General features: G+C 46.3%; 1 long non-coding RNA gene across 1 annotated transcript; it reads left to right on the top strand.

The window, feature by feature from the left end:
* Positions 1 to 32,643: 32,643 nt before the first annotated feature.
* LOC119950930 lies at positions 32,644 to 64,143 on the top strand. The gene is made up of 3 exons (XR_005457465.1): positions 32,644 to 32,803; positions 63,473 to 63,575; positions 63,729 to 64,143. It is a non-coding gene; the product is annotated as an uncharacterized LOC119950930 (long non-coding RNA).
* The last annotated feature ends 7,946 nt before the right edge of the window (positions 64,144 to 72,089 follow it).

The following is a 72,089-nucleotide window of genomic DNA, read 5'->3' as shown; positions in this document are numbered from 1 at the left end:
GGAACTCAATTGGTTGAGAGTGTAAGTAAGCGGAACGGTTTCCTGCAATAATTTTGCAAGGACAGGCTTTCGTCTAATTTTAGACTTTTGTGTCTGCAGTGCCATTGTGTTGCAGTGATTGGATGGTTTACTCTTGGGAGTATAGGCAGCAAACTGCTCATCTATTGGCAGTCACACTCATCAAATGTAAACGGGAATTTCGGCCCAAAGAAGAATCACAGAAGCAAATACCTTAGTCCAAACAATTGATTACAAGCAAAGAAATGGGTGCTCTGGGCTTAATATGGGCTGTGGCATTGTCAAGACACACATTAGGTGCACTGGATGCTGCATTGGTGAAAGCACCTTGTATTGGTTCAGGCCACCCGTCTGTTGTGTCTAAGTCTCCTAGCCAATTCTAATGTCCTATCTAATTGGTTTCCATGTAGTGGGAAGAACTAAAATGGGCCTTTAATATTATGGATGGAAATCAGCAGTGTCCTTCATTAAATATGTGGGTCAGGCTCGAATGACAACAAAAACAACCAATCAAGCAATGTTTTGGGCTGAACCGGTGATGTATCTCTGTTCGGAACCCTGGATATCCGTTATCTCTCCTTAGTTCCCAAATAACAGGTCAAGTCTGTGCTTTTTGGCAAAGTTCAGTTGAACTTTATTTGTCAGCTTGTGCCACTGATAAACTTTATTTGTCAATAGAAGTTTAGGTCAGATTGATTGTCTTTAGCGAATACAGTAGTTGAGTTTTCATTCAATTACAAATCGTAGTAATTCTTCAAATCATAATACACAGTATAAAATGACTGAGTGATTTAAAAAAAAGAAAGATGGCGATTTAGCAAAAGCAAGCAAAGAAAATAAGTTTCAGAAAGAGATAGATTCATTCAAGAGTGGCTTTTTCCATCCCGACAAATGATTCTTAAGGAGATTATTATCTTCAGGTCTCACCTTCTTTACATTTGTGATTGGCTTTAACTAATTTATAATTCACTCAATTCGGCCAAACGTCTGTCCGTCAATTTAAGAGCGATATGGATTTAAATATATTGGTACAAACGTTCCCATACCATCGCTTGAGGAAAAACACATTCTTCGCTAGGACTTATCACCTTAGACTGGTTCTAACCATAGAAACGGAACTGCCTATTCTTTCACACAATGGGGCCTTTCAGCCAACTGATGTCACTGTTCCTTCAATCTCTAGCAAGTCTCAAGCAATTTGCAAAATGTTCCCAGCTATTCGGCTTTCCTCACTCTCATGGTTAATATGATTTAGTTAATTACTCTTCACGAGTTCTCAATTAAACCTTTTACCTGTATCATCTGTAGCTAACTAGAAAGCCAATTTCTATCAACCGGGCATGATTTCCTGGAGTAAAGCTGGTCATAGAATAGAATAGAATTTACAGTGCAGAAGGAGGACACTCGGCCCATTGAGTATGCACCCGCCCTTGGAAAGAGCACCCTACTTGAATCTCTTGTGGGCTACAAACAGGATAAAGTAATGGATACCATCCTCAAGCTTCAACAAAATGATTACATTTTATCCCAAGATGTTTAAATATTTTGAACTCTGAGGAAATAATGCTTTGGAGTAAACAACAGTGTGATAAAACCTCAATTTCAACAAAGTGGCAGAATGGATATACCCGTAAACTCCATCTAATCTTGTGCATTTCTGTAATTTTACGTTATAGATTTATTTTTTTAAGCCTGTTTTCAAAGCCAAATTCACAGAGCTTGGTGCAATGTAAAGCAGCTTGGACGGATAATCTCTAATGGAATAGGTATCCAAACGCAATATTTATACATGGCCACGGTTTTCTTTGAGGGCCACGATCGGTCAGCTGTGAATCTTGCTAATAAAGTTTCTCACATGCCATAATTAGCAACCAAAGTCAGGCAAGTTCAAGTACATTCAATGGCACCAATCTATAAAATAGGTCAAGATAGAGGAAAAGCATAGAAGCAAACTTTCCCCTTTTGCTAAGTGCTCAATTACCGTGTCAAGGCCATGAAATCAACGTTTGCAATCAGGAAAACAGATTGCAACAGGAACATCTTTATGCTTGAAAGGAAAAAAGATGAAGCCAAATTGGAAGTGACTCAAACCTCATTCCAGTTACACAATGGGGGATTATAATACAAGTGTGATTGCAGTGCTGTTTAATCTTGGCCCAAGAGCTTACAGGGGACAGATGTTTGCACAAGTTTTATATTTTCATATATTTGGAGGAAGATTAATGGATGCTGTTGCATATAAAATGAATGGCTTTTTGTAAATTTAATTTTTGTTTAAATTTCCTCCCTTTTTGTCAGGTTTACTGCTCACAAATGAAACGCTGTCTAATTTCACGTGTTCAGCATCTGCCTGCAGCGTCCTGATGTTCGATTTAACAGAATTAAATGTTGTGCAAAGGTCTCTCTACGCTGCCCTTCCCACACACAATAAACCTCAACCTTAACATCAGAAAAATCATTTACACTAGACATGTCCTATTGCTGCTGCTAGTCATCACGAGCCGGCGTTTCTATTTCATGTCAAATCAAGATTAGTTTGTATGTGGGCCTCCATTCCCTGGCAACTAGATTGATTCTGCCCAAACTCATTTTCCATAAATGCTTTACCACCAACAGAGCAGACCTCTATTCCATCAGCCTGGGCGGTTATTTATTGTATGTAATATGCTTTGAGATGTGGCAAGGTGCTCCTAATAATGCAAAGCCTTTCTCTTTTGTCAGTGAATGTAATAGTGTGGCAATACTGCACATACCTGGCCCAAAGAGGTTGTTGAATAAGCAGCGCTGACTTCCTTTGATTCCAGTAAATAATCGTGTTACCATAACAGGTTTTTTTTTATGGTTGTAGCTATTAGATTTGGTTGGATTGAAGCTCAAGATGAGGTCTTGCTCTTTGTTACCGATTACTTCTTCCAGTATGTAATCTTCTCCACGTAGTGAAGTCACTTTAACTTTTTTTGTAAAAAGAAAAGCTAGCTCTGAAATTCTGCAGGGGTTCTCCTGCTTCCCTGAATAATCTGATGTGGAGATGCTGGCATTGGACTGGGGTGAGCACAGTAAGATGTCTTACAACACCAGGTTACAGTCCAACAGGTTTGTTTCCAACACTAGCTTTCGGAGCACTGCTCCTTCCTCAGGTGAATTCACCTGAGGAAGGAGCTGCGCTCCGAAAGCTCGTGTTTGCAACAAACCTGTTGGACTTTAACCTGGTGTTGTAAGACTTCTTACCTTGAATAATCTGGGAAGAGATCAGCAAATCTTCCTGGGAAACGGTTTAACAGTTCTGTATGCCATATCAGTGGTGGTCCAATGAACTCTGGCTGGAGTTATGGCAGGAGATTGATAGGAGGAGCTTGCTTTGGTTCATGGCTGCTAAATTGAATAGCAAGCAATCAGATTATATCAAGCAGTGGCGAGGAAACTGAATTATTGTTATCAGTTTTGTGGTAAGATAACTACTGTATTTAGTTGAGGCATTTATGACCAGGAATAGGATAATATCCAGGTTTATTGAGTAGCATTTCAAATGGATGTGGCAAGTTAAAAGACTGAGTAATTTAGATGAATAAAGTATATTAGTGGAACGTGTTATCTACAAAAGCACTAAGTAGGGAAATTCACATGTAAACTGCATGCTCAGTTACTCTATGTGACACACAATTGAATACATTACATTACAAGATCCTATTTATTCACTGCCAGTGTCAAACATTTTAGAACACATTAGATAGAAATAATTTTACAAGCAGATATTAGGTCATTTTGTGAGTAAGATGATTTTCAGACCGAGAAGAAAAATTCCTTATAATTGGTAAATGAGGATGTAAATAATCTATTGCAGTTAATGAAAACGAATTGGCCAATATTGCATTACTTTTCCCTGATCGATCCATCAGAAATACATGAACATCATTGGTTTGAAGAGAGTGTAAAAGGCAACCTTCTACCCTTTGACTGGTTACCTTACATAGGAATATAAGAACAGGACTGGCCATTCAGCCCATCGGGCCTGCTCCACTTTTCAATAATCACGGCTGATCTGACACTTTACTGCCTTTTACAGCCATCATCCCCATAACCTTTTACCTTATTGTTAAGCAGAAATCCATTAATCTCTATCTTTAAAAATTTTTTTAAGAGTACCCAATAAATTTTTTCCAATTAAGGGGCAATTTAGCGTGGCCAATCCACCTACCCTGCACATCTCTGGGTTGTGGGGGCGAAACCCACACAAACACGGGGAGAATGTGCAAACTCCACACGGACAGTGACCCAGTGCCAGGATCGAACCTAGGACCTTGGTGTCGTGAGGCAGCAGTGCTAACACTGCGCCACCGTGCTGCCCTAATCTCTATCTTAAACATGTTAGGAAAGAGTTAATGTTCCCTCGTACTTAAGTTGAAATTGCGGTTTTAATTGTTTAATAGATTGCAATTATTGTTTAATAGGCTGCACCAAATATAAAGGGGATATAGGTGGCACTGTGGTGTTGTTGGAGAAGTGATTGCTGAACACAATAAACTTGGAGTCTAAGACGTCAAAACTGACTTCCAGTTCTTATTAAGCATCGGAGCTTAACAATGGGAGCAGAGGATGGTTAGCGCTTGTGAGTAAAAACGATTGTAAACTAAGATTTCTTCGGATGAAAGACTGTTCTGAATTCCAACCTTGAAGACTGAATTAGAGTAACTTGAAAAATAAATGGCTGAATCCAAGTGTAGCATGTCAGGATATATGACTACCCGCCTTTTCTTTCTGAGGGTCAACTCTCTGACCAATGGAAGAATGAAGTTACCATGTGGATATGGGTTATGTCCTTCCAAGAAATAGCCTTGGCACTTTCATTACCGTGCAAAAGCAAAATAAGGTGCAAGGTATTTTCAGAATTGGAGTTGGAGTATTTAAACTAAGATGAAGGTTCAGAGACATTAATAACTTCCAGGGATAAGAGTTACAAAAAAGTATGACTTATTAAGTGCTCATGAGGCTTGGTCAGATTTTGAAAAATTTAGAAAGCCGGAGAATAGCTCCACAGGAGAGGGCATAATGGAATCTAACAGATTATATACGAAGCTGCAAAAGCTCCGTCTAGCAATTCCTCAATCAGTGCTGGCATTCAAGTTATTAGATGGAGCTAAAGTTACAAATATGGTTAGGCTTTTGGTTTTGATGGGAGTTAAATTTGCAGAAAGACACACATACTGCTGGTACAAAGGTCAGAGGCTCCAAAGAAGTTCCTGGGCAAACATTCCTTCCCGGCAGCTCTCATGACGAAAATGGGCCGATCGGCGATAAGACAGACTATGGAAGGCACCATGGTAACGGGATGGTGAGGTGGTTGAGAAACAGGAAGCAAGTGTCAAGATGAAGATATATAACTAATAATAACAAAGGCAGAAACATCTTTAACAATTCATAGGATTTACAATGCAGAAGGAGCCCATTTGGCCCATCGAGTTTGCACCAGCTCTTGGAAAGAGCACCCCACTTAAGCCAACACCTCCACCCTATCCCCATAACCCCACCGAACCTTTTTGGACACTAAGGGCAATTTAACATGGCCAATCCACCTAACCTGCACATCTTTGGACTGTGGGAGGAACCAGAGCGCCCGGAGGAAACTCACGCAGACATGGGGAGAACGTGCAGACTCCACACAGACAGTGACCCAAGCCAGGAATCAAACCTGGGTCTCTGGAGCTGTGAAGAAAAACAATGCTAACCACTGTGCTACTGTGCTGCCCTTTTATGGCAGGAGGAATGAATTGGGAAATTTCAACAGAAAAAAGAACCCCAGAACTTACCAGGGTATGGCCAGTTGGTGTTTTAGGTGTGACTCAAAGTTCCATTATGCAATAAACTGACCTATGAGATATAATCGAGTGTTTAAAACCGAACACGAGACCGAAGATTCTGAAGAAGAAGGAGATATTGACCAAAAAGAAGGAACTGTCTTAATGACATGAAGTTTCAGTCCAGTGATGTAAGTGCTCGTCGCAGTGTCCTTCAATTGTGCTGTATTAGACAGCGGATGTGCATCCATGTGGAAAAGACTGGTTAAGATATTACTGGACTCTAAGTGACAAAGATCGGAACAAGGCGAAGGAATTTGGAAGTTCCACGAGTTTCATATTTGTGGTGACAATACCCTTAAATCGCTGAAAACTGTGTTTCCCTATAAAATCACCGGAAGGAATAATTTTATTAGCCCTGATGTTGTATCCGGCGAAATACCTTTATAATTGAGCCATCGATGGAAAATGCACATATGAAATTTGACATGGAAAATAACAAGGCCATCGTATATGGAAAAACTGTGGGCTTACAATTTACACAGTCTGGATACCATTGTATGCTGTTAATTAATCCCATTTTTTCTTGTAAAGAAATTAATGAAGTACAGTTAGCATCAGAGAACAGGGGCGGGATTCTCTGCCCTGCTGCGCCACATTTCTGCCCCAACCGGCCGGCAGGATTCTCCGTTACGCCGGCCACTCAATGGGGTTTCCCATTGTGGGGCAGCCCCACGCCGTCGGGAGCCGGCATAATGGAGAATAAAGCTGGCGGAGAATCCCGGCCCAGGAGTCTGGAAAACAAAATTGGAATATGTTAAAGTTGCATCAGCAATTTACCCATCCACCTTTACAGAGATTAAATATTTTTCTCAGGGATGAGGGTATAAGAGATGAACAATGCACCAAATTTCAGATAAGCAATAGATATGATATATAGAAGAACGCCATCACGACCGATTGTGAGTATGCCCTTCGTGAGGAATTTTAATGACGTAGTCCTTCCTGTTCATTTCCTTTGTTCCCACTTATTTTATTTTATTATTTTTGGTCTGTGGACCAATAATCGGGATATGCCTTTAAGCAGAAGACTAAGTTAAAACAGCCTGCTTGCCAGGACAGTGTGTTCTCACGTTTTGTATTTTTGAGAGCAGAAACCAGACTCTGAGTAGATCTTGGAAACCAACTTTTGAGGGGCTCGATTTGATTGGTTATTTGGCATCCAATTAGTTGGCCATGGACAGTGTTCCACCTGGCAACAATAATTCCTGTTTAATGCTTCCTGAGAGAACTTAGCAGAAGTGTTCAGACCTTGGAAGAAGGAACACACTCTGGGCGAGATTCTCCGACCACCCCCCCGGCAGGGTCGGAGAATCGCTGGGCGGCAGTGTCTCCCGAAGTCTCCGACACCAGAGATTCGGCAGGGGCGGGAATCACGCCGCGCCTGTCGGCTTGTCCCCACGGCGATTCTCCGGCCTGCGATGGGCCGAAATCCCGCTGCTGTCATGCCGGTCCCGCCGGCGGGAATCAAACCACCTGCCTTGCCGGTGGGACCAGGCGGCACGAGCAGGCTCCGGGGTCCTGGGGGGCGCGCGGGGCGATCTGGCCCCGGGGGGGTGCCCCCACGGTGGCCTGGCCCGCGATCGGGGCCCACCGATAGGTGGGCGGGCCTGTACCGTGGGGGCACTCTTTTCCTTCTGCGTTCGCCATAGACTTCACGATGGCGGACACGGAAGTGACCCCCTCCCCTGTGCATCTGCGGGGATGACGTCAGCAGCTGCTGACGCTCCAGCGCATGCGTGGACTTCGGCCGGCCAGTGAAGTCCCTTCGGCCCCGGCTGGCGTGGCGCCAAAGGCCTTTTCCGCCGGCCAGTGGGGCGCCAACTACTCCGGCTCTGGCCTAGCCACTCAAGGTCAGGGTTTGGTCCCTAAACGTGTGGAAAAATCCGCACCTTTGCGGCGGCCCGATGCCGGGGTGGTTCACGCCACTCCATCCCGCCGCGACCCCCCGCCCCAACGGGTAGGAGAGAATCCCGGCCTCTATCCCCCTCTCTTGCTTGCTGAACTGAAGGAACTGCCTTAGTGTTCTAAAACCAGTGAGTTCCTGGCACATATTTTGTTGTAACCCTGAAATGATCTTGAATCTGCAGAGAAGGTAGACAAACTTGTCAGAGAAAACCATATCAAGGCTAGAAGAAAGAAATAAGAAAACGAAAGCCTGAACTTCAGAAAGAAATTAACTGGAAGACATCACAGTGTTTCAAAGATCCATTCCTTTATATTTTCTGACTATTTTCTTTTCCTCTCAACCACCCTTTCCCCTCTGTGTTGTTTGGCTGTGTGTGTGGGTGCAGAGAGTGGGGGTAGTTAGGAAGGAAGAGGTGGGAAAGGCATACCAGATAGTCAGTTACATTTTTCTTTTTTTTTAAAATTTAGATTAGCCAATTATTTTTCCCAATTAAGGGGCAATTTAGCGTGGCCAATCCACCTACTCTGCACATTTTTGGGTTGTGGGGACGAAACCCACGCAGACACGGGGAGAACGTGCAAACTCCACACGGACAGTGACCCAGAGCCGGGATCGAACCTGGGACCTCAGCGCCGTGAGGCGGTTGTGCTAACCACTAGGCCACCGTGCTGCCCTCAGTTACATTTTTCTGCCAGTTTAATTATAATACGGTGCATAATAAAAGGCTACCTGTGTTAAAGCTACTAACCTGGTTATTGTAGTTTATTTGGTTTGACTAAGGACCTCAGGTAATTTAAATGAAGGGTGTGATTTAGTGACTCTGCTGTGTCCAGTGCGGATCTGGAAACACTGGGTGAATCGCAGCAGAGGGCAACATTCAGATTTGCGTCGGGTGTGAACCATTTTACGATCCATCCAGTCCGCTTCTGATGGTGCACGCCGGATCTTGCCCCAAAATGGCGAGAATATCATTAGCCCTCATTTTCGTTCATTTCAATCTCACTAACGACATTGAAGTCGAATACACTGGCCTCCCGTGAACTACCCAGCTCGTCAGCAGGAAGTCACGTGGGCGTCCTTCAGTGGCCCTTTTCAAAGCTGGCGCAATGGCTACTGAGGGGAAGTGAGGATGTGAGTAGTCCTCTCCATTTTCTGGCATGCAGTTCAAGGGCACCGGAGCTGCTGTCCCAGCCCTCGTGGGGTAGAGGGCCTTTAGGGGGGGAAGAGTTTGGGTTGTTCAGGGGACTGGAGCATCCTGGATGGGGGGTCACCCCTGAACTGGGGGGGGGGGGGGGTGTGAGGGGCTTTGCATCTGTGTGGCTTTCAAGTAATCTTAAAATATTGTGGAGACCCATAACAGGGGAAACCACAACTACAGCCTATCCGTCCTACCAAACCTTCAGGAAAGGTCCCTGCTGCAGCTTCTCTACTGAAAGTCTATTTCAACCCTGTTGATTGTCAGCAGCCTCCAGCTTCACAACTGAAAGCTGTATCAAATGAGGAATTAGCCTTGTTAGTTGTGAGAGCATTTCACGCTCCTGAACTCTCAAGTGCCTCCTCGAAGGCACAGGTGCTATGTCTCAGAGGATGGTTAGTGCACGGCATGTCCAGCAAGCTTCGATGCCTGAACATTGTGCCTGTGCTTTCGGAGCATCAGCACCATAGAGGCAGCTGCCAAGATACTAAAGAGCGGGGTTTCACCACTGAGGATCCTCCTGTAGCCAAAGGGTACATGTGTGGATGAGCAGAGGGCAGCTGAGCATGACCTCCCTAATGTTCCTGGCAGAGGTCTGGAATCTAGGAGCTCCTGTTCTTGCTGGGGGTAAGTGTGCAGAGCAAGGTTTGCCAGCACTACTGTCAGGCTGGATGCACTCTAGAGAAGGCGGGGCAGTCATGGAAAGGGTGGGGGAGGCTTGGGGGATTTAAGGGTCCCGGGATGGAAGCCTAAACTGATTTTTGGTCGCTCTCCTTCTCCAATTCCTCCCAGATTAAAAAATACTTACTGGTGTGGTCCCGCAGAAGCTGGTCTCACAGTAATTGTGGTAGCTGAGGCAGGCAGATGCCGAAGACAGCAGCAACGCCAACGCAGGCTGGAGGTGACACCATATGTCAGGGGGCTATGATTTACCATCCATGCTGATGCTGAGTGGTGCATTGGGCTGCTGAAGATAGGCTCCCCATGCCTTGGCCACTCTGCCGGCCCTGCAATACACCCCTCAGAGGGTCTTCTGATTTCTGGTCGGCTGCTGTGCTCGCCACAATCTGGCACAGCAGCGGGGTGATATGCTGGAGGAGGAAGAGGGACATGCAGCCTATCCTGAGGAGGAAGAGGAGGAGGTGGTGGACCAGAAGGGGCTGGAGGCCAACTGTGAGGATGAGCTGGAGGACAGGCTGCGGCAAGGGTCCACCATGCCAGGAGGACTAGAAATCCCCTCACTGTCTCCAGAGTTTCCTAGGATGAGACTATTCCCATCAGCTCAACATCCCTCTGACAATCCTGATTCTTTTGCTGCCAGTCTGGGCTCAATAATATTTGAGACGGATTTGCAGGTATCAATTATTGTTTATTTTAACCAGCTAGCTGGGTGACTCACTCTATTGGGAGAGCAGGACACCACCAGTCTCCTGCCTCTTCAACAGCCAGAGTGCAGGGCAAAGGCACACAGCATCTCATTTCATATACATTCAAGTTGCATCAAGTTTCACATACATACAACCAAATAAGGCAACGGTACAAATGCAAAGCTCCCATAGGCTTTCCCCACATTCCTTAACCTGGCCTGAGGCCCTTTTTCCCAGTATCCCTGGCAACAAAGAAATGGTCTTAGTGGCTGCCCATCCCCCTCTTCCTGCCTTGAATCCCAGTTGATGTTTAAAAGTCCACTAACCTAACTCCTTATTCGACTACAGTAGAATTTTACTCCTAACTTGGCCTAACTACCCATTATGCCTTTCTGTTCATTTCCTCACCTCCACCCCATTTCCCCCCAATTTCTCCCCCCAAACCCCTCACCCCATCACACTTCCCCCTCCTGAACCACCATGTTCCCTCGCCAAGGGTATGTGTAACATCACTGCAGGGTGATGGGCCTGTGTTGGCACTGTCAGCAGGTCACTACTCAAGGCAGGAGAGTGATGACCATTCGCTGTGAGGTAAGCTCTGGTGCTCCTTAGGATATGATGAAGTTTGACTCCTGTCTTTCTGCTGGCAGCACGCTCACTCCCAGTCTCTGAACGGGGTCTGTGAAGATTAACGTGACAGAGACTTCACATGTATTGGGTATGACATGTATTAATAGTGAACATTTTACTGTGACAGATTTCCATTCGCCCTAGATAAGGATAGTGACCTCACTAGCACTCACTCAGTGCTCCTCATTCTTCTTGATCGTCTGTGGTCTAATGCTAAATCTAAGTGTATCCCCTCTGGAGGGCCTGGAGACAGAGAGCCCTGGCCGAATTACTAGTGTCACAGGCGCTGCTGTGCTGCCCGCTGCCCTTGAGATGCTCTTATGTCAGGAGGGGAGATTCAGACGAACTGGAAACCATTGCCATCTCTTTGCTGGCAGGCCCCAGGTAGACCTCCAGTACCTCTGCCTCCGTGAGGGTAGTGTAGGGCCCTAGGGAACTCCATGGGATGGAGGGGCAACTGGAATGACTTCCAGAAGCCTCTGAGTCATCTGGCACATTCCAAGCACTAAGTGCATTCCAATCACTCAAGCACGGCTTTTTCTCTTTGATGTGGTCAATGTTTACAAACATTGGGGTTTCACCATTTAGGCTACCGAAGTGTGAAGGGATATGAATGGATCAAAGCTGCATATGTTTTTTACAAGTTGCCAATTACAGAACACTACTCAAAAGTCATGAATGACTTGCAGCTAATGGATCTGTGGGAACCAGACACAGGTACAGCTGCTCTTCTTTGAGGGACTGAGACGTGGAGCAGCAAAGTACGTGTTACAGCTATAATGCTTCCCACTGCCCCCATCTGGATTGCACTCTAGCTTCCAGACGGGGTCCCTTTTCTGCGGGTGGTGGTGGTGGTGGGGGGGGGGGGGGGGGGTCTTGCATGGAGGGGGTTCCTTTTGTACGTGGGTCCCTTTTGGCAAGGTGTCCCTATGGGGAGGGGGGTCCCCCCTATGACAGGGTCCCTGGGATGGGTGGGTCAGGTGATCCCCGTACTTGGGAATAGGGGGGCACACAGGCAATCCAGGGGTCGGGGGCTGCAGCGCGGTGTGGGGGAGGAGGGACTGATTTGCAATGCGGAGGATGGTGGGTGTGTGGCTAACCAGGAGACATCGCTATCCGGCCGCCTGCTCAAGATGGCGGCCTTATAGAGGGGTTTCCTGTGAATCCCTCGTATTCCATGCCAGGCATGAATTGCATGCCGCTTTACTACTGCAGGAAGTCTGGTTGTTTCCGTGAACTGTGCACCTTGCGATTTTTGTCTGCACAATTTTCCTTGCGGATCCTCCCCTACAAATAGAATTGCAAACGTCACCATTTGCGGGAACTTATTACAGGTACCCTGTATTTATTATTCAATGGTATGTCTTACTTTTTGAGTCATTTTATTCACTTTAGACTATCACTAGCTTAGGCCTCCACCATTCGAATGTAAGTTTTCCGTTGAAGGCAACCCTCGCTGTCGGGAAACCTGTGATAGATGTGCGCCGTCAGCGGGATTGTAAGATCCCATCGACATGAATGTGCAGAGGATTCTGCCTCTGATAAAGCATCTATATAAAAATTGGCTTCTGGTCGAGTTATTTTCTCTGCGTTTTAAGAGAGGACAAACTCTGACATTACCAATCAGCATCATTTTGTGTCAGCTCCTGTACTTTTAAAACATCCTGAGGAGCACTTAAGGCAACTGAGTTAGCATTTTGCCTTTTATCTTCATGACACTGGCACCAGACATCACATCTCCACATCCTTTGTATTTATTGAAACATTAAGTTTCACAAAAATGACACTGCCTTGAAGTATGATGGTTAACCTGATTTTCCGGCTGCTTGCTAAACTTTTCACTGCTTTGGAAGTGTCAGTTTCACATCAAAGACCAATGACTCTTATTCCCTGTAAAAATGAAGCAACTTTTAATAGATTACTTTAGATCGAGACGTCTTTTGACCCCCACAATAAGATTTTGTTGGGTTTCTGTGGGTGGGATTTTTCTGCCCCCTCGCCCTTCACGGTGTGTTTGACAGCAGGACAGCTGTCAGGATCGCCCGGGCCTACCGATGTCTATGATATTTTCCATGGCTTGCCCATCCCGTTGCTAGGGAACCCACTGCAGGGGGGTTCAACTTTGGCAGGACTGTAGGATCCAGCCCACATTCCATTTAAACTATTGATGCTCCCCCAGGTTGAATAGTTTACACAAATCTCACAAATTTACAGCTTTCTTACAAAAGATAATTGATTTATGGTAACTCTGTAGAGAGTGGGTGGTGTAGTAATATTGTCACTGGACTGGTAAACCAGAGACCCAGAGTAATGCTCCGGGGGCCCAAGTTCAAATCCCACCATGGCAGATGGTAAAATTTGATTTCAATAAAAAACTGGAATTAAAAGTCTAGTGATGGCCATGAAACCATTGTCGATTGTCGTAAAAACCCATCTGGTTCACTAATGTCCTTCAGGGAAGGAAATCTGCAGTCCTACCTGATCTGCCCTAAATGTGACTACAGATCCACTGCACGTGTTGACTCTTAACTGCCCCCTCACGGGCAATTAGGGATGCGCAATAAATGCTGGCACAGCCTGTGATGCCCTGTCCTGTGAACGAATACAAAAAAAGTTGGAATCTGATTGGTTGGTGTTTCTTCATCTGATTGGTTGTTGTTAGAACAAAGAAATCATTGCAGAATAAACTGGCATCTTTGCTAGCTCCATATTGAACACCCCTCATTTCCAGACCCTAAATGGCTGAGTCTAATTTTGAGACCATGCAGCCTTAAGACACATTTAACATTTCTCCTCATTAATCAGCATCGCTGATGCAAAACAATGCTTTATTAAACCTTTAGGGGTCCGACAGCTCTCAAAAGGCAAAACCATTCTCAGCATCCAGACGTACACAGGCTCGATGTGACTCCGTGCCATAAACAGCATTACGGTCTATATAATTCCAGAATACATTAAACTTTAATTTTAATTGCCGTAAGTTTTTATTGTGAGAAAATGTAAGTTCAAGAAATTCGTTTCACTTTCATAAATATTGCATCATTTTATTTATCAACCTCTTTCAAAACTATTGCATCAGTTTATTCATCAACCTATCTAAAGACAATTAAAATAATAAGTTTTCAAAGCGACGCTTATTACACGGTACCCGTTCCACTGAGGATTGATTTGGTATGCACAATCCACTGTGGTGATGATTCACATGGGGAAGGGGTTGGGGGGAGGGGAAGTGGGGGAGGAGGGGTGCTGTGGGGGGGGGGGGGGGGGGGGGGGGCGAGGGGGAGAGCGGAGGAATTTAGAAAAACATTGTATAAGCTTTTTTATCTGCCCCTTATAATTCACTGTGGCTTAAGAACTATTCCACGCATGTTATGCTTCTTGAAAGAATGCTTGACGTCGTCTTTAAGTTAAAGGATGGTTTATTGTGCTCCACAATAAGTTACAGAATTGCACTTGAGAATATACTGCTCTTCAATGTTCTGCAACGAGGCCCAAAAGACTTGCAGCCCTGAGCTCAACTTCCACGTCCTGCCTCCTTAACCCTCCGGTCCAAGTGGGCGAGGGCGTGCCTTCGGCGTCCCTCTTATATGTCCCCGCGCTGCCCCCTGGTGGTACTTCCATTTCCCATCAGCCCCTTCTGTACACACTCAGGCGAGGATCGCTACAGCTTCATTTTGCTATATTGCCAATTTTTTCATTGGCTCAAATTACTAAAACTGTAGAGCTCTTTGTAGAAGCGTCCCTTCAGAAAGGGACAACCCTAAAACATTATATTCTGTTTCAATTTCTTTCAACGATTGCACCCAGGAGAATGTTTTGAAAATGTAATTTTTTCAAATCTGTGCTACCAAGTCATAATTTGTACATCTCAAAGATACTACTTTGATTATTTTTCCCCATGGTGTAATCTTGCAAATGCAGGCGAAAGCCTTTTAAATTTAAATTGTTCAGAACCTGTTGATGTATTAATCTCTGTATTAACATTTTGACAAGTTCCTAAGATGTTCAAAGGGACAAAATGCACCATTCGTGTTCCAAATTTGTGGGTCCATTCTCTCATGTTCGGTGCCATAGGTCACTTCAATAAGTGGACTTAAAGTTCCTTACGATCTGGAGGTCATCACTATCAATGTCTAATCAAATGTTAGCAGGAGCTGGGAATTGTCTCGACCTTTTGACTAAGATCAAGTGTAGGATGAAGCCCGAGATCTGGAGTAATGCCTCTTCTTGTCAGCTTGGATCTGGTATGTCTCTCTTGTGGAGACCATGGGCAGGATTCACAGGGGAGCAGTTTTTGGCAGGCTGGGTCGGCCCGTGGCGCCGGTGCCATGTTGCACGACGCGGCCGCAGCCGTGCGCATGCGCGACCACGGACCAGGCCGGGGGCTTTACACTGTGCGGCTGCAAGCCCCCCACCGGATGGAGGATCGGTGTTGGGGTGGCGCCGACCTTCTGGTCATAAGGCCAGACAGATTCTTTCTGGTCAAAAGGCCAGACATAGCCGCAGGATCGGAGAATCCAGCCCCAAGAATTAGATTCAATTTGAATTGTATTTTGGAGCAAACAAAGAGATGGATTAGGGGCTTCCCTGTCTACTCTGTGCATTGGCTTTGTAACTCTGTGAAGGGAAACATAGCCCCGTTCTTGCATATACGTAATATCTCAACTTGTAAGTGCCAATACATGCATTGTCCAATCTCTTACAAAGTGGATTGAGAAGCACTCTGATGAAATGAGGCGGATTACAAACAAACTGCACTATTTTACGAAGAACACAATAATGAACAGTGTATGGTCTTTCGGTGAGATGTATCTATTTCCTAACACTGCTAAGAAAAAAATTGATTAAGTCATGAGTATCATGACAGTTGCAGGCTGAACTCACTTAGAAATTAATTGCTCATGAACTAACGAGTGCCATACATTCTCTGTTACAAGCTATTGACTGGCGGAGCAGTCTCGAGGGGCCGAGTGGCTTAATTTGTATATTTACACGTCCATGTATCAGGGGTTCCCAAACTGTGGGTCGTGAACCCCAGTGGAGTTGTGGAACGAGCGATTGGTGGAACGGGCGATTGGTGTTGTGAGCTCCGAGGCAGCAATGGCAGCTGTGGGGCAAAGACTCAGATTTGACAGTCCAAGAATCAGCTATGAGGTCCCTTAAAATATGATTCCTTTTATTTGCCTGTTGATGTGGCCTAATCTAGTGACAGAGCCTGCTAACGTCGATATCTTATTTGTTTTTTTGTGTCTGTATTTTTGTTGTTTGAACTTCCAGCTTTCCCTCTACGTAAACCACCCAATTCTCACTCTCGGGTCGCACCAAGTGAGAAGTTTTAAAGAGGGGTAGAAACAGAAAATGCTTGATAAACTCAGCATGTCTGGCAGCACCTGTGGAGAGAGAAACATGGTTAACGTTACGAGTCTAAAGTTCGGGTTCGTCTGACCCAGAAGTGATAGGAATATGATTAATTGTTTACTTGCAGGGAGAGGTGGGGCAGAATGGAAATCAGTCATAGGTCGGAGCGAAGGCGAGATTGACAAAGATATGGCAGATATGAGACAAAGGGGCTGTTAATGATGTCATTAGGGACTGAAGTGTGTTAATAGCGGCAAAGTTGGGAGAGCAGGTGGTGTTACTCGGAGAACAGAGGTCAATGTTCAGTGGGAGCAGAACCTAACAACAAGGGACAGTAGTAAAAATAAAGTTTGCCTTTCTCTAAACTATATGCATTGATGTAGGCCTGAAGTGTCTCAGTTTTCTTAAATGATGAGAGAGTGACACCCGTCTGTGCCTCCCACTAGCCCAGACTGGCATTATAGGTGGAGAGTGCAATAATGGAGACTGCGCTCTGACACTTTCCTGTATGAGAGGGAACATTGAGGAAAACATCATCCTCTGTTTGGAAGCTGACACTGTCTTGTTATGCTCTAAGCGTAGCATAAGTGTCTTCCATGTGGTGCACTTGACAAAGGAAGGTTCAGACGTGGAGATAGCTTCAACATGTTTATTAAACTATTTACACTTCTATTACTCGGGTTCGACACTACTGTTAATCCTTCTATAGCTACCCAGACTGACTAACCAGTCTGCTACAATCCACGTGGTGGGAGTGATATTGAATCAACCCTGTATCTGTACTCACTGACTGTCTCCACTGGAAAGAGGCAGATCATGTGTGTGGTGTCCTTTATATATGGGTTGGTGCAATACCCTCCTGTGGTCGTGTCACATCTGTGTGTATCGTGAATGCCCATTGGTCGTGTCCTATCTAACTGTTCTATTGGCTGAGTGTCTGTGTGTCATGTCTCTGGTGCTCCCTCTAGTGTCTAGCTAGTCTACATGTATTTACATTTACCCCTTGTGTATTTTCAGTGATGCACATCACCACAGACACAACCTAGTATACCGATCGAGTTAAGTTATGCTGAATGAAGATGGCTTGAACTGAATCTGAAAATAGCACAACATGCAAAGATGCAAAATCAGCTGTTCATATGACTGTTCCATGCAATACTTCACTCACAAAACTATCCTTTTTTTTAAATTTAGAGTACCCAATTATTTATTTTTTTCCAATTAAGGGGCAACTTAGCGTGGCTAATCCATCTAACCTGCACATCTTTGGGTTGTTTAATAGAATAGAACAGTACAACACAGAACAGGCCTTTCGGCCCTCGATGTTGTGCCGAGCATTGTCCGAAACCAAGATCAAGCTATCCCACTCCCTGTCATTCTGGTGTGCTCCATGTGCCTATCCAATAACCGCTTGTAAGTTCCTAAAGTGTCCGACTCCACTATCACAGCAGGCAGTCTATAACCACTCTCTGAGTAAAGAACCTACCTCGGACATCCCTCTTATATCTCCCACCCTGAATCTTATAGTTTTGCCCCCTTGTAACATCCACCCGAGGAAATAGTCTCTGAACATCCACTCTATCTATCCCCCTCATTATCTTATAAACCTCTATTAAGTCGCCTCTCATCCTCCTCTGCTCCAAAGAGAAAAGCCTTAGTTCCCTCAACCTTTCCTCATAAGACCTATCCTGCAAACCAGGCAGCATCCTGGTAAATCTCCTTTGCACCCTTTCCAATGCTTCCACATCCTTCCTATAATGAGGTGACATAATACTCCAAATGTGGTCTCACCAGGGTCATGTATAGTTGCAGCATTATCCCGCGGCTCTTAAACTCAAGCCCCCTGTTAATAAACGCTAACACACTATAAGCCTTCTTCACGGCTCTATCCACTTGAATGGCAACCTTCAGAGATCTGTGGACATGAACCCCAAGATCTCTCTGTTCCTCCACATTCCTCAGAACCCTGCCGTTGACCCTGTAATCCGCATTCAAATTTTTTCTACCAAAATGAATCACCTCGCACTTATCAGGGTTAAACTCCATCTGCCATTTTTCGACCCAGCTCTGCATCCTATCAATGTCTCTTTGGGTTGTGGGGGTGAAACCCACTTAGACACGGGGAGAATGTGCAAAGTTTACACACACGGTGACCCAGGGCCGGGATTCGAACCCGAGTCCTCAGCGCCATAAGCTGCAGTGCTAACCACTGTGCCATGTGCCGCCAACACAAAACTATCCTGATCATCACTCCAAAAGGAATAGTACATCTCCGGGATATTCTTTGTAAACTGAGCCTAATCTAATGGCAAGATAGAATTAGAATTCAACAAAAGGATTGATTGAAACAAAATCAAAATGCAAAGGAAATATTAAATTAATTGAAAGCTCTCCTTCAACAACATTTTTACAATATAGCTTATTGGAATTGAAGAGCTTCTATCTCTGCACCATTTTTAAATGTAGGGTTCTTTATACAACCTCTTCAGGCTTTTAAGGGTCAATTCCACGAGCCCCACGGTCATCCCCGTGGGTTTCGTGAGGGCTATTACAGAGTTTATTATCATTTGATAGAATTTTAAAAATCTATTTTGTTCTCACGTGCACATTGGGTAGAATCTTATTGCAGTGGTGTGTATCGATGACGTGACTGGAAGTGAGTGGCACTCAGAGGTAGGAAGGCTGACCACATATTGTCACATGCCAGCCAATTAGATAGGCACAATCAAGGAGCATCAAGGGGAATTATGTGCCAGGGGTAGGCAGGAAAGGCTGACCCTGCTATTACCTCACAATAGAGGAAGATCCCGGCTCCATATTTAAACAGCACCTGAACACGCAAACATTCCCGCCAAGCCAACAGCATCATTCTGCCTGTCCGAGAGGAGGATTTTTGAACATGACCTGCTACCGCTACCCCCTCCACCTGCTATACTTGGATCCCTGGAGCTGCAAAGCATTACCCTGCATCCTCCCTCAGTCACCTTTGGCCTAGCCTCTATTACCTTTGCCCTGCCTACCGTGATCCTCGAACCACCCACCATCACCCTTGGATCAACCGTCTGTCAACCGAGAGGTGGCACGTGCCACCATCAAGCTACCCTCCAGCAACCTGGATCTGTCACCCGTCACCCTCGACCTGCGAACCTCGACCCTCTTGGTCTTGATCAACCTTCAGTTATCCTCAACTCTCCCAGCCTAACCTATGACCCCCCCCAATCACCCTTGATCCCCTCTCTGTCATGCTTTGTAGAGTAAAGGGTTAAGATCAGGAGCACCTGGTACCAATGTAACTATGGCGTAGTGTCACAAAATGACATAACTGACATCTACAACCTCACGTCGGACTACCGAGATGTCTATAGATCTGGCAATAAACAAGAATTTTTTACCGATGCCAGTCAATCTGGCATTGGAGCAGTGCTCCTTCAACGTGATGAGGCCTCGTCATGAGCCCCCGTTGCGTATGCGTCACGGGCCATGATCCCCACGGAGCAGCGCTACGTGCAGATAGAAAAGGAGTGCCTGGGCCTTCTGACTGGTGTTGTGAAGTTTCACGACTATGTCTACGGGCTTCCCCAATTCACTGTCTAGACCGACCATCGCCCGCTTGTCAATATAATACAGAAGGACTTGAACGACATGACGCCTCGCCTCCAGCTCATTCTGCTCATGCTCTGGCAATATGATTTCCAGCTGGTGTACACCCCAGGCAAGGACCTCGTCATTGCGGACGCCCTCTCCAGGTCAGTCAACACTCCGTATGACCCAGAGGGGTTCGTCTGCCAGGTCGACGCCCAGGTAGCGTTCGCAGCCTCCCATCTACCTGCATCAGATGAACGCCTGGTCCAAATCCACCGCGAAACGGCGGCTGACCCCTGCTGCAGCGTGTCATGCGCCACATGACAGACGGGTGGCTCAAGGGCCAGTGCCCTCAGTTCTATAACGTAAGAGACGATCTGGCAGTCGTTGACGGGGTTCTCCTGAAACTGGACCACATTGTCGTCCCGCATAGCATGCGCCAGCTTGTCCTGGAACAGTTACGCAAGGGCTATCTGGGCGTAGAGAAGTATCGCCGATGGGCCCGAGAGGCTGTGTACTGGCCCGGTATCAATGACAACATTGCCAACGCAGTACTCAACTGCCCCACCTGCCAGCGCTTTCAGCCGGCCCAACCACGAGAGACTGTGCATCCCCATGAGTTGGTCACGTCGCCTTGGACCAAGGCGGGCATCGACCTGTTTCACGCATTGGGTAGGGATTATGTCCTGATTGTAGACTACTTTTCAAACTACCCGGAGGTGATAAGATTGCACGACCTCACTTCGTCCGCAGTCATTCGGGCGCGCAAAGAAACATTTGCTCGGCACGGCATCCCGCTCACGGTGATGTCGGGCAATGGCCCCTGCTTCACCAGCTAGGAATGGGCCAGCTTCGCCCGGTGGTACAATTTCACCCATGTGACATCCAGTCCCCTGTACCCCCAGTCCAACGGCAAAGCAGAGAAGGGAGTTCACATAGTCAAGAGGCTCCTATGCAAGGCTGCCGATGCCGGATCTGACTTCTATCTGGCCTTGCTGGCCTATCGCTCTGTCCCGCTGTCCGCTGATCTATTGCCCGCACAGTTATTAATGAATCGCACCCTGAGAACGATGGTGCCGTCTATCCATGTACCAAATCTCGACCATGTTCCAGTTCTTCGCAAAATGCAGATGTCTCGTGCGCAGCACAAGGCGACTCATGATTCCTGTGCTGCTGATCTCCCCGCTCTCACTCCAGACGACAATGTTCGCGTCCATCGCCCGGATGGTGGCTGGTCTGCAACTGCTGTTGTCCTTAGGCAGGAGGCCCCCCCCCGGTCATTCCTGGTTCGGCCACCAGATGGCTCCATTCTGCGCCGCAATCGGCATGCCCTTCGCCTCATTCCACGATCGCCACGTTATCCTCCGGAGTTGCATCGCTCCCCTGCTGACCCTGCCATGGACTATGCAGAGCTTCCTGTCACTCTGCCTCCTCCCGACTGTGATGGAGTCCAGCCTGTTCCTGAACTGGCGGCTCTCGACCCACTCTTGAGGCGGTCAACCAGAATTCGTCGCCCACCTCAGAGACTGAATTTATGAACTTTACAAATTTATGGACTCTCTGAGTTGTTTCCCTGCCTTGTTTGATCGTTTTCTTGGTTTGTATATAGTATTGTTCTCGTTCCTTTTGTTGCATACTAGTTCTCTGCACCAGGCACGTTCCCTTGTATATAGCTTAGTTTTCCTGTACATAGTCCTATAAATACGTCTTCGCACCATACACATAGTTAGGAACATTATCCACACGCACACTATTTATTGACACATACATACAAATTTTTTTTATAAAGTGGGGCTGTCATAATATATACCAGTATATCATGGTGCAGACACGCACACTGATAGACATACAATAGGACCAATCAACATGCATAACACTGCAGCCAATCACCAGTTAGAGCACACTCACTATAAAGACAGAGGAAAACATCAGTTTTCCCGCTCATTCGGGATGCAGCCTTTCAGAAGTACAAGAGCTTACAGCTTACAGCACAGATCCTCACCATGTGCTGAGTGATCAGACTGGTTAGGACAGGCAAAGGTCTTTAGTTAATCTAACATCGCGTTAACCCAAAGTAAGAGTATGTTCAACAGTTTATAGTTTAATAAATAGTGTTGTACTATTTTAAATGTTGGTGGCCTGTATGTGTTTCACGGATCCAGAGCACCCAACACATCAATCTGGTCCATGATGCATGAGGATCACATCGCTCGTCTCAAACAAGTTTTCCAGAGGACACATGAAAACGGCCTCCAGCTCAACAGGGCCAAATGCTCATTTGGTAGGTACGCTATCAAGTTTCTGGGTGACCACATTTCACAGCAGGATGTGCAACCTGACGCTGACAAGGTGCCGGCAATCAATGCCATGAAGACCCTAGAGGACAAAAAGGCGGTCCTCCGTTTCCTCGGGATGGTGAATTTTCTTGGGAAATTCATTCCCAACATGGCATTCCACATCACAGCCCTCCGGCATCTCGTAGAAAAGTCGGCAGTGACCCAGTGGCTTCCCGCACATCAAGCGGAGTGGCTTGAGCTGAAGGCGAAGCTCACCACAGCCCCAGTACTGGCATTCTTTGACCCAACCAAGGATACCAAGATATCCACAGATGCAAGCCAGGATGGCATTGGGGTGGTGCTCCTCCAGTGAGACGACTCCTCGTCCTGGGCTCCAGTGGCATACGCCTCCAGGGCCATGATTCTGACCGACCAACGGTATGCCCAGATCAAAAAGGAGTGCTTGGGTCTCCTGACAGGAATAGTCAAGTTTCATGACTACATATACGGCCTGCCAAAATTCATGGTGGAAACAGACCACAGGCCTTTTGTCCACATAATCCAAAAGGATTTAAATGACATGACACCTGGGCTGCAGCAAATTCTTCTTCGTCTCCGCCGATATGACTTCGAACTCGTCTACACACCGGGTAAGGAGCTGATTGTCGCGGATGCCCTATCCCGATCCGTCACCACGGCGTGTGAACAGGGCGACTTCATTCACCACATTGAAGCACAGGTGCAACTGTGTACCAGCAACCTCCCAGCCACTGATGAACGAGTTATACAAATATGCGAAGAAACTGCCAAAGATCCCCTACTGCAGCACGTGATGAAGTACCTCGCCCATGGCTGACAAAAGGGGCAGTGCCCCCAGTTCTTAGCGATGAGCTGACGGTTGTTGAGGGATCCTTCTTAAACTAGATAGAATCGTCATTCCCCAAATCATGCAAAACATGGTGCTCAGACAGATCCATGAGGGTCACCTGGGGGTCGAGAAATGTCGACGCAGAGCTCGGCATGCAGTTTACTGGCCTGGCATCAGCCAGTACGTTGCCAACACAGTCCTCAACTGCACAACATGCCAGAATTTACAACCAGCTCAGCCCAAGGAAACGCTGCAACAGCACGAGATTGTGACCTCTCCGTGGTCCAAGGTGGGGATGGAGCTCTTTAGTGCCAATGGGCATGATTACGTGCTCCAGGTCGACTACTTCTCCAGCTACCCGGAAGTGATGAAACTGTCGGACCTCACGTCCAAGTCCATCATCAAAGCCTGCAAAGAGGCGTTTGCCAGGCATGGGAGACCACTCCCATGAGTGACAACGGTCCATGTTTCTACAGCCAAGAGTGGTCCGACTTTGCACGATCCAACCACTTTAGTCACATCACACCCAGTCCCCATTACCCGCAATCAAACGGGAAGGCCGAGAAAGGAATTGTCAAGGCCTTGTCAAGTGGTTGCTGTGCAAGGCTGCAGACTCAGCCTCGGATTTCAACCTGCCACTATTGGCATACAGGGCAACCCCTCTGTCGACTGGTTTGTCTCCGGCGCAGTTGCTCATGAACCGCAACCTGAGGACGACTGTTCCAGCCATCCATGTTCCAGACCTTCACCACCCCACGGTGCTGCAGAAGGTGCAGCGATCCAGGGACCAGCAAAAGATCACGTATGATGCTTATGCCACAGATCTGCCTGCGCTGGCTCCAGACGATGTTGTTCGCATTCAGCTGCCTGAGGGAGGTTGGTCAGTCCCAGCTGTTGTCGTCATACAGGCTGCTCCCAGGTCTTTCGTTGTCCAAATGGCTGATGGCTCCATTTTACCATGCAACAGGATGCAATTCAAGAGCATCGATTCATCTGGGTCTCAGCCTAACGGTCCCACATTGAAAGTGCAGCTCAGATCTCTAACCTCTTTCCACAAAGAGCTACAAAGCATTGCCTGGTGCTCACTCTGTCGCAGGTTCGGCCATTCCTCAAAATATCACACTCGAACCCACTTTTCCAAAATCTCCCATTGCTTCCTGCAGCCGTGATGCACCTCTGCACTAAGGGGCACAGGATGCATTTAAGTAAGATTAGCCACCCACAATGTGGGCCCGCCGGATGATGAGAGCAGCCAACAAACAAAAAATTGCTGGTTGCATGTGGCAACTGGTTAATAGAGCAAGCAGCACCAATTTAACATGCCGCTTGCAATATAATGAATGGGCATGGCTTACTCCGATACCTCGATCCTCGTGCCTGTTTTCAGGGACTATCCAATTTAACTTCCAGTGAATATACGGGAAGAAATGGGATTCCATTTCCTCACATTTTCAAATTGTTTGTGACAATGCGAATAAAGATATGTCATTACAGTTAAGAGGTGAGAGGCTCCCATGGATTTAAAGTGAAATGGTGAAGCTCACAGTTTTGTTCCTCTTCTGTCCTTGTCAGGGTGTTAACCTTCCTTCTGCTTTAATTTGCTTTCCAGGGGCTGAGAAGTGACATTTATGCATACCCCACAGGTCTCTGGTGGGATAGAAATACCCGCATGGACTAATTGTGATTAAAGACCCGTTTATGTACTGTATATTCCAATTAATCCTCCAATGACTGTTTTTAATCAGCCTAAATATTTTGAAGAATTATCTGACTAAATCTTTGATTCAACTACGTGGATTTCCCTAATTTCTGAAAGCACTCTCTCTCTTTCAACATTATTTCTGAATATTTTCCAAGGACAACATTTTGGTTGATGTACAAAGTGAGTAGTCTGCAATAATATTAGAATTAGGGGAGACGGCAGATACTTGGTAAGTATTGGAGCTCATAAAGTTAAGTCATTGAATATCCGGGGCAGGATTTTCCGTCATACCACACCCATTTTCTAGTGGGGCGTCCCCCCCCCCCCCCCCCCCCCCGGCGGCGGCGGGATTCGCCATTCCGGCAGCCGGCCAATGGAGTTTACCATTGTGCACCCCCATGCTGCCGGGAAATCCGCGGGCGTGATTGCACTGCCAGCGAAACGGAGGATCCCGCCGACGGAGAATCCAGCCCAAGGGTGTACTGATTTCATAGATTTTACAGTGCAGAAGGAGGCCATTTGGCCCATCGAGTCTGCACCGGCTCTTGGAAAGAGCACCCTACCCAAGGTCAACACCCCTACCCCATAACCCAGTAACCCCACCCAACACTAAGGCAATTTTGGACACTAAGGGCAATTTATCATGGCCAATCCACCTAACCTGCACATCTTTGGACTGTGGGAGGAAACCGGAGCACCCGGAGGAAACCCACGCACACACGGGGAGGATGTGCAGACTCCGCACAGACAGTGACCCAAGCCAGAATCGAACCTGGGACCCTGGAGCTGTGAAGCGATTGTGCTATCCACAATGCTACCGTGCTGTACTTTAAGCAGCTAAACTGGATAAAATCAATTCTGAAGTGACAGCGCCTGAGATTCCTGGGGACACGGTAGGTGCAGTTTTAATAAAGGGCTAGGGAGCATCAAAGATTCGAACTGAGTAAGGAAGGCCATTATCTGATAGCAGTGCCAGTATTACAAAGCTGGCTTTGTGCCCAAAATGACGGCAACAAAATAATTTGACTGACCACGTTAAAGTCCCTTAAACGCGTTTCAAATTCCTGTTTCAAAGGAAAGAATTCTCCACCTATATGAAAGCTGGTACACGCAAACCTCTTTCAAATGGGACAAATGAACAAAAAGAAAATGACAATTATTGATGAGGTCAAAGTGAACAATCTGTTTAACTTGGACAATACACACCGGATGAGAGGACACCAGTAAAAAATTCACAGCTTAGAGCAAGGTTAAAGATTCGCTTGGGATTGTGGAAATATGGAACCGACTGCACAATAAATTATTTTATTCGAGGTCAGCTGACACCCATAAAAGGGAGCTGTTGAGAAAAGGATTGAAGGTTATAGAGAAATATAAGGCGCTGCATTTGTTTCAGAGAATGTTGAGGAAGAATTGTAAGCCATGGTTTTAACTCTAGACCAGTTTTGGGTGGATTGTATAAACTAGAAACTAGGCTGTTGCTCCAGAAATGAGGCTTAAGGTATCATAGCTCTGATTAACAACTCATTGCCGTAAAACCACCCCCATCAAATTCAGGTAGGTTGTGGGTTACACCTTCCAAGGTTATCTTGCAGGGATTACTGGGAGAGGGGGCTGGTTTAGTTCATTTGGCTAGACAGCTGGTTCGTGATGCAGAACAAAGCCAGCAGTGAGGGTTCAATTCCCGTATTGGTTGAGGTTATTCATAAATGGCCCATCTTCTCAACCTTGCCCCTCCCCTGAGGTGTGGTGACTCTCAGGTTAAATCACCACTAGTCAGCTCTCTCCCTCAAAGGGGAATGCAGCCTATAATCACCTGGAACTATGGCAACTTTACCTTTTATCTTTTTTCTGGGAGGGGACCAGGAAGCCTGTGACAGTGGACTTCTAACCATTCCTTGTGGGGCCTGGGGAAATCACAATCTCTCCTTACAACCCCACAAGAAAAGTAAAAGAAAATCAACATTTTCCCTTTTCGATCCTCTTAAGTCCCAGAACTACTTTGCCGCTGGGTTGACCTTGTCACTGTGCCTCTGTCAACGTGTCAATGTATCAGCAAGTGCATGCTTTCACAGGTGATGGTTATTGGCTCAACCTCCAAGAGAGTATAACTGGACACAGCTGGAACAGCTAGGGTGGGGGAAACCAGGAATTTGAATCTCTACTGTGCTGTATATAGAATAAACTTGCTGCAGGTAAAAGACAAGCTGCTGCATCCTCCCGCTACAGTCTACTTGAAAAACAATTCAAAACACCTTCTGCTAATGGACAGTTGGTGAGAGGAAAGAAGTTCAGTTTTTCCGTCTCTCCCCTGGCCATAACCGGCTCGTGAAAGCACTGTATTGAAATGATTGTATTATTTCCTTTCATGAACTCCATTCCTATTGTACTCTCTGATTCGAAGAATGCAAGGGAAAACACTTTGTCTCTCATACCTAGGTCATAAGAATTTAAGAGAAACAAAAATAGGATTAGGCTATGTGAGTCTATGAGCCCACTCCGCCTTTTAATAAGAATATAGATGAAGTACCTCGGGCGCAATTCTCCGCTCCCCAGGCCGGGTGGGAGAATCGCGGGAGGGCTGCTCCGGCACCCCCCCCGTGATTCTCCCACACACCCCAAAATGGCGTGTCGCGTTTTGCGACACGCCACTCGGAGAATCGCAGCTCGACGTTTTTCCCGGCGACCCGCGATTCTTCGGCCCGGATGGGCCGAGCGGCCTGACGTTCCCGACCTGTTCACGCCGGCGGCAACCACGCCTGGTCACTGCCGGCATGAACAGCACACGACAGGTAAGTGTGGGGCCTGTGGGGGGGCGGAGAGGGGATCGAGCACAACGGGCATGCTCGGGAGGGGACTGGCCCGCGATCGGTGCCCACCGATCGTCGGGCCGGCGTCTCTAAGAGACGCACTCTTTCCCCTCTGCCGCCCCGCAAGATCAAGCCACCACGTCTTGCGGGGCAGCGGAGGGGAAGACGGCAACCGCGCATCCGCGTGTTGGAGCCGGCCAACCTGCGCATGCGCGGCTGACGTCACTTAGGCGCCGCCGCTGCGTCATTCTCGGCGCACCGCCTTGACGCATCAAGGTCCGGCGGCCGAGTTTCCCGCAACGCTGCTCCTAGCCCCCCGGTGGGGGGGGAGAATAGGGGGCGAGGAGTGGCCTCCGACGCTGTCGTGAAACACTCCGGGTTTCACGCCGGCGTCGGCCGTTGCGGAGAATTGCGCCCCTCAACTCCAGCTTCCCATCCTATTCCCATGTCCCTTGATTGCTTTCGAGTCCAAAAGTATATTGAACTCTTGTCTTGAATATGCTCAATGACGGAACATATACAGCCTCTGGGACAGACAACTCCAAAGATTCACAACCCCTTGAGTGAAAAAATTGCTCCTCAACTCAGTCCCAAATGGATGATCCCCTAATCTGAGACTGGTGCACCCTAGTTTTAGACTTCACAGCTCGATGAAATATTCTCCTCGAATCCCTCAAGAATTTCACGCTTCAATAAGATCACTCTCATTCTTCCAGCCGTTAGGGAATGAACATCTTGTCAACTCAGTAGTCTATTCAATGAAATAGCTCATTTAGATAAAAGTATTTAAAAGCAAGGAGGATAGACAATGCACGAATACCACTTTGCGGTTTTGTTCCAGTGTTGCTAACAAATGGAGCTTACTGCGTGTTATATGTTTGGATCTGCTGCAAGATTTAACACATCAAGGGCTGGAGTTTCCACTCTAGATGCCATCGAGAAATTACACTCAAAATGCGCTTGAAGTTTCATTGGCCAGCTTACAATCCAAGATTCCATTAAAACTCATTAGCACAACCACAATGAAAAATGTCCTTGAACTTGTGCCATCAGGAAAGTGTAACGGAGTGTAATTTTTTTTTCTTGCCATTAAAATTTATTTGTTGATGTATTTGAGAGTGGTGACCAGGTGAATTCAGTTCAAAATGGATCCATCACCAAATATTAACGTTTATAATTGAGAAGGCACGTCCTCGAGCCATTAATAATCTGCTTTACAAATCGCTAAAATTCACTTTATAAAAAAGATCTATACTGATTCACTTAATGGTTCCATTGTTGCACACCAGTCATTTTCTGAATTAATTAAATATTTTTGATATGCAAACCATTTTAAAACATGCCTGTGGGTGCCTGTGTGCTGAAGAAGATGAGTGCAATTTAAAGAGCCTTTCTAAAGCAGCCCAATCAGCAAAATCTTGCAATTTTATCCTGGGGTGGGTAAGGCCAGTGGATGGGGTTAGCTTTGGGCAGATGGAATCTTGAACAGTGGAAAAGATTGTAGAAAACGCATTTGCTTTTGGGGATAACTCATTTACATTTGAAGTTCAGCGATCTTTTGTACTGGTTCGCCGATACCTCTGATATTCAAATAGTTGTTCTGTAGTTCAGAACTTGAGTATTGTTGAAAAGGAGACAGACTGTCAAAGCTTTTCACCTCACATTCATCAGGACAGATTGGCAGGAATTCCATTTTTTTCTTGTGAATTTGCCCTCAGGGGCTGGTTTAGCACAGGGCTAAATTGCTGGCTTTTAAAGCAGACCAAGGTAGGCCAGCAGCACGGTTCAATTCTTGTACCAGCCTCCCCGAAAACGTGCCGGAATGTGGCGACTAGTGGCTTTTCACAGTAATTTCGTTTGAAGCCTACTCGTGACAATAAGCGATTTTCGTTTCATTTCATGTGTATGAGGCAAAATGCTTTGACAGCATGTTTCCTTTCTCAGCTCTACCTCTGATGTTACCAGCATAAACAAAAGGAAGCTCTTAAGTCTCAGACTTAAAATCTCATGCCTTGGGTTTCACCAATGTTCACAGGACCTGCGTCACTTATAAATCTTTAGCAGCCTTCATCGTGGTTGCCTGGAAGCAGAGCTCTCATACAACTGGATGTCACTCTTGTCTGAATGTTGTCGAGTACAAATGGTAACTGTGCCATCACACTTAATTTTCAACAACCCCAAAAAACAGTTCATCAGATGCTTTCTGTTAAAAACAGCGCCTCTTAAAGGTGCAAATGTGAAAGTTGGATTACAAGGTTGTGATCTGGTATTTGAATAAATTATACTAATCTTCTTGTACCCATATTACATTACTTAGAGCTTTAAATATAGAACAAGGAGTACTCTAATGCTACTATAGCTGGGATATATAATCTAGACATTTATTTATAATGATCAAACTTAGAATTGCAGAATTGGTTAATTATGATATTTCCCTTTTTAGATTGTCACTTAAAACCTATAATAGTGGCATGGAATAAATGTCACAATTATTCTAACTTTGGGGAGTAATAAATTGGAGCACAGCGCAGAAATAACATTTTGATCCTGAGTTAGCCTCCCTTTATTAAATTAACTACACTTGTCTGTTTTGTTTGTTAAGCAGGAAAGTGCCCTGTTTAAATTTATTCCATACAGATTTGGCAACCTTTTCCAAGTTGTTTTCTCCATTTCTCTTCTGAAGGTGCTGACTCATGGCAGGGAATGGCTCGACAGACTTTGGCAGCTCTCCAGTATTCTGGCCATGTGGGATGTGAAAATAGACTAGGTGCGCGTAAGAAGTAAGAAAAAGACTTGTACCTTTCATGACCTCTATGACTTTGCAGCCAATGAAGTATTTTTGTGATCCATAGAATCCCTACAGTGCAGAAGGAGGCTATTCGACGCATCGAGTCTGCAGCGACTTTCTAAAAGAGCGCCTTACTCAGGTCCACTCCCCGCCCTGTCCCTGTAACTGCACCTCACCCTTTGGATATTAAGGGGCAATTATAGGCATGTCCAATCAACCTAATGTACACATCTTTGGACTGTGGGAGGAAACTGGAGCACCCGGAGGAAACCCCTGGAGACATGGGGAGAAAGTGCAAACTCCACGCAGACAGTCACCTGAGGCCGAAATTGAACCTGTGTCCCTGGCACTGTGAGGCAGCAGTGCTAACCACCGTGCCGCCCCAAATAAATGCAAATGTAAATAAATGCATGTAAGTAAATTGACCACATAAAAGAGAGGTAAGTGCAGTAAAATAACAAGTTTGAGTCATTGGGATGCACTTAGTGCTTGAAACACTTTTACCATGAAAATTTTCGTTTGGTCCAACATGCTCCAGTAAGGGGATAGATTGGAGAGGTTGGAACTGTTCTTCTTAGAGAGAAGAAGGCTAAAGATTTGATAGAGATATTCAAAATCGTAAGGGGATTATCCAGAGTAGATAGGGAGAAACATTTCCACCCGTATAAGGACTGTGAATATGAGGGCCCAGATTTTAAGTGATTTGCAAAAGAAGCAAATGTGATCGGAGAAAAGACATTTTCACACAAGTGGTTTGGGTCTGGAATGCTCAGTCTGGAAGCACAGTTGAGGCAGGTTCAACTGAGGATTTCAAAAGGGCATCAGATGACTATTTGAACAGTCACAATGTGAAAAAAAATGAAATGAAAATCGCTTATTGTCACAAGTAGGCTTCAAATGAAGTTACTGTGAAAAGCCCCAAGTCGCCACATTCTGGCACCTGTTTGGGGAGGCTGGTACAGGAATTGAACAGTGCTGCTGGCCTGCCTTGGTCTGCTTTCAAAGCCAGTGATTTAGCCTTGTGCTAAACCAGCCCCTGTGCAGGGATACAGGGGAAAGGTGGGAGAATGGTCCTGAATCATGATGCTCACCTGGAGAGTCGGTGCAGACACTGAGATGGTGGCATGACCAATCCGAATCCTGTCCCCAGGTTGTGTGATATGCACAGTTATGGGGAGATATCTTCATAGAAAGTACAGTGAAGGCAACCCACCTGATACACTTGAAGCTAACTGCCCTGAGATCTCGCTGTCACTTGACTCCTAGATGATATTAACAATCACATTTCAAGCTTGTAAAGAACCTGAAATTTTGTTTAATTTTGCCATGATGTCTAGTTCACCAGAAGAACCACTTTGAACTGATTATGTTCACTTCAGCCTCTAGTGCAGGTGTGAAATTTGGTCACTAGAACACTTACACATAACACATTGGTTGCTAGCTACTTACAGATAATGCATATATCCAACTATGAGGAATGATTTGCAGTGCTATAGATACTTACATTAGGAAAAGATGGTTCCAATATTGGCTTATTTAACATCCTTAAACTGAATCCAAGTACAGTGTGCAATATTAAGGTACGTATGGGGACATGAACTTAATCAAGAAATTATGATTTATAAAGTTAAGATTAATTTGATGGGTTGTAAATAAGAAATGATCCACTCAGGGAGGCAATGGGGGAATATTATACATTTTAAGAGGCTCATGGATGGACATTTTGACAGATTTCAGAAGTAACCCGCAGTAACAAACCAGTGATCATTATTATATCTTCATATATCCCTATCCTAACAGGGTTTGCCAGATGATTTTCACATTCTTAACCCAGAGGTGTCTGCATGAAATCTTTAAACTCAGCAGAGGTCAGGGATTAAAGCTGGATAATCTGTTTCTTGGGTTCAATTACACAGCGAGCATTGGATTGGAATCGATGTAAAACCTTTTTTTTTATCAGCGAGTTGCAAATTAAATACCAGTTCACAAAAATATTTAACTGATAAGCCAGGATGTTATTTTAATTTTCCAGAATTTGTTGTATTGATCTGATTCGGTCACGAATCTTGATTTGTGCTTTGATGCTAAAGGTACACTTAACATTCAGCTACCCTTTGTTAGATTGCTTCGATAGGTAGCCTCTGTTTGGTTACATATTTTTGGAATAGCATATTGTTCGTGTCATTTGCAGTAATCTTCCACCATCTGGAGACAGGTTATAAAATCCCACAGTCTGTGAGATTTTACTTCCTTGCTGAGCTGTAAGGCTGGTATGCAATGCCCTGCTATGCAATTCATTTTGTTAATGGAAGAAATGAGTTGCTGCTTTTGGCTAGTATTCTGTTGAAGTATGGTGCGAGAGATACAGTGACAGTAGCATATGCTACGGTAGACTTACCGTACAACTGTTGCTTTTCTCAAAAGCTGATGCAGCAGAGCAGAGTAACAGTAAGTGTGTTTGTGTGCTCAGTTAGAGCTAAGGAGGATGGAATAACTGGATCTGTGATGGTGATGGAGGTAGGAGGTAAGGTCGTGTGTCAGAACATTGGCACAGTCCTATGCAGCAATAAAGGGCCTGAGTGTTCTTATTGGAAATGCCTTCACGGACGCCATGGTGGTGCAGTGGTTAGCACTGCTGCTTCACGGCGCCAAGGAACAGGATTCAATCCCAGCCCCGGGCCACTATCTGTGTGGAGTGTGCACACTCTCCCCGTGTCTGCGTGGGTCTCACCCTCACAACCCAAGATGTGCACGGTAGGTGGATTGGCCACGGTAAATTACTGCTCAATTTGAAAAGTTTTTTAAAAAACTACCTGCACTGGCCATTGCTAATGTCATTAGCTGCGTGGATTATTTTGGATAAAGGTGGGGTAGGCGATGGCATAGTGGTATTGTCACTGGACTAGTAGTCCAGAGACCCAGGGTAATACTCTGGGACCAAGGTATGATCTCACCACAGCAGATGGTGAAATTTGAATTCAATAAAAATCTGGAATTAGAAAGTCTAATGATGACCACAAAACCATTGCTGCTTCTCGTAAAAAAACCATCTGTCCTTACCTGGTCTGGCCTACATGTGACCCCAGACCCGCAGCAATATGGTGACTCTTAAATGCCTTCTGGACAATGAATGATGGGTAATAGATTCTGGCCTAGCCAGCAATATGTCCACACCTCATGAATGAATAAAGAAAAATAATGGGCTTTTGCTTGTTTGTGCCTACTTGTTGCCCATACCATTGTGCAGATCCCTGAGAAGAAAAAAATATTCTTTGTATTGGTTTAAGTTGCCTTTCTGGATGTTGGACCAATGTATGATATGGTTGTCTCTTCGGTTCTCTGCATTTAGAAATCAGCAATTAACTTTTTGGTTTGTCTTTCCAATTACTTTCCCTCTCCTCCTGAAACCATTGATTTCTTTCAGAGGGTTAAGTCCCTAGAAATTCATCCACAGGGAAGGATTACATGCATTGCGCACCTACACAGAAACAGGTAATTTGGCCCATCCAGTCCATATTTTATTTTGTTTTCGTTCATGGGATGTGGGCATTGCTGGCTGGGCTAGCATTTATTGCACATCCCTGAGGATGTGCCAACCGTATTGCAGTGGATCTGGAGTCACATGTAGGCCAGGCCAGGTAAGGACGGCAGATTACATTGCCTTAAGGACATTGTTGAACCAGATCGGTTTTTACGACAATCGGTTTCATGGTCATCACTAGACTTTTAATTCCAGATTTTTTTATTGAATTCAAATTTCACCATCTGCCATGGCAGGACTACTCCGGGTCTCTGGATTACTAGTCAGCGACAATACCACTATGGCACTGCCCCCCATATCTTTCGAGCCATCTCTCATCTTTATTCATGTAAATTTATTATTGTAACCCTTTATTTCCTCCTTCCTCATATGTGTGTCTAGTTTGACCTTAAATGCATCCCTTATATTCACTTCAACTAATCCCTTTGCAAGTGAGTTCCACATTTTCACAACTCTTTGGGTAAAGAAGCTTCTTCTAGAATTCTCCATTGGATTTCTTTGGTGACTATTATACATCGACGACCTCTAGTTATGGTACTAATGGTCTCTAGTTATCTTTTGCTACATTAACTGATGGTCTAAACAGCGAATGTTACTTGGATTTCAAGAGAGCTTCTTCAGTCGGTGATTACTTTGGGAATAGCGATCACAATTCCGTAAGTTTTAGAATACTCATGGACAAGGACAAGAGCGGTCCAAAAGGAAGAGTGCTAACTTGGGGAAAGGCAGAGTATAACAAAATTCGGCAGGAGCTAGGGAATGTGGATTGGGAGCAGCTGTTTAAGGGTAAATCCACATTTGAAATGCGGGAGTCTTTTAAGAAAAGTTTGATTAGAGTGCAGGACAGACATGTTCCTGTGAAAATGAGAGATAGAAATGGCAAGATTAGGGAACCATGGATGACGGGTGAAATTGTGAGACTAGCTAAGATGAAAAAGGAAGCATATGTAAGATCGAGGTGACTCAAAACTGATGAAGCTTTGGAGGAATATCGGGAAAGTAGGACGAATCTCAAACGCGCAATAAAAAGGGCTAAAAGGGGTCATGAAATATCTTTGGCTAACAGGGTTAAGGAAAATCCCAAAGCCTTTTATTCGTATGTAAGGAGCAAGAGGGTAACTAGGGAAAGGATTGGCCCATTCAAAGACAAGAGAGGGAATTTATGCGTGGACTCAGAGGAAATGGGTGAGATTCCTAATCAGTACTTTGCATCGGTATTCACAAAGGAGAGGGACAAGACGGATGTTGAGGCTAGGGATGCATGTTTAAATACTCAAGGTCAAGTTGTCATATGGAAAAGGGAAGTTTTGGGTATTCTAAAAGACATTAAGGTGGACAAGTCCCCAGGACCGGATGGGATCTATCCCAGGTTACTGAGGGAAGCGAGGGTCGAAATAGCTGGGGCCTTAACAGATATCTTTGCAGCATCCTTGAGCACGGGTGAGGTCCCGGAGGACTGGAGAATTGCTAATGTTGTCCCTTTGTTTAAGAAGGGTAGCAGGGAAAATCCAGGGAATTACAGACCTGTGAGCTTGACGTCAGTGGTGGGCAAACTGTTGGAGAAGATACTGAGGGATAGGATCTATTCACATCTGGAAGAAAATAGACTTATCAGTGATAGGCAGCATGGTTTTGTGCAAGGAAGGTCATGTCTTACAAACCTAATAGAATTCTTTGAGGAAGTGACAAAGTTAATTGATGAGGGAAGGGCTGTAGATGTCATATACATGGACTTTAGTAAGGCGTTTGATAAGGTTTCCCATGGCAGGTTGATGGCAAAAGTGAAGTCGTATGGGGTTCAGGGTGTACTAGCTAGATGGATAAAGAACTGGCTGGGCAACAGGAGACAGAGAGTAGTGGTGGAAGGGAGTGTCTCAAAATGGAGAAGGGTGACTAGTGGTGTTCCACAGGGATCTGTGCTCGGACCACTGTTGTTTGTGATCTACATAAATGACCTGGAGGAAGGTATAGGTGGTCTGATTAGCAAGTTTGCAGATGATACTAAGATTGGTGGAGTTGCAGATAGCGAGGAGGACTGTCAGAGAATACAACAAAATATAGATAGATTGGAGAGTTGGGCAGAGAAATGGCAGATGGCGTTCAATCCAGGCAAATGTGAGGTGATGCATTTTGGAAGATCAAATTCAAGAGCGGAATATATGGTCAATGGAAGGGTCCTGGGGAAAATTGATGTACAGAGAGATCTGGGAGTTCAGGTCCATTGTACCCTGAAGGTGGCAACGCAGGTTGATAGAGTGGTCAAGAAGGCATACAGCATGCTTGCCTTCATCGGACGGGGTATTGAGTACAAGAGTAGGCAGGTCATGTTACAGTTGTATAGGACTTTGGTTAGGCCACATTTGGAATACTGCGTGCAGTCCTGGCCGCCACATTACCAGAAGGATGTGGATGCTTTGGAGAGGGTGCAGAGGAGGTTCACCAGGATGTTGCCTGGTATGGAGGGTGCTAGCTATGAAGAAAGGTTGAGTAGATTAGGATTGTTTTCGTTGGAAAGACGGAGGTTGAGGGGGGACCTGGTTGAGGTATACAAAATTATGAGAGGTATGGACAGGGTGGATAGCAACAAGCTTTTTCCAAGAGTGGGGGTGTCAGTTACAAGGGGTCACGATTTCAAGATGAGAGGGGGAAAGTTTAAGGGAGATGTGCGTGGAAAAATTTTTACGCAGAGGGTGGTGGGTGCCTGGAACGCTTTACCAGCGGAGGTGGTAGAGGCGGGCACGATAGCATCATTTAAGAGGCATCTAGACAGGTATATGAACGGGCGGCAACAGAGGGAAGTAGACCTTGGAAAATAGGAGACAGGTTTAGATAAAGGATCTGGATCGGTGCAGGCTGGGAGGGCCGAAGGGCCTGTTCCTGTGCTGTCATTTTCTTTGTTCTTTGTTCTTTGTTATATCCTTTGTGAAAAAGCTTTCCAATGGACCCGTACTTTCCAGGTAGTACAGTAATATTTTCCCTTTAAGTATTTGTCCAATTCTATTTTGAAACCTGCTATTGGATCTGCTCTGGCCATCCTTTCAAGAATATCTGCTTACTTTCTGCCTGTGTCATTGAATATCATCAGAAACAGGAATTGCCCCCTACTTTCCTTTTCTACAAAGGGTGCAGAGGGCAAATGCTGCAGTCCTAACAGAGCAGACTGGGATCGAAACTGTGGCCGTGGTCAGTACTCACTGGCTAAACTTGGCGAGCCAACAAAGAATCAGGAGGCCAGATAACTTGTCAAGTTTGAGAGGAATTGGTGCAAACCATCACCCCTGGTTTTAATTTGTGACATGCCAATACCAGCATCATTAAGGTGAAGAACAGACATTGGTCCATTCTTCATAAAACCATGCCAACCCCACAAAATGCCAACTTGAACTACACTGTGACATTATCATAAATGTAAGAACTGCAAGGTTAATGAAATGTCTAAATTAACCACTAGAGGGAGCTAAATGTACAAGTATATAAGGCATTGATGCTAAGCCTTGTGGGGTAGAGAAGTGAAGGAGATAGTTAGAGTACAGGCAGACGGAAAGATAGTGTGAGTGAGAGCAGATCATAATTAATGTAATAGAGATTAGTAGTAGATGAGTGCAGATTATGTTAATTATTAACTGTGTACTATATAGGAGTAAGTGTTGAATCCAATTAAGTAGTGCTAATAAATGTATAGCTTTGTTCAATTTAAAAGATATTTGTGGTCTTTGTGAACATTACATCAACCACATACACATTGCAAGTTGAAAGGCTTGATAAGATGTAAGATGCTGCACAAACAATTTAAATCTGAATGGATCCTCCCCTATCTGATGATATTTTCAATACGGCTTTGACGTTTTCAAAATCTGAATGCAGTTTCTTTTAATAACTGACATAATTGAGTGGGCTTTCCATTTTGATCCTCGTTTGTGAGGGCACAGTGTCCATCTGCCCCAGCGATGCCCCGGAACTGAGAGATGTTTATGGTTCTGCAGCCTGATGAATATTGAAGGTGGGCTCCAAGAGCTCAGCTGGGGAGTCAGACCAGCCCGAGGGCGGAAACTTTCTTTGGTCTTCGGCACTCTGCCTTCAGTAGAGCACAATTCCCTGACCTTGAAAACAAAGAGAGTGCTCAGCCCACAGAGGCAGACATGTCACTTTTGATTCCCACCATCCACATTCAGCTCTTGATCCCAGCTTTACTGTTTCTTAACAAACAAGCAGCGCTTTTTCCAGACAGTCTGCAATAAACCGCAAAGGGTGTAGATGTCGAGGCTTTTGTATCCTTTTGGCCGGTGTCATTTACTTGCAAATGTTCTTTTGCTGATAAGCGCTCCCATTATATTCTGCGACTAAATGTGTCTTTTCAGCAAAGCCTGAAGGATTACATTTCCTCAGAACACTTTGTGCAACATAAGAAGACAGAAAAAAACTCTTTCTGGATTAGCATGTGATCCAAGGCGATCTGGTTGCGGTGAAATTACTGAAAGCGGCAATTAGCGACATGATTGGAAGGGTTTTGGCTCATTTAGAAAGGATTCAACCCTGTTCAAGTTGGTTGTGGCTGTTGCCTCCAAGACGGTACATCTGATGCCACCTTTAATGTATAGGAGCTTCTATTAGTCAGGCTGAGCTTCAATTTCCCTTGTATACTCTTAGTAATGCACAGGGCAATGGCTCAATGTCCACTGATGTCTTACTTATACCATTTTAAAGTCATTGATCCATTTAAACTGGAGCTAAAATGTTACTAAAATAACATTGACAGGAACATCTTAGCCAATGTGCTAAAAATAGAACACCGTCCTCAGTTGAGTTTTGAAGAAACAAATTCCATGGTTAAGGGTCATTGTACTGGCAAGAATATGGGACCATTAAAGATATACAGATTAGATGGTGCCAAATCTCTTATTTGGAAGTCTGTATAAACTGAAGGGAGTGAAGAGTTTTGCAGTTTTGAGGCCTTGGAATCAATTGGACGTATTGCCATCTTTCCTGTCAGGACATTAAGTTTTGCCCGAGAGGAAGGTAGAAAGAGAAGAAAAGCATGTGGGGGTCACTGCCTCGCCATAAATCAGCAGGAGAAAAATCAGGCGAGCTGTTATGGCTGAGCGATTCTTCTTGTCCAATTTTCTTTTTTGCGCTCCTCCAAGGCAATGGTGGGCATGACAAAAATCAATATGTTAAATGAGAGTGCTGCACTTGTCTCCAACATTGTGAAGATTAATGGAGGAGGGCAGAGTGTAGAAGAGTGCATTTAATAGGGAAGGGAAGTTTAGAAGAACCATGACAATTGTAGTATCAACAAAATCGAGGAGACAAGAATGATTGCAATGGAAAAACAAAGAGTGTGGTCTCGATTGGAAAAAAACATCCTTCAAGGGATGTGGGCGTTTCTGGCTGAGCCAGCATTTATTGCCCATCCATAATTTCCCCTTGAACTGAGTGACTTGCAAAGCCATTACAGAGAGCACTTAACAGTAAACTACGCTGCTGTGGGTCTGGAGTCACATTTAGGCCAGACCAGTTAAGGGCAGCAGATTTCCTTCCCGAAAGGATGTTAGTGAACCAGATGGGTTTTTACGACAATTGGTAATGGTATCATGGTCATTGTTAGACTTTTAATTCCAGATTTTTATTGAATTCAAACTTCGCCATCTGCCGTAGTGGGATTTCAACTCAGGTCCCCAGATCATTGCCCTAGGTCTCTGGATTAATAGTCCAGTGACTATTCCACCATGCCACTGTCTCCTCCTCAGTATATTTTGATGGGAACAATAAGAAAGAAGCTTATTATCTAAATGGTGAAAGATTGAATAACTCTGAGATGCTGGGGGATCTGGGTGTCCGGGTACATGAATCAAAAAGGCCAGTGTACAGGTACAGCAAGTAACTAGGAAGGCTAATAGAATGTTATTGATTATTGTGAAGAAAATCGATGACAGAAGTAAGGGAGGTCATGGGCAGGATTCTCTGTTTCTGAGACGAGGACACCACTGAGAATCCGGGGACGTTTACCACAGAAAAACTGGCGCTGTACCTGGGCCAATTCCACTACCGCTGAGGGGCTAGCACCGGTGCCACATGGAACACACTGAATTCCACTGATAAAAGGTGCAGTATACGTCCGTGATCGACACTCGGGAGGCTTACAAGCTACAGCCACACATACACATTACACTCCCTACACACACTTATCCCAGCCAAAAAGGTGGCACTGGTTGTGTGGAGCTTGTCCATACAGCTGATGGGCCGTCTGGAGCCAGAGAGCATCCAGTGGGGTACCCTGGGGGGGAGCCTAAATGACCCATGGTACCAGGTTCAAAGTGGGCTGTTAGCGGCGTGCGCAGCTGCATGGCTGCCTTGCCAGCTGCGGCAATTGTGCTCCATGTCTGTCCACCCTTATCCCACAACCCACCTCCTGGCCACCCCTAACTACTCCCCCCAGCCCTGGCAGAAGCCCCCCGGCCAGCGGCACAACTGTCAGCACACTATAGCCATGCTGGACACTTTCCGTACCCCCTCTCTCTCTCTCCCTCAGCAGCTGCCAAGCCGGTTTCACAAGTGTACCATGCCATTGGGAATTCGGCCCATTGGAGGCTGAGAATCGCGGAGGCCCTGGAGAGTACCGCGTCAGGCTCGCTGATGACATGCAAATGGCACCTATTGTACGTGCGAAGTGAAACGCATTGACACCGTTTTCGAGGTAATGGAGAATTGCTATTTGGCGTCAAATTGCCGCCTGCCGCAAATTTGGCGTTGGAACGATTCTCCGCCGAATCACCTTTCCCGCTTTCGGCGTTGGCCAACGGAGAATCCCGCCCTATATTTCAGCTGTATAGGGCATTGATAAGATCACATCTGGAGTACTGTGTACAGCACTGATCTCCTTATTTAAGGAAAGATGTAAGTGTGTTCAGAGAAGGTTTACTAGACTAAAACCAGGAATGGGAAGGTTGTCTTATGAGAAAAGCTTTGCGAGGTTAGGTTTGTATCCGGCTAGGTTTGTATCCAGCTAGAGTTTCCAAGAGTAAGAGGTGACATAATCAAAACCTATACGATCCTGACAGGTGGACGTGGAGAGGATGTTTCCTCTTGTAGGAGAATCTAGAACAAGGTGTCAGTGGTTAAATCAAGGGGTCTTTCATTTAAAACAGAGATCAGGTGAATTTATTTTCTCTCAGAGGGCTGTGCTTCTCTGGAACTCTCTTCCTTAAATGGCAATGGAAGCAGAATCTTTGAATATTTTTAAGGCAGTGCTAGATAGATTCGTGATTAACAAAGGGGTGAAAGGTTATCGGGGTCGGCAGGAATGTTGGGTTGAGGTTACAATCAGGTGCGCTATGATCTTATTGAATTCCGGAACAGGTTTGAGAGGCCTCGTGGCCTACTGGTGCTTCTAATGTGTATCGTTGTATGTAAGGTGGGGGGGGGGGGGGGGGGGGTAGTGGAAGTTTGTAAAATAAAGCCAACTCCAATCTTTGTCCCATATTACAAGGGGTTGGGCAGGCACCAGGCAGCTCGCCTTTCCTGAGGACTATTGAGGCCTTTAAGTGGTCGACTTGAGGGCTCATTCCACCTTCATAGCTATTTTACATGAGGCAGGAGAAATGGAGACAAGGTTAGAAAAATTCACTGGGTGGTCTCCTGTGAGAGGTCCCCTATGCCCACCCCCAACCCCCCCAATACTGTACCTCCCCTTTCAGCCCACAAGCCGGTTTCTCAAACCTGCGCACAAACGTTGCTGAGGTTTGCCAGCTTGGCCTGTCAAAAATCCCTGACGTAACTGTCAGTCTGGGCTCCACCAGCTGTTCTCTGGATCGTGCTGTAGTGCCCACTGTTTGTCCTGGCACTGCTGGGATACTAGAACTGTCAGCCAACTGACTGGCAGATCTATAGGTAGATACTTCCTCTCAGATGGAAGCAGTAGACCAGTTTTGAAACAATAAAGCTGCTCCCAGTATATTAACCCCCCTTGGCAGCTGGGTTACAGTAGACAGACTGAGCTGGGGGGGGGGGGGGGGGGGGATATGGTGCCCCGTATGAGCCAGCCGATGTGTTTAGCTACTGAAATTCAGCTTCATTTTAGTCAACATTTATTGACTATCCTTTAGCAATGAGCCCATATCAGATTTGCCCATGTGTTATGACCCCCTGGGCTAGTGCGTGGTCAATTCCAGCCCTACCTGACCTGGAGTCACAACACAATTGAAATTATCAAATAATTCTTCGAAAATAACCAAAGTCTTTTGTCTATGACTGCCCAATAACTACAGTCACCAGGTTTGTAAATTTAAACGTACTTAATTTTTATTAATAACAATAACAATAATTACATTTGCAGCAAATACAGCTGGTTAATTATTATCTAATTCCTAACCCCCCTCTTTAACACACCCCACCCTCTACACACACACAAGACAGACATACACAGAGGGGAAGGAGGGGTATAAAATAAAGATGGACATCTTCCATTGCACCTTCTTCTTCAATCTAAGCCTTCAGTTGGAACCTTTTGTTTTTAGTTTGTAATGGTTTTCACTGTAGATTCCTCCCGATCAGAAGACTTTTCTGCAGGTTTAGAAAAATAGTAATAGGCAGTATTTCTGGAGAGCGCAAGCGAGAGACTGAGAGGAACACTCACAGCTGCTCCTCTCAGCACGCAGGGTCCGATTGTCACATTCTGCATCCTCGGAAACCCAGCCCTCACAGGCAGGACCCAATCACCTCCTGTCACCAGGCAGATCCGGCCTTTTGCTAATTCATTGGCCAGCAGCCACCCAATCAAACCAAATCCCTCCAATCTCTGAGTTCTGCTGTTCAAGAGGCTTTCTCCAATAGCACAGTGTACTATATTGTCACTTTTGAGTTCCTCACTTCCTCTGCTTGACTTAAAAGTATACGTCCATTAAACATCCATAGATCAAAAATGATAACCACAAAGACAAATAAATGGAAATAAGCGACACAACAGGAAGGGTCCTTACACATGTGTGGTGAGGGCTAGAATCACGTCACTGACTCTCAAAAATTTGCACTCAAATTGCCATTCCAACATTTGAGGCTAATCCTCATCAATACATTAGAGGCCTCGCTGGAATTTGTTTGGACAAAATCACAGCGGAATTTGGCCGTTAGTTCTTATGATAAGTTTACTTTTGGCTAGCCACATCACATTTGTGTGTTGGGGTGTGCCAGTAAAATACTACGTTAAATCTGTATCTGACATTTGGTGTTAATACTACACAGCGTGTGGTATTGTCATAGAACAATAATGTTCTCAGCTTGTTTTATTGATATTTTGCTCTCTAGTGAAAATGTTCCCAGTCAGAGGCTTCTATTCCACAGCTTCAATTTACGCACTGGCTTCTCCTCACTCAATAACTTTCTGTTTGAGTAGTTCACACTGCAGGAGATTATTTTGGAAGATAGATAGACATGGGAAAGCCAGTAGCTTGCCTGAGGAAAATTTTCTTTCTCTTTTACTTTCTTGTCTTTAAGGGCCAAATTGACATGCTCTGCATATCTTTGGACATGGTAACTAGGTCAGACATCCAAATATCCATTGAGAAAGGTGGCTTTTGTGCGCATTTTCCATTGAGTTGGCCCTCTTAACCACCCCAGCTGAGCCCTGATATATTTCACGGGGCAGGTTGTCCAGTAAGTTGGAAGCGATGGTTTGGGGACTTTATTACATTACTAGCGCGGTAAGCATTTCGCATCAAATTTGAGAAGTTTTTATTTTCCATCTTTAGCTCTTCTCTTGAGCATAATTTAGGTTATTCTTCACTTAAGCAACATGAAAAAAATCCATAATAACTGGTCACTGACTCTTGCTGTAATTGGGATCTTGCTGTTCGGGTAATGGTTGCTATATTTGCCTATGTAAGTTGCTGTCTTTCAAAGGAACATATTGAATGCAAAGTGCTTTGAGAGACATGCTAATTGGCTATATTATATAGAAATAGCTTCTTTCTTTCACTGTGCTTGAGACAATCAATTCTGGGTATAATGCCTTTCGCTACAGGCTCAATACAAGAGGCAATAGCCGAGAAGCAATTGTTCCTGATATTAGTAGATGAACAGGAATATGCTTATATGACATTCCTCTATTTTTAACACAGCAGTTAACCAGCTTTCTTAAATTGGTTGATGCTACCATTAAAGTGGCAAATAGATCGGAACAATGGGTTGTTTAGTGGGTGGCTTTCGACTTGTGGTACTGGGTTTAAATCAAAGTGATACCAATAGCTTTCTGGTTGGAAGAGGCTTTTAAGTAATGGTTTTGGGCCACCCTCAGTCTAATTCCTCATCAGCATGGTCTCACAGCACAACACCTTCCCATTCCTAATTTGATAATAATTGACAATCTTACTCAGAAGCCGTGGGATGCTTGTTAAAAATGAGGGACAAAAATCAGGAATAGGTGTTTGGAAATCTGAGAGAGAGTGCAATGTTGTGCTTCAATTATGAGGCTTGTAAGATTATTACGCTCTGCCTTTCAGTTAAAAAGGAGATAATCATATTACCAGGTCTGAATTCTGCATGGCAGTAAGCCTGCGTGGTTTGATTGTTAAAGATCAAAGTTTAACTGGGAAGAAGCTGCAAGATATTTATGCGTGGAGACAAGAGCTGCAGCCTGTGTGTTAACAGTGGTGACTGAGAGTCTCCAAACTCCCAGAAAAGTCTTGAAAATGTCAGACTGTAAACTGTCAAGCTTTAAACAGTGCCAAGATGAGAATCAGGTTACCAAGGATAGCTAAATGGAATTTCTACCTAGGTATCATGGGAAGGATGTGGAGGAAGCCATTGTATAGATCAGGTTACAAGCTTTCCTAGAATATCACTCAGCATCACAGACAATGTTTTCAAGAGACAGGAAAGCAGCTACACACCCAAAGGATTTCCATGGTTCGCTGCTCAGGAGGATGGGTGGATGCCTGCGCTCTGATTGAAACCGCCACATTTGTGGGCAGTTAAGGCTGTAGCACTCACCTAGCTTGGGCTTGAGGTATAGTCTCTGGGAAAAGAAAACTTCACTGGAAAATAAGTTTTAAGATTGCAAGTTACCAGGCTGAGGAAAGAAAAATACAAGAATAAACCCTCGAGATCTAAGGGTGACTTTAAATTGATTCTGGGAAAATGGATGTCTACTTAAAGGACTGTGTAACACAGCAGCCAAGTGTTTCTTCAGTTTTGCCAACAATAAGAAGGTGGGTATTCCATTCTGTGGTTTGAAGTTTAAGTTGCCTACAACGTTATTGTATAGTTAATAATGTTTTTAGTCATTTGCTACAGTAAATGTCTTAAACTGTGAAAGCTTGATGTGTAATTCTTACAGGTTATAGGGATTATAACTGTTGGGATGGAGTAGAGCAACAGCATTTGGATTTTCTATACAAGACTTGACAGTGCTTCATTCTGCAGTGCTAACACATCTTATCTTGATGAACAAAATGTTAAGAAGAGAAGCGAGTGAAATATCATACATCAAGCAGTCAGTGACATCATTAGTATTTTTCTAACAATATTATGGGGCTAATTTTCATCTTCACTACCGAGTTGGGATCTTCAGTAGGGATTGCATGTTCATTGTGGGAACCGGGGAAATGGGATTTTTCTCCCATTGAAACCAATTGAAATTAAGGGCAGATGTATTCTGCACTTTTCCCATAGACCAGGTGCGGGTGAGGCGCTACACCGCTGGCAGCAAGATCCTCCGTCCCGCCAATCGGCCAATGTGGTCTCCCATTATGGGAACCCTCACGCTGTCGGAAAATACCCAGGTATGGGCATGCTGCCAGCGCAACGGAGAATCCTGCTGGCTTTAAATCCAGCCCAAGGTACTTTACATACAGTCGAGTAGGATCCTATCTTAGAGTTAACCAAATGACGAGTAATATATCATTGAGGTGCAAGATTATTATAAAACTGACTGGGAGGCACATTGCCACAGTGGTGTACTGCTGCCGCACAGCACCAGAGACCTGGGTTCAATTCCAACCTTGGGTGACTGTCTGTGTGGAGTTTGAACTTTCTGTCCCTGTCTGCATGGGCTTCCTCCGGGTGCTCCGGTTTCCTCCCACAGTTCAAAGAAGTGCAGGTTAGACGGATTGGCCATGCTAAATTGCCTCTTAGTGTCCATGGATGTCGAGGTTAGGTGGGGTTACGGGGATAGGGCAGGGGTGTGGGCCTATGCAGGGTGTTCTTTCAGATGGTCGGTGCAGATCCGATGGGCTGAATGACCTCCTTTTGTGCTGTTGGAATTCTATGGACTTTGCCAGTTGAGCAAAAGAAACATTTATTTGACCTTTGGAGGAAAAGCTCAAAACCTTGAGGCAATCAGTCTGATTAGTTTTGCCTGATGTCTTGCTCCTGCCTTCTTCATTGCCACCATATCCTTCACTGTCCATTCCATGGTCCACCAAAATCCTGAGCTCTTTGTCTCCGTTTCGTCTGTCCACCTAACATCCTTAAGTCAGAAAGTTCAGAGCCCGAAATGATTTTTCTGTGTACAGCATAAACCCCAGTTGAAAGGAGATAGGCTAAAATGTTCTAATAATTGCAAGAGCTTTCTTCTTGATGTTTGTTTCACAGCAAACATCAATGTACTTAAAATGAAAACAGAGAGCGCTGGATATGCTCAGCATGTCGAGTAGCCTCTATCCACAGAACTAGAAAAAATTGAAAGATCTAACAAGAACAGAGGCATGGATGATGGGCAAGAGTGATTACATGACTAAAGAGATGATGGTGCAAAGCGGAGTGGGGGATTGGTGTGTGTGGTTAATGGGTTAAGTAAAGAAACAAGTAAAGATGAGCCAAAGGATTTGTAAATAACAACAGCACCAACAAAATGGAAACGGTGGTTATGGACTGATATTGTTGAATACAGTGTTGGCTTCACTAGGATTGCATAGTGAATCCACTCATTAGCTCCGCATTCTGTCGGCAGCCATTGTCTGGTAACTTCCTTATTGATTAATATTACTTCAACAAATAATATATCCCAGGCTGGGATACTTTCCAGGCAGGCTTGGACATCTTTTGAGCTTTGCAGTGCCCTGCAACTGTAATGTGCTTGTGGTGAAGTTCAGGAGGTATGGAGACTGCCTCCTCTATTTAATTTCGTGCGCAGAATTTTTGTCAGTGTCCAGAGGTGTTTTTCAGTACGTGAATGGCCATACTTTTACTTTTTGGAGGAAATCTGATTTTCCTCTGCATTCCCAACACTGCCCCATTTTCCTCTGAATTTTTTGCAGGTCGGGAATGCACCATTGGACATACGCACTTAGGGATTTAGAATAGGAGTAGGCCATTCAGCCCATCGAGCCTGATCTGCCATTCAATATGATCATGACTGAATCGGATTATGGATTCAACACCACTATCCTGCCTGCACCCGATACCCTTTGATTCCCTTGTTGGTCAAGAATCTATCCAGCACTGCCTTAAAATTATTCAATGACCCTGCCTCTACTACTCTCTGAGGAAAAGAGTTCCACAGATCATGGCCGCTTGAGAGCAGGAAATTTTCCTCATCTATCTTAAATGGATGATGCCTTGGATGCGATTTAACCATACGTTCGGTTTTGGGCGCTATTCAACGGCACTTTGCCAGATTCTTTGGCCTGGGTGTGTTTCCCTCCATCAGGGCCGCACTTAAGAGTCATTTCTGGCTGACGAATCCAACAGGTAAGGCTCCTCGCCGATCGGAGCGCATTTTATTCTGCTTGTCCTGATCTTTTTCTCCCCAGCCTCCTTTTAGCCCCCCACAATGTTTGACACCCCAACCTCAACGAGACCCCAGGAACACCTGCTCACTGCCCCCCTCTACCTGGTTTGGCTGCCAGGTTAGCACTGCCAGGGCCTTATCCCTGGCACCCGGGCACTCTTGACATGCCACCCAGAAACCTTGTCAGGGTGCCCAAGTGGCACTGTCAGTGTGTCAAGTTGACAGAGCCAAGGTGCCCATGGGGCAGCAGGAATGCCTGGGTATCACCTTGCCCTCTTCCCGACCACGGCCTGGGAGACCCCCGAAGCACCATTACGACTGGTCCAGGTTTGCAGAAGACAGTACTAAACGGCGTCCTGGCGATGTCTCCCAGGCATGGCATTAGGTCCTGGGCGCTGGGAGAATCCTGCAAACGCATATTTAAGTAAGCCTCAGGTCATTTAAATGTGCTGATCTGAATCACCCCCAGACTCCGTTAAATCTCACCCAATGTTTGCCCACTCACTTAACTTACATCCCTTTGCAGATGCTTATGCTTATGCCTTCTTCACCAACCTTCCGACCTAGCTTCATGTCATCAGCAAAACAGCAACTATACATTTGGCCCCTTCATCTAAATCATTGAAGTTGATTGTAAGTAGTTGAAATTCGAGCACTGATAGCTCTGGCACTCCACTCGTTACAACTTGGCAGCCCGAAAATAACCCCATTTATGCCACCTTTGTTTCCTGTTAGCTAACCAATCATCTATCAGTGCTAATATTTTATCCTCTACACCATGAGCTCTGCCTTTCTGTTGCAAGTTTTGATGTGGCATCTTAGAACATAGAACATAGAACATAGAACAGTACAGCACAGAACAGGCCCTTCGGCCCTCAATGTTGTGCCGAGCCATGATCGCCCTACTCAAACCCACGTATCCACCCTATACCCGTAACTTGTCAAATGCTTTCTCGAAATTTAAGGATACCACATCCACGCCACCCTTTATCCATGTTACCTGTATTTTCCTCAAAGTTAGTAAAGCATGATTTTTCTTTCACAAAATCATGTTGACCCTACCTTATTGCAGTGAGATTTTCTGCTCCTTAATAATAGATTCAAGCATTTTCTCTATGTCAAGTCTTAATTGGCCTGTTTTTTTTTTCCTGCTTCCTGTCTCCTTTCCTTTCTTGAACAGAAGAGTTACAATTGCTACTTTCCAATCTAGTGGGACCTTTTCAGAATCTTGGGAATTTTGAAAAATGAAAACTAATGGACCCTCTATCCCAGCAACTACTTTCTTTAGCCTCTAAGGATTTGGCGACTTGTCAGCTTTTAGTTGTACTGATTTTCTCAGTACTTTGTACCTGGTTACTGGAATTGTTTTAAGTTCCTCCCTTCCTTTCACCTCGATTCATAATTATTTCTGGGATGTTATTTGTATCCTCTACAATGAAGATAGATTCAAAATATCTGTTCCGATCATGTGCCATTTCCTCATCTTATTCCTCTGACTCACTTTCTGGAGGACAAACACTCACTCTAATTACTCTTTTCCTTTTTAAATACTTGTGGGACGCGATTCAACCAAAGAAATGTCTAAGCGTTATTTTGGGCAAGTTTTGTGGGGTGTTTCTCGCCAGCTTTTGGAGTGAGATCCACACCGCTATTCGACCACATGTAGACCTTTTTTTAAGCCTTGGGGAGTTTCCTCCCTGGTCAAGCCCACACTTGACCATGGTGATCTTGCGGCAGCCGTGCCCACCACAAGATTCCTACGGGTTGGTCACGGACCATGTAAAGGTCCATTGATCTCGTGCGGGAATTTCCAGTCGCTGGGCAGGTGACGCCAAAGAATCCCGCCCTTAAATCCAGCGGGAGAGAGCCAAATGGAGGACGAGGCGGCAGGCCCGAAGCCAGGGCACGTTATAGGTGAGATGTTCCACATTGCGTGGCTCCCGCCAAGAATGTTTTAAGGAGACTGAAGTCCAGTCCCAGGGGAATTCTTCAGGAATACAAAAAAGAAGAGAAAGAAGTTTAAAAGGAATTTTGAGAAAAAATAAATTATTTTTTCTTCTTTTTGCTGAAGGAAGAATTTTAAATTTAAAAAAAAGATTGAAGAAGGAAAGAAGGTGAAAAAAAAGAAAAAATAATAAGTTGTTAAAGGATGCGAAAAGCAGCGCACAGAAGCTCGGCAGCACGGTAGCATGGTGGTTAGCATAAATGCTTCACAGCTCCAGGGTCCCAGGTTCGATTCCCGGCTGGGTCACTGTCTGTGCGGAGTCTGCACGTCCTCCCCGTGTGTGCGTGGGTTTCCTCCGGGTGCTCCGGTTTCCTCCCACAGTCCAAAGATGTGCGGGTTAGGTGGATTGGCCATGCTAAATTGCCCGTAGTGTCCTAAAAAGTATGGTTAAGGGGGTGTTACTGGGTTACGGGTATAGGGTGGATACGTGGGTTTGAGTAGGGTGATCATGGCTCGGCACAACATCGAGGGCCGAAGGGCCTGTTCTGTGCTGTACTACTCTATGTGCTAAGGGAGGAAGCGCAGCCTTGCCGTTGAATGAAAGGACCAGCACAAATGCTGACAAGATGGCGGATGGTGGACCGCATGGTGGGGCCATACTGCTTACGGTGATGAAAAGATGACCGAGGTGATGGCTGTGGAGCTGGAAAAGCAGTTTGCGAGGCACATGGAGGTTTTGAGGAAGTAGATGGCGGTCGCATTGAAGTCATTGGTGGAAGAGACAATCGCCCCGGTGATGGTAGCTGTGGCAAAAAGACATCGGCCGAGGTGAGAGAGCAGGGCGAGAAGATGAAGGAAGTGGAGGAGGCCGTGTCACGGCACAGCGACCAGGTCACCTCGATGGGGGTCGAGCTGCGGAGGGTGGTGGATGTCAACAGAGGACTCCGAGCAAAGCTTGAGGACTTGGAGAACCGCTCGAGGCGGCACGATGTGAGAATTGTGGGCTTGCCCGAAGGGACAGAGGGCCCCAAGGCCAGCAGAGTACTTCGCTAAGAGGTTGGTGGAGTTGATGGGCGTGGGTGAGAACCCTTCCCGGTACGAGCTGGACTGAGCTCATCGGTCATTAAGGCCGAAGCCCAAAGTGAATGAGTTGTCAAGAGCAGTAATTATCTGCTTCCATAAGGGCTGCTTGAAGGAGAAGGTGTTAAGCTGGGCGAAGCAGAAGCGCGAGGTGCAGTGGGATGTTGCTAGAGTTCGGATTTACCAGGACTGGACGGTGGAGTTGGCAAAAAGACGAGCGGCGTTCGGGCGAGTGAAGGCGGCACTGTACAACAAGAGGGTGTGATTTGGTATAGTATACCCGGTGAAACTGAGGGTGACGTATAACGGCAAAGACTTTTACTTTGAAACAGTCGAGGCGGCTGAAGCATTCGTGAGGGCAGAAGGCTTGGGCCAGATGTGAGGAGCGGAGCTGGAAGAGAAACTGTGAACTGTGATTGGGGAGCTGGAAAATGTATAAATGCTATAACTTTCTTTTCATTGACGTGTATTATAATTTACTTCACTTCACATTGTTACAGAGTTCAAGTTATTGGTTCGGTTGATTGGCATTCTGTGTTGCGACGGTTATATCTTATTTTAGTGAACTGTATGGGTTGGATCGGGTTTTTTTCCCTCTGGGACTGAGTGGGAGGGGACGGTATGCCTTGTGGGGGGGAGCCATCCACGCTAGCTAACTAAAGTCGGCTAGTGAACGGAGGTGAGGTGAGAGGAGGGCTGCGGACTTTGGAGCCTGGTTAGCAGGTTTCGATGGGCCTACGAGGCGAGCAAGGTTGGGGGGAGAGATCGATGCTGGGAGATGTATTTTTGAGAGGAAATGTAGGGGGGGGGATTTTGGGAGGGGGTGAAGGGGTTCGGTGTTAATAATGGAAAGAGGCGGGTCAGACTCATGGGGCAGAGCCCGGTGGTATGATGGTGGTGGATAAGAAGGGTTGGGGGGGGGGGGGGGGGGGGGGGGGTGAGAGATTCCCAGTTAGGATAGTCATGTGGAATGTGAAGGGGTTAGGAGGTCCGGTCAAAAGGTCAAGGGTGCTTGCGCATCTTAAAATTTTGAAAGCCGATGTAGCAATGCTGCAGGAGACTCACATGAGGGTGAAGGACCAGGTGAGACTTAAAAAGGGCTGGGTTAGTCAGGTGTTTCACTCTGAATTTGACGGAAGGGCTCGGGGGGGGGGGGGGGGGGGTTAGCGGTAATGGTCAGCAAAAGAGTACGTTTCCAGACAGAGAATGTGGTGGCAGATGAAGGGGGTAGATATGTGATTGTGACAGGGGATCTGGAGGGGAGGTTAGTGGCGCTGTTAAGTGTATACGGTCCCAATTGGGGCGATGTGGGAGTCGCAAAGAAGGTGTTTGGGGACATCCCCGACTTGGACACACACAAACTGATAGTGGGAGGGGGAACTGGAACTTGGTGCAGGTGCCAAGGTTGGACAGGTCACGGCCGCGCTCGCTGGTCCCATCAGGGCGAGACGAAGGTGTTGGCTGGGCTAATGGCAGAAACTGGAGGGGTGGACCCTTGGAGGTTTCTGCACCTGAGGGAACGTTAGTCCTCGTTTTTCTCGGCAATCCAAAAGGTACACTCGCGGATCTACTTTTTCGTGGTGGGGAAGGCTTTGCTGGCTGGGGTTAAGGGGACGGAATACTTGGCAATTGCAGTATCAGATCATGCTCCACATTAGTTGGATATGGTATTGGAGAAGGGGGTAGCGCAGAGGCCGGGGTAGAAATTAGATGTGGGACTTTTGGGGGACCAAGGGTTCTGTGAGAAAATTGAAAAGGTACTTGAGGAACATGTAGATTTCAACTGTACAGGTGAAGTGTCGAAGGCAGTTGTCTGGGAGGCTCTGAAGGTGGTGGTGAGGGGTGTGGTGATCTCATTTAAGGCCAGGGTGGACAAAAAGGAAAGGTTGGAGCAGCAGAGGGTAATAGATGAGATGTTGGAGGTGGATAGGAGTTATGCAGAAGATGGGGACCCAGCAAAGCTGGAAAAGAGGAAGGAACTACAGGCGAGCTTTGACTGACTATCCACCAGGAAGGCGCGCACCAACTGAGACGAGCAAGAGGTGCAGGTTACGAGCATGGAGATAAGGCTTGGTTTGCTATAACGTGTATGTTAGCAGGCCAGCTCCGGAGGGAGGCAGCAGTAAGGGAAATTATTCAGGTGATGGGACAGGGCAGGGAAATTGGTATTGGCTCTGGATTTGATTAACATGGTCTTTGGGGAAGTTTATGAGAGGTTGAACAGGTCAGAGCCACCTGGGGGAGACTGGGAAATACAGGAATTTCTAGATGGGTTGGAGTACCCGAGGGTAGGGGAGGGAGACAGGGCTACATTAGGAGCGATAGTGGAGCAGGAGATAAAAGGTGCAATTGGGAGGATGCAGTCGGGGAAGGTGGCAGGGCCGGATGGGTTTCCAGTGGAATATTATAAAAAATTCAAGGATAAGCTGGCACCCCTGATGGTGGGGATGTTTGAAGAGGCGATAACGAAGGGTTGTTGCCACAAACTTTGGGGCAGGCATCGATTTGCCTGTTGCTAAAAAAAGATAAGTATCCGACGGAGTGTGGGTCGTATAGGCCTATATCACTTTTGAATGTGGACGCAAAAGTATTGGCGAAGGTAGTGGCGGGTAGGCTGGAGGAGTGCCTCCCGAAGGTGATAGGTGAAGATCAGACGGGGTTCGTGAGATGAAGGCTGCTCTTTTCAAACGTTAGAAGGGTATTGAACGTGGTTATGGCATCGGCGGAGGGGAAGGAAACAGAGGTGGTTGTGGCATTGGACGCTGAGAAGACATTTGACTGGATAGAATGGGGGTACTTGATGGCAGTTCCGGAGCGGTTTTGGATTGGACCAAGATTTGTGAACTGGGGAAAGCTATTATATAAGGAGCTGAGGGTGAGTGTCCGCACAAACAACATCAACTCGAGATACTTTTCTCTCCACTGTGGGACTAGGCAGGGATATCCTATGTTCCCCCTGCTATTTGTACTCGCGATTGAGCCGTTGGCCATCACATTAAGAAGTTTGGGGGTATGGAAAGGAATAGTACGGGGGGGGGGGGGGGGGGGGTGGTTAGAGCATAGGGTATTCTTTTATGTGAATGACTTGCTGTTATACTTGTCGGAACTGAGTGTGTCGACAGGGGGAATATTGGAGCTGCTTCGGGTGTTTGGGTCTTTCTCGGGGTACAAACTAAATCTAGCAAGAGTGAGTATTGTGTGGTGTCTCGGCTGGGGGTGGGGGCAGGGGTGGGGGAGCTGCCATTCCGTAGGGCAGGGACTCACTTTTGGTACCTGGAGGTGCAGGTCGTCCGGGGGTCAGGGGGGGCTCTGCAGGTACAACATTTCTAGTTTGGTGGGGCGAGTGAAAGCTGATCTGGCGAGGTGGGATGGTCTCCCTCTGTCACTAGCGGGTCGGGTGCAGGCGGTTAAAATGAACGTGTTGCCGCAATTTCTGTTTATTTTCCAATGCCTGCCGATTTTCCTGCCAAAGACTTTTTTCAGAGAGATTGAGGGAATGATTATTTTGTTCATATGGAAAGGGAAGGTGGCCAGAGTTAGAAAGGTGCTACTACAGAGGGGAAGGCAGGCAGGGGGTTTGGGTCTTCCCAACCTGATGCATTACTACTGGGCGGCGAATGTGGAGAAGGTGCGGAGCTGGGTCAGAGGAGTTGATTCCCAGTGGGTCAGAATGAAGGAGAGTTTGTGCAGGGGGGTCGGGATTGAAAGCACTAGCAACAGCGCCGCTCCCGATGACCCTGGGGAAATACTCAGGGAGTCCGGTAATAATAGCTTCATTGAGAATTTGGAGGCAGTTTCGCCAACACTTCGGGTTGGGGGCAGGGCCAAGGGAAATGCCGATTTGGGGGAACCACAGATTTGCGCCAGGGAGTTGCAATGGAAATTTTCGGAAATGGGAGGAAAAGGGGATTAAGACACTAAAATATTTGTTTTTTAGGGGTTGGTTTGCAGGATTGAAGGAGCTGGAAGCGAAGTATGGACTGGAGCAGGGGGAAATGTTTAGATACATGCAGGTTCGAGATTTTGCCAGAAAGGAGATACAGAGCTTCCTGGTGGAGCGGCTTCCTCATTGCTGGAGGAGGTGTTGATGAGAGGGGGACTGGAGAAGGGGTATTTTCGGCGGTTTACGGAGCTATTTTGCAAGAGGAGAAGGCACCACTGGAAGGGACCAAAGCGAAGTAGGAGGAAGGGTTGGGAGGGTATGGAGGAGGGGTTCTGGCATGAGGTGCTCCGGAGAGTGAATGCCTCCACCTCATGCGCGAGGTTGGGGCTGATGCAGCTGAAGGTGGTATACAGAGCACACCTCACGAGGGCGAGGATGAGCCGATTCTTTGAAGGAGTAGAAGATGTGTGTGAATGTTGCGGGGGGCCCCGCTAATCAAATGTTTTGGTCTTGTCCAAAGCTAGAGGATTACTGGAAGGAGGTTTTTAGGGTAATTTCTAAAGTGGTGCACGTGAAACTGGACCCGGGCCCCCCGGGAGGCCATATTCGGGGTGTCGGACCAGCCAGGGTTGGAAACGGGTGCGGAGGCAGATGTTGTAGCCTTTGCCTCATTGATCGCCCAAAGGTGGATCCTGATAGGTTGGAGAGCAGCCTCTCCACCCTGTGCCCTGGCGTGGCGGAGGAACCTGTTGGAATTCTTGACTCTTGAGCAGGTGAAGTTTGAACTGAGGGGAAGGATGGAGGGGTTCTACAATTCATGGGCATTATTCATTATGCACTTTCAAGAACTGGATCACATCAAACATTAGTTGGGGGGGGTGGGTGGGAGGGTTGGGGCGAGGGGGCTGTGTGTGTTAATGGCGACTATGGGTGATACCTAATTCCCTTTTGTCATTTGTTTATGTGAACATGCGGGCTAATGTTTGGGGTTTGGTGGGAGGATGGGATCGTTGTTATTTATATGGGGATTGACATATTTGTTACTGATTATTGTTTATTGTTGGTGGTGTAAATTTGGGAGAAAATGTGAAAAAGGAGGAGAATAAAAATATTTAAGAAAAAATAAATGACTTAGTTGCTGATAACCTATTCAGAGCTACCACTGATACTGACACATCAGATACAGATATAGTACACATAGTGGAAGCACAAGCTTCTTTTGTTGCTAAGATGCTACCAGTGTCTGACCGAAAACTACGAATCATCAAAGGAGAAACAGAAAAGGATTTGACGCTCCAGAGGGTAATCAAATACCTCAAAGAAGGTTCGGCCAATGGATGTTGCTCTGCCTTTCGCAGTATCAAAGATAACCTCACAGTAATAGATGGATTCCCACTCAAAGGAGATAGGCTAAGTTATTCCTGCATGCCTCCGGCAAAGAATTTTGCAACAGATTCACAAGGGTCTTCAGGGTATGGAAAAATGTTGTAAAAGGGCAAGACAATCTGTGTACTGGCCTGGACAAGGATATCAACAATCATGTACAGGAATGCACAGTCTGCCAAATGCATCAACCTGTGCAGAACAAAGATAGTGTGGAAGAAAATGAATTCATCACCAATCCATGGATCAAAGCTGGTATGGATTTGTTCTACTTTAAAGGACGTGACTATCTAGTCTTCATCGACTATTATTCCAACTATCCCTAGGTGATGACGCTGAATGATTCAACGACAAGACCTATCATACGTGCAGCAAAATCTATTTTTGCACACCATGGGATACCATTACACATTGTCTCTGACAATGGTCCTTGCTTCACAAGCTGAGACTGGAGACAATTTGCAGAAAAGTACAGCTTTAATCACATCACATCAAGCCTATTGTATCCTCAATCAAATGGTAAAGCAGAGAAGAGCGTAGGAATCATCAAAAAATTGTTCCATAACAATTTTCCACAACAATCGATGTCAACAATGATTCATCTTTGGCACTGTTGACGGACAGAGCAACACCACTATCATCTGGATTATCACCAGCTCAGATGCTGATGGCTGATGGGCATTCCAGACTTGGATCATCAAGAGACACACAACCATATCAGATTAAGAAAACAGAAACAAAAAAGACCTATGACAAGCAAACAAAACCTCGATCAAAATTAAAAGAAGGAGACTACATACGTATACAAAATCCTGATGGTGGATGGCAACACATAGCTAAAATTCTCAGACAAGTCGCACCCAGATCATACTTAGTCCAGACTGAACTAAGGTTCTATGTTCAGACGAAATAGAAAAGCACAGTTGTGGATCAAACATCATGTTCCGTCTCAACGTCAAAATGTTATTGACCAAGATAACATCTTCAAGGACATTGAATTTCCAAATGCTTACATGTCACCAATGCAGCAAGACAATATGGCACTACAGGATTGGCAGGGCTATGGGCCCGGGCAGGTACAGAAGGCTGCACAACATATGCACCAGGGCCAGCGTGCACGGGACACTCTAATCGCCTTCAGGTTCACCGACTAGGGGGGCTTGACTAACAGCACAAACATCCCATCTCAACCGCAAACCTCCCCACCCCCATCTGACCACACCCTCGCATGATTACTCTCCCTTCCCCACCCCCAACCCGCCTGCAACCCCCTCCATGATTCCTTCCTGCCTGACCATGGCGTGGGAGTGGTCTATGGGATGACAGATGATGATGACCAACTCTGTGATGAGCTCTGGTGCTCCGCATTGTTCGACAACTTCTGATGCTGCCCAAGGTAGCACTATTCATTGTGCACCTGGTGATCCCTGGATGTGAGCTGGCCGTTGCATCCCACATTCCCACCAATCCTTTGGGAGGAGGTGGGAACAGGGTGCAGCGCGAATTGGGGGGTGTTTGCATTGAGAGGGAGGTGGAGGGATGGGATAACGGGGCGATGTGCGGTGTTCAATTTTGGGGCTCTGGCCGATGCCCACTTCCAATGTCCGCCCATCGGCTGCCCTGGTGTGTACCTTTCTGACCTTACGGGCCCTAACATTGGATCACCTGGAGGTACAGCAAGAATGGAGGCACCGTGCTGTGATTCCTGCTCTGTGGCCTGGGTCCCCTTTGGTGGCTATCCTCTGAAGTGACTGGGCCTTGATGGACCCTGCAGTCGCTTGGGTGTCCCAGGTGGCATGACGCCACACTGTTCTGCCCGCTACCCACCGGATGCACCAGGGACAGGAGGTTTTTACACACTAATGACAGAACCAGTGAACCATGTAGTAACATTGCTGAGGAAAAAAAAAATCAACCTTCACAAATCTTCTTTTGGAAAAAAAACTCATTGCTCTTACAATCCCACAAAAGTGTCAATTAGGGAGGCCATTAAAGTATCAGGAACAGAGGCTTCACGCCTCTGCAAACCTTTGCAAATAAATATTGAGATCTTGACAAAAGAGATCACAAATAACATTTTATTATAATTGCTTAAAAATGTCAATCAAGAAAAGTCAACAGTTCTCTCGAGCTGTCAGAACAGAATATCTGCTGGGAAAATCCTTTTCTGAGTTTGGACTCACAGCCAAGCACATACACGCACATACAATGAGGACAAGTTGAATAACTCTTTCCAGTGATGCAGGGTGGTCTCGTGTAGCAAGATGTGTAAAATGAACATGTTTCCATGACTTGTGATGCCCTCTCAATCGAATCAACTGCTTAATTTGCAAATAAGGAAATTTGGCATATCCACATTAACACTTACCAACATTTGCAGATGCACCATAGAAAGCATCCTATTTGACTGCATCACAGCCTGGTATGGCAACTGCTCGGCCCAGGACCGCAAGAAACACCAGAGAGTCGTGAACACCTCCCAGTCCATCACACAAACCTGCCTCCCATCCATTGACTCCATCTACACCTCCCGCTGCCTGGGGAAAGCGGGCAGCATAATCAAAGACTCCTCCCACCCAGCTTACTCACTCTTCCAACTTCTTCCATCAGCCAGGAGATACAGAAGTGTGAGAACATGCACGAACAGACTCAAAACAGCTTCTTCCCCGCTGTTACTAGACTCCTAAATGACCCTCTTATGGACTGAACTCATTAACATTACACCCTGTATGCTTCACCCGATGCTGGTGCTTATGTAGTTACATTATACACCTTGTGTTGCCCTATTATGTATTTTCTTTTATTCCCTTTTCTTCCCATGTACTTAATGATCTGTTGAGCTGCTCGCAGAAAAATACATTTCACTGTACCTCGGTACGCGTGACAATAAACAAATCCAATCCAATCCAATCCAATAAGTGACTTACAAACTGACAGAAGGAATATAATTTTCGCACAGTGACAGTGAAGGAAACGTTAATGGTCAGAACCAGCAGCTCCCCCGCAAATGTTAAGAAGGTCTCAAACTTTCCAGTTTGCACTAAACATGTGCAATGAGGGAATTTTGTTTTATTCAATTAGAATAAATTTGGACTTATATTTCCTCACCTTAATTGATAATTTTCTGTGTACGTACTAGTTCAAATGATTTAACCAACAGAATACTCATTGAGTTTGTTTTCCCCTGGTTTTGGGCGGCCATTATGATTTACGTTGGCAGTGCCCCCCCCGGCCGACCGGTTTCCCAGTGGCGTGGGGTGGCTTCAAAGGGAAATCCCATTGACAAGTAGCGGGAGTAGAGAATCACTCCACCAGCGAACAGCGCGCCGCCGAGAAACACGCAGCGGGGAAAGCGGAGAATCCTGCCTGCAGCTTCAGATCTTGACCACGTTGACAAGCAGCTTTGAAGGGACTGTATGGAGTCACACAAAAAAATCTGATCAGACCCATCTTATCTGCTACTGAGTGCTGGAATCGCACCTGGGTTTGGAACTAAGCAGTCGAGGTGCCAGCATTTCTAATGTTACAAAGAAAACACTGTAAAGACTTTGAGCTATTAGACAAGCCAAGTGCCTTCTGTGCAATTTGTGTTGTTTTGCTTAATGATGTTATGTCTAGATGAAAAGGCTGCTTCCTGAGGCATGAGATTTAAAGATGCCGCAGAGAAAAGAAACTTTGTAATGTTATCATCTTTGCTCAATGTCCCTATGTATAAAAAGAGAACAGTATAATGATAACAGCATAAAGATTTACATTTGAGACAGGCCTGTTTGATTCATCCACTCCAGTATTATTTCATTGATGTCAGCCTGAGTCAGAGGTAGCCCGTTCCCTATGGGCCAGAAAATTACAGCTTCTTGTCCCATTTCATTACCTAGACTGCAGTATAATACTAAGGGGATGTTGCATTATTGAAGATGGCACCTTTCAGTTTAGAAGTCTGTCTAATCAGACAGATGGAAAGCGCGTTTTGGAAGAAGAGCTGGGTTCTCTGTGTTCAGGCGAACAATCAATCATATTAGTGATGTTTCTGGGATCTTGCTGGGCATAATTTGGCTGTCACGCTTCCCTTCATTAACAACAGTAATTACACATCAAAAAGTAATTCATCAGCTGTAAAGTGTTTGAGGTGATTAAATATCAAAGGTCCTTTATAAATGCAAGCTTTTTTTCTTACATAGTTCCACATCTTGCATTCAAATAAGAAGCGGGTATTGGGGCGGTCTTATCCCATTTCTCAAAGAGGAAAATAGCATTCATCTGAGTCTTTAATGACTCGATGGTTTTTGCCTCCACTAGCTATTAATTTTTCAATTGTTGCTTATTCATTAGGTGAAGAACGTTTCCAAACAAGCGTTTGAGCCTATGATTCCCTTGTCTTAGGGTTATGGCTCATCTTCAAGGAAGGCTACAGAAATTCTATTATGTTTTTTGAAAACACAATTCATACAATTTCTACTTCAATAACATTAGTGCTCAGTCACCTTCCTAACAAGCTAACCAGCCACACAGTCTACTCTCATATCTTATCGCAAGCCATTTCACATAATTATTACTTGATAGACTTTTATTCATGAGTTATTACAGAAATTTTACTGATTGGAAACTATTTGAATATTTCTGAAACCGTGAAATTATGAACTTTTTAAAAAACATTTTTGATACTTTGAAATGTCATTTACGGGAAGGGGAGTAAATTTTGACTGTCATCTGCTAATTTCTTGGCTAAAAAATAGGGGGCTGAGCGAAATTGCATTCGGCGACGGGACAGAGGATCCGTTTTGATACCCATATTGGGAACGGCGCCAGTTTTCTGGTTCTCTGCCCCCGGCTTCCTCCTAGGATATATACGCATGATGCTCCGTATCCGACCGGCTGAGTTCACGGCGGTTGGGTTACGTGTGCTCTCACCGTTCCTGAACTCAGCGTGGCGGCTGTGGACTCAGTCCGGGCCGTCACAGTCGAGAGAGGGCCGATCCGCGGGCAGGTGAGGCGTCTTCATTCTAGGCTGGGGGCACTGTGAACGGGCGGTCTGGGGTGCTTGAGTGGCCAAAGGGGGGCACTACTTTAGCGGTCCAGGTTCGCGGGCTGAGTCCGCCATGGAGCACGGCGCAGCCGCTGCAGGCCGCAGCCGTGCGCATGTACGGCCTCAGATCCGGAAGTGCTCAGGGCTGTATCAGCAGCTAGAGCTGCGAGCTCTGTGCTGCCTCCCTGCTATCCCCCAGCAAAACGGGGAATCAGTGGCCATTTTACGCTAGTTTTCTGGCATAAAAGACCACTGTTTTCATGCCGGCATGAGGTCTTAGTCTCAATCCCGGCATTCGCAGAGGATTAATGAGTTGGGGATGGGGTGCCCTCGACGTCACACACCTTTCTGACTTGGACATGTGTCAGCACTTCTTCATTGTTGCTGGGTAAAAATGCTGGACATCGAAGGGCCGAATGGCTTCCTTGTGCTCCTCTTTTCTATGTTTCTATAATGGGATCAAAGGATATGGGGGGGATTGCTGCCTCATGGTGCCGAGGACACGGTTCGACCCCGGCCCCGGTCACTGTCCGTGAGGAGCTTGCACATTCTCCACATGTTTGCATGGGTTTTGCCCCCACAACCCAAAGATGTGCAGGCTAGGTGGATTGGCCATGCTAAACTGCCCCTTAATTGGGAAATAAAATTGGGTACTCTAAATTTATGTAAAAAAAAAGGATATAGGGGTAAGGCAGGATTAGGCTATTGAGCTGGATGATCAGCCATGATCATAATGAATGGCGGAGCAGGCTCAAAGGGCCATACGGCCTCCTCCTGCTCCTATGTTGTGTGTTTCCTACCTTACAGCATGCACCGCAGCAATTCAAGAAGGCAATCCTCCACTATCGGGAATCAAAGCAAAATACTAAGGGTGCTGGAAATCTGAAATTAAAACAGAAAATGCTGGAAAACTCAGCAGGCTTGGCAGCATCTGTGGAGAGAGGGACGGCATGTGGCACAGTGGTCAGCATTGCTGCCTACGGCGCTGAGGACCCAGGTTCGAATCCTGGCCCTGGGTCACTGTCCGTGTGGAGTTTGCACATTCCCCCTGTGTCTGTGCAGGCTAGGTGAATTGGCCGCACTAAATTGGCCCTTAATTGGAAAAAAGAATTGGCTACTCTAAATTAAAATAAAATCTGTGGAGAGAGAAACAGAGTTAAATCTTCAAGTACGTATGACTGCAGAAGAGTCATGTGGACTCGAAATGTTAGCTCTCTTTCTCCCTCCACAATCTTCTCCAGGGCAACTGAGGATGAGCAGTAAATGTTGGTGATTTACGCCAAGATTAATAAAAAAATAAATCTGTCAGTTCAATTACTTTTTGCAATGAATCAGCCTGATTCCTTTCAACATTCTCAAATGGCCCTGTATCATTTACTTCCCTTGGAGTCTTTTCCATATGAACAATATTCTAAAGAGAAATTATTTTTATTTAAATCTCGAACCTCGCTCATGGCTCAGAAAGATATTGTACTCTCTCCATTGCCTTCTGGGATGGAACTAAAATTGTTCACAGTATTCTACTTTATATCTATTCAGCGGCTTTGCCAACGATGATAATTAAATACTTAGGAGCCTTCTGTGAAAACACTGCTGAGTATGTAAGGCACATCTGTCAATAATGAATTTTCCTTTGAAATTGTTGAAATCTGTGCACTAGGTAACGTGAAGCACCTACGAAAATGTATTTTTGTATGTTTCCAGTGCTGGATCAATATTAGAATAAAAGAATGGTCTGTAATTAACGGAGAATTCACCATTACCATTCTCTATAATAAAAAAGATGAAACTTTGATAAGTCTGCAACTTTTGTCATTAAGTTCCAGAGGAAGCATACTTTTATAACGGGAGGTTGACAGCTGTTTATACATAGTTAAGTCTTTTACTTTCACTTTTGCAAAGTTTCTTCCTTTTAATTATTGTGGTCTTTTAAAGCATAGTTCTCAAAATTAATTTACAATTCCGAAGTGTTATTCCAATAATAATGGGCAGCACGCTGGCACAGTGATTAGCACAGTTGCTTCACAGCTCCAGGGTCCCAGGTTCGATTCCTAGCTTGGGTCAGTCACTGTCTGTGCAGAGTCTGCATGTTCTCCCGTGCTTGTGTGGGTTTCCTGTGGGTGCTCCGGTTTCCTCCCAAGGATGTGCAGTTAGGTGGATTGGCGATGCAAAGTTGCCCCTTAGTGTTCTAAAAAGGTTAGGTGGGGTTACGGTTATAGGGTGGAGGCGTGCGCTTAGGGAGGGTGCTCTTTCCAAGGGCCGGTGCAAACTCGATGGGCCGAATGGCCTCCTTCTGCACTGTAAATTCTATGATCTATGATATTTGAAAATTAATTAAAATTAATAAACAATGCTGTCTGTTTGATTAGGGAATACAGCTTTACACAACCAAATGCATGAATTCTAATGTATTGAATGGGAGATATAGTCGCTCTGATATGGTTTATCTCAATTTCCTCTAAAACCGCAATTCAGCTTTTGTTCATCCATAAACTGTACATTTACATAATTGCCTTTTTGATTTCATTCAAATTAGTCTCAAGTTTCTGAAAGTGGATGTAAAATGAACCATTAGAAGTTTGAGTTAGAACTTCCAGCAGAAAATGGAACCCTCAGGGAGTACATGTGTAAAGTGGCAGGTGGGTGACCCATGGATTTCTGTCTATAGCCCAGAACGCGCCTGCTATTCCTTAAGGCAGTCTCTGTTTTTTTTCAAATTTGTACAATTCAAATTAACATTGACAGTGAAAGATACTTCTAATGTTTAATCTATTTTTTCCATGTTTTTTCAGATTTTTGGATCTAGATGAATATCCTCTAATGTGACATTAAGTGGAGTTCTAAACTGTCTATTCCAGTGGATTGGGTGGTTGTCAATGTTCCCATGATAAGATTTGTACAAGAGTGGGAATTGTCTTCAAGCAACACCATCAAAAGTCTGATTAAATTGTCTCGGTGCCACGTTTGCAAAAAACCATTATACTTCAAAAATGGTAACATCAAATAAATATATATAGCATATTGTAGGTGAAGTACTTTGAGATGTTTCCTTGAGCTGGGGTGCCTATCAGTCTGAGAATGAAATACGTTGTCATAATCAATGAATCATAGAATCCCTACAGTGCAGAAGGAGATCATTTGGCCCATCGAGTTTGCACTAACCCTTGGAAAGAGCACCCTACCTAGGCCCACACCGCTAATCTAACCCTGTAACTCCACCTAATCGTTTGGATTCCAAGGGGCAATTTAGCATGGCCAATCCACCTAATCTGCACATCTTTGGACTGTGGGAGGAAACCGGAGCACCGGAGGAAACCCACGGAGACATGGGGAGAACGTGCAAACTCCACACAGTCACCCGAGGCCGGAATTCAACCCGGGTCTGTGGCGCTGTGAGCCAGCAATGCTAACCACTGTGCCACCCTGCTGCAACATTTTTAAACAAACTTCAAAATAATTCATTGTTCAAAAAATGTAATGAACAGTCAAGTCATGTGAATCACATCTTCAGCATTTCATTGCAGAAATTCGGTGATGCGAAATGGGAATTGGGTGAAACAGCAAACATTGCACTATTTTGAATCAACCTAATTTGTTCAATACAGAATTTGTTGACTGATGGTTCCATAAATCAGTAGCTTTGTCCGTTGTGGATGGTATTGGATATTAAAACTGCAGTAAAAATGTTATTTGGTCTGAATTAATTTCCAGATTTTTTGTGGCCTCATTCATTTGGTATTTTTGACATTTTAAGTGAAAGGATGTTCAGTTAAATGGCCATTTTTCATGGCATTATGGGATAATCTCATAAAGGAGCTGTGTTGACCAATGTTGCAGGTGAGGGAGTTGGTGCTGTAGTTTTGCTGTGCTATTTCTTAACAGTTGTGGTGATTGTCTCTTTTAAGGGCAACACAGCAGAGTAAGGACCAGCTGGCCTGGTTAACCAATCGGGACTAAGAGTGGGGAATCACCCCAGGGGGAGGAGTTCTCCTGGGCAGAGGTGTTTTCGAGTGAGAAGCAAACATGCTGCTGCTCTTGAAGATCTCTAAATAAATCCCTTTTTGTTCGCTAATTAAGTCTCCTGAAAGTGCATTTAAGCGTAGCCCACCACCAAGAGCATTGAATGGGATTCTCTGGTCCACCAGCTGCGATTTCAGGTGAGGCGCACCCCCGACAGCAACGGAATTCTCCGTTCCCGCAGCCGGCCAATGGGGTTTCCCATTGTGCCACTTCACGCAGTCGGGAAACCCGCAGGCGTGGGTGCACTGCCAGAGGACTGGAGGATCCCGCCGACAGGGAATTCCGTGTGTGTGCGTACAAATATATATCCATATTATTTGTTCAATGTTCCCACTTTTCTGTTTCGCATCTTTCCTGGACAATACCATAATTACATAATTACATAAGCCCGTGGACAATTATCAGTGAGATTAGCAGTGATTAGTTATTTGTGCTAAAAAATGTTGAGGGCTGAGCACGTGAAACCATCTAAGAATAATAGAAATATCGGAGAAAGATGCACTTTGGCTAAATGTTATTTTAGGATTGGGAAAATAAACTTTGCTATGTGTTTGCACATAATTTAGTATCGTTTCAGCACGTACATATGTATGTAATGATGTACTTTATTTCTTCTCGAAAACAGCATCATATTTTTAGACATTTCTCAAATGCATGTCATATTCTTTGCTTCAAAGGCTAGCCTTGCACATGAATCCTCCTTCCCCTCTGAACCACTTTATAAATGTATGCACAGACCTCCCCAGGGTCACCCAGAAACTCTTATTATTGTGGTTAATGTTTTGATTCCAATATGATTACTGTGGAAGAGTGTCATATTGGACCCGAACCGCTAACTCAGTTTTTCTCTCTCCACAGATGCTTCCAGACTTGTTGAGATTTTCCAGCACTTCCTGTATTTATTTTAGATTTACAGAATCTGCAATGTCTTGCTTTTGTCCTCTTATTTTTGTAATTAACACACCGAATTGAAGCAAACTATCTTGTGTTGACCGAAACAATAAGGGTGGAATTTAATGGAAACATTTCTGAGTTCATTTGTGACGGGTTTTTCAAGGAGTTTCCCATGTCTATCAATCATCACTTTTAGTCACTTATTTTGGCCCTGGGGAGTCTCTCACTGGTTTAGCCCACATTTCCAATTTTTTTCAGCACTGGGGAGCTGAACTTCAGTATTGGGCCATAATTTTGCAAGGGTGCCCTGATCTCGAAGTGAGCTTGTCCCTCCCACCCATGGGTAATGTCACCCCCCCCCCCCCCTCACACATGGGAATTACCCCACAACCCCCTCCCAAGTGATGGCACCCTGCTATGGGTCCCTAGGGATCCCCCCTCATCAGGCCCCCCCCCTCACCCCCTTACAGGCCCTCAGCCCCTCCAGGACCCCCACCCATCACCACCCAACCTCCCAGAGGCCTTTACTTACCTGCCATGCACTCCCCCACCCTTCAAAACCCCTCCATCCTCCTATCATGGACATTGCCCTCCTTGGGCCCTGACCTTGGCAGTGCCACCCTGGCAGCCGGGCACCCTTGCACTGCCACCTCGACATGTGGGCAGTGATCCTGCCAGTTTGGCAGTGCCAATTTGACAGATCCAAGCCACAAGCCGGGCAGTGCCAAGGTGCCTGCATTCCAAGGAGCCACCCTGCATGGTTCCTGACCACCCAGGAATCTCCGATAGCCTCCCCCCATTTGTGTGGACTAGTGCTGAACAGCACCCGACTGCAGCCTCACCGGGGATGCTGGGAGATCCCGGGAGGCTAGTAGATATTGGGTGAGCTTGCCTAAGTAGGTTTAAACGCTGCTTAGGCGTGCGCTGTTTGGTCACGCCCCTTTTGGGCTTGCTTCAGATTCCGACACTTTGCGGGACTTGGGTAGATCCTGCGAGGCATGTAGGCTGCCAGGATTCCCACGAGAGGCCACTCCCGGGATCTACCTACCGAGTTGCTCTCTCGTTCTGGCTTAACGAAGCCACAAAAGCTCACCCAAAATCAGACAATGTGACATCAGTTATAAACTATGGGCAGGATTCTACTGTCCCGCTGCAGTGAATGGGAGGTTTGGCTGAGTGCCGCATTCTCCATCCTCCCTGGTAGCCGGGCGGACTCGCAACGGAGAATCCTGACCATAGAAACCAAACTCTTGAAAAGTAAAAATGAACTAACAGTAGGTTTCAATTTATTACTCTCAAGATTACCTCAAAGACTAGAGCACGCTGATGTGTTGGGTACTCGGGATCTGTGGAGACTGCGTTTACCTTAGCAGTAACATCGACAGGCTACCAACACTTGTAATAGTACAACTCTATTTTATTAACTTAAGAGCTGTTAAACATGCTTGCACTGTGGGTCGACACGATGTTAGATTGATTGAAGACCTATGCCTAACCTGACCAGCCTATACTGCTAGCACATGGTGGATGTTTGTGCTACTGACTGCGGGCTCTGTCTGTCTCAGAGGCTGCATCCCGAATTAGCAGGAAAACTAGTGCCCTCTGGTTTTATAGTGACCGTGCCCTAACTGGTGATTGGCTGCTGTGTTATGTGTGTTGATTGGTCTTTCAGTGTGTCAGTCAGTGTGTGTCTATGCACCATCATATACTGATGTGTATATTATGACACACACAGTCAAGATAATAGGCGAAAGGAGTAAAGGTGATGAGGAAAAATGGTTTCATCCAGAGGATAGTTGGAGCCCGTAACACATTTTCAGAGAGGGTAGTGGGAGCATGTTCTATCGAGGTATTTAAAAAGGAATTGGGTTGCTATCTGAAAAGAGAGAATGTGTAAAGGTTTTGGGGATGAGGCAGGAGAGTGGGATTAGGCAGAATGCTCTTTCAAGCAAGCCAGTGCAGCTTGACAGGCTGAATGGCCTCTTTCTGCATTGTAAAGTTCCTGTAATTCTCTAATTCTGTGGTTACAAGGGCCGGGATTCTCCCCTACCTGGTGGGGCGAGGGGGTCCCGGTGTAGTGGAGTGGCGCCAACCACTCCGGCGTCGGGCCTCCCCAAAGGTGCGGAATTCTCTGCACCTTTGGGGGCTAGGCCCGCGCCGGAGTGGTTGGCGCCACGCCGACTGGCGCCAAAACCGGTCCAATGGCCTTTGATGCCGGCCGGCCGGCGCGGGGCTGGACGAAAGACCGTCGACGATTCACGCATGCGCCGGAGCGTCAGCTGCCGCTGACGTCACCACTGGCGCTTGTGCGGTAGGGGGGTTCACTTCCGGCTCCGCCATGATGGAGGCCGTGGCGGCGGCGGAAGAAAAAGAGTGCCCCCACGGCACAGGCCCGCCCGCCGATCGGTGGGCCCCGATCGCGGGCCTGGCCACCCTGGGGGCACCCCCGGCGTCCGATCGCCCCGCGCCCCACCCCAGGACCCCGGGGGCCCGCTCCCGCCGCCAATCCCGCCGCCACCGGAGGTGGTTGAAACCACGGCAGCGGGATTGGCCTCTCAGCGGCGGGACTTCGGCCCATCACGTGCCGGAGAATCGCTGCAGGGGGCTCGCCGATCGGCGCGGAGGGCAAGCCGATTGGTGCGGCACGATTCCTGCCCCCGCCAATTCCCGGGTGGCGGAGAATTCTTTGTGCAGAGTTACCACACCGGGCGATTCTCTGACCCTGCGGGGGTTCGGAGAATTTCGCCCCAGATGTTCACGTCACACTGCCTTAGACTTAGCTAACTCCTTTCGCAGTACCAAACCTGGGTCAGTGTCCCTGGTGTAAGGGCCCTTCCTCTTAGTTCTTTTATTTCCCAATACTTTTACTTTGTCATCATCATTTTGATCCATGGATGTTTAATGGATACATACATTTAAATCAAGCAGAGGAAGTGAGGTACTCAAAAGTTGCAAAATAGTACACTCTGCTATTGGAGATTACGGGGACGATTCTCCCAAATGGAGCCCAAGTGTTCGTGCCGTTGTGAATGCCGCCACGTTTCACGGTGGGCCGAAACGGGCACGGGGATGTCTGATTCTGTCCCCTACAGGGGCCCAGCATGGTGCTGGAGTGGTTTATGCCGCTCCAGCCTCCCTCCCCAGCGCCAAATGGGCGCCGCGCCAACCCGCGCATGCGTAGTTGGGGCGCACTAACCTACGCCTGCGCGGGGGACTTCTTCTGCTCACCGGCCCCAACTCATGGCGTCGGTGTTCAGGGGCTGGCCACGGAACAATGTGGCCCGGGGGGGAGAGGCCGGCCCGCCGATCGGGTGGCCCCGTTCGCGGGTCAGACCTCATCGGAGGGCACCCCCCCCCCTCCCGCGGTGAAGGATCACTTTTCCCCACCCCACAGGCCGCCCCCCCCGGCCCTTCGTGCAGAGTTACCGCCGGCAGCAACCAGGGTGAACGCCGGCGGCGGGACTCTGTCATACAAAAGGGACAATGCTGGAAAGTCTCAGCAAAGCTAGCTTTAACAGAGTCATCGGACTCGAAACGTTAGCTCTTTTTTCTCCCTACAGATGCTGCCAGACTTGCTGAGATTTTCCAGCATTGTCCCTTTCGTTTCACATTCCAGCATACGCAGTAATGTGCTTTTATCCAGGGACTCTGTCATATCCGCGCGGCCGCTCGGCGCATCCGGGCCGGAGAATCGGCTGCCCCGCTGATTCCAGTGGCCCGAGGCCGGCGCCGTGTCACACGCGCCGGCACAAATGGCACTGATTCTCTGCTCCTCGGAGAATTGCGCGCCGGCGTCGGGGTGTCATGGCGCGTTTGCGGCGATTCTCCGGCTCGGCATGGGGCTCGGAGAATCGCCCCCATAGCTTTTGAACAGAAAAACTCAGACTTTTGGCGGCCAATGAATTAGCAAAAAGCCATATTCTGCCCAGTGACAGGTGGTGATTGGATCCTACCCAAGTGGGATGGTTTTTAGAGGACACAAGAAATGTCAGTCAGGTGTTGGATGCTGAGAGGAGCAGCTATGAGTGTCTGTCTGCCTGTCTCTCTCTTCAGAAATAATGGCTCAGATGAATTGGGTGTAAAGAGTCACACATAGTCTTAGAATTGGCAATTCCTGGCCACAGGATTCTGTAACTGGACTCTATAGGATCTTGACCTCGACCATGGAACTTGATTGACCTTTCTTTGATTTGATCTCTTCTTGTTGGCCTGACAATGGTCGTTGCAGGTGAGGGATTTCACATTATATTGAGCCAGGAATGAATATGTTCAGTCTCAAAGGTGCAGGATTCAGGATTCCCGGTCGATGCTGGAAATATTGGGTCTTCTCAGAAGCCCCTTGCAATACATGCAGGAGCCTGGGGTAAACTCAACGTCCCTCTGCCCCAAGTATGAGCGTTGATGTCAAATGAGAAGAAGAAGGAAAGGGAGTTGCCATGACATTTTTTCCCCTCATGCACAGTCTGAGTTGCTGTGCAAGTTAATTCAGTGGCACAAGTGGGGCCAAATGTGATCTCCAGACCAGAATCCTGGCTCGGACCACCCTGGAAATATTTCCTACCCTGACGTGATAAATAAGAGTGATTTTCTTGGCTGGCAGCTTTTTTGGCCGGTGAAGAAGGAGAGTGGGATGTGGGGAGGAGTGAGGGTCTTGAACAATGATGGGAGTTAAGTAAGGGCAGCACAGTAGCATAGTGGTTAGCACAGTTGCATCACAGCTCCGGGGTCCCTGGTTCGATTCCCGGCTTCGATCACTCTCTGTGCGTTCCCCCCGTGTCTGTGGGGGTTTCCTCCGGGTGCTCCAGTTTTCTCCCACAATCCAAAGATGTGCAGGTCAGGTGGATTGGCCATGCTAAATTGCCATTCGTGTCCAAAAAGGTTGGGTGGGGTTATTGGATTACGGGGATGGGGTGGAGGTGTGGGTTTGGGTAGGATGCTCTTTCCAAGGGCCGGTGCAGACAAGATGGGTTGCATGGCCTCCTTCTGCACTGTAAATTCTATGATGATTCTATGCTCCAAATGGCCACTTAGCACCTGAATTATGTTGACGGAGCGACGCCATAAATCTTTGGCCACTGTTTCTCTTTCAAATCAACTCCATGCTGTGAGAATATAACATGTTTTGCATATGAGTCACGGAGTAACCTTAAAACACAGCAAGATAACATATAATACAATCGCTAGAATGAGACTCTTGTGGGTCAGACTGAGATAATTGTAGATGGATTTCAATGGCAATTAGGGTTATATCTACTCCAAAGAACAAGATGCTCCTCCAATAGATTTCCAGTTTTAATGTATTTCATTATCAAAATGGCAACCAGACTGAATTTATCACAGAACCCAAGTGTCGAAGAACATTTCAGTATCGACAGTGTTACCCTGAACGTACAAAAACAATTTGATGTTGCCTTCCCATCAGACAAAACGAGGCATTCACACTGTTGAATTTCTATGTATGATTATGGTTAGGAGGATTGACCAAGCTAAATTTGCCCCTAAATGTAAAGACATGCAGGTTAGGTAGGGTTACAGGGATAGGGCATGGGAGTGGGCCTAGGTGTGGTGCTAGGAGGGTTGGTGCAGACTTGATGGGCCGAATGGCCTCCTTCTGCACTGTCTGGATTCTTTGAAATCTATGAAATTACCTTTCACGGTTTCCTCCTTTTGTAGGGCGGGATTCTCCGTAGCCCTTCGTAACGCGGGTTGCCTGCGAGAAAAATCGGTGTCAATCACTCCGGCGCCGGGGCCTTCTTGAAGGCCGCTATTCTCCGTTCCCGGAGGGGCTAGCAGCTGACTGACGCTATACGCGTCAGTTTCACCAGCTGCGGAAGTGGTGAGACCCGGCGTTTTTTGGAGGATAAGGAGGAGAGAGACAGACCCGGCTTTTGGGGGGGGTGGTGGTGTGTTCCGGCATTTGTGGGGGTGGGGGTGGGGTGGGTTCCGGCATTTGTGGGGGTGGGGTGGGTTCCGGCATTTGTGGGGGGGGGTGTGTGTTCCGGCATTTGGGGGGGGGGGGTGTGTGTTCCGGCATTTGGGGGGGGGGGGTGTGTGTTCCGGCATTTGGGGGGGGGGGGGGGTGTGTGTTCCGGCATTTGGGGGGGGGGGGGTGGGTGTTCCGGCATTTGGGGGGGGGGGTGTGTTCCGGCATTTGGGGGGGGGGTGTGTTCCGGCATTTGGGGGGGGGGGGTGTGTGTTCCGGCATTTGTGGGGGTGGGGGTGGGGTGGGTTCCGGCATT

The sequence above is a fragment of the Scyliorhinus canicula genome, chromosome 16 (genome assembly GCF_902713615.1).
Source record: "Scyliorhinus canicula chromosome 16, sScyCan1.1, whole genome shotgun sequence".
NCBI lineage: Eukaryota > Metazoa > Chordata > Chondrichthyes > Carcharhiniformes > Scyliorhinidae > Scyliorhinus > Scyliorhinus canicula.
Note: the sequence above shows the minus strand (reverse complement) of the source record. Positions and strands in the feature narration are given on the sequence as shown.